The 54,346-nt window shown below is 41.6% G+C and overlaps 4 protein-coding genes across 7 annotated transcripts; 3 read left to right on the top strand and 1 right to left on the bottom strand.

Moving 5' to 3' along the window:
* The first annotated feature begins 8,816 nt into the window (after positions 1-8,816).
* On the top strand, positions 8,817-12,448 carry vps37bb (VPS37B subunit of ESCRT-I b). Of its 2 annotated transcripts, none has more exons than XM_076986569.1 (4): positions 8,817-9,008; positions 10,524-10,695; positions 11,100-11,182; positions 11,294-12,448. In XM_076986569.1, exons 1-4 carry the CDS (start codon positions 8,895-8,897, stop codon positions 11,711-11,713), a joined length of 789 nt encoding a protein of 262 aa, XP_076842684.1. In that variant the 5' UTR covers positions 8,817-8,894; the 3' UTR covers positions 11,714-12,448. The 2 variants fall into 2 exon arrangements, with proteins under 2 accessions (XP_076842684.1, XP_076842685.1); XM_076986570.1 differs by lacking the exon at positions 8,817-9,008 and adding an exon at positions 9,045-10,055.
* Positions 12,449-13,391: 943 nt separating this feature from the next.
* On the bottom strand, positions 13,392-16,856 carry tuba7l (tubulin, alpha 7 like). The gene is given in 7 exon segments (XM_076986439.1): positions 13,392-13,680; positions 13,830-14,036; positions 14,038-14,110; positions 15,717-15,969; positions 16,416-16,486; positions 16,489-16,564; positions 16,680-16,856. Coding segments are annotated over 7 exon segments (1,146 nt in total).
* A 10,294-nt stretch (positions 16,857-27,150) lies between these two features.
* Positions 27,151-32,004, top strand: sec14l7 (SEC14-like lipid binding 7). The gene is made up of 12 exons (XM_076986548.1): positions 27,151-27,385; positions 27,559-27,634; positions 28,745-28,788; positions 29,026-29,088; positions 29,209-29,397; positions 29,526-29,621; positions 29,742-29,802; positions 29,946-30,029; positions 30,193-30,299; positions 30,395-30,534; positions 30,626-30,795; positions 31,039-32,004. Exons 1-12 carry the CDS (start codon positions 27,332-27,334, stop codon positions 31,131-31,133), a joined length of 1,179 nt encoding a protein of 392 aa, XP_076842663.1. The 5' UTR covers positions 27,151-27,331; the 3' UTR covers positions 31,134-32,004.
* An 8,503-nt stretch (positions 32,005-40,507) lies between these two features.
* cnnm4a (cyclin and CBS domain divalent metal cation transport mediator 4a) lies at positions 40,508-53,597 on the top strand. 3 transcript variants are annotated; one of them, XM_076986545.1, is made up of 9 exons: positions 40,516-40,808; positions 41,613-42,024; positions 43,703-43,846; positions 43,938-44,072; positions 44,213-44,382; positions 46,400-46,496; positions 47,540-47,632; positions 52,487-52,662; positions 53,220-53,597. In XM_076986545.1, exons 1-9 carry the CDS (start codon positions 40,638-40,640, stop codon positions 53,595-53,597), a joined length of 1,776 nt encoding a protein of 591 aa, XP_076842660.1. In that variant the 5' UTR covers positions 40,516-40,637. The 3 variants fall into 3 exon arrangements, with proteins under 3 accessions (XP_076842658.1, XP_076842660.1, XP_076842659.1); XM_076986543.1 differs by having other exon boundaries at positions 40,508-42,024; XM_076986544.1 differs by lacking the exon at positions 47,540-47,632 and having other exon boundaries at positions 40,519-42,024.
* The last annotated feature ends 749 nt before the right edge of the window (positions 53,598-54,346 follow it).

Here is a 54,346-nt window from a genome sequence, read left to right as displayed (position 1 = left end):
AGAACGTCAGTCCACCTCCGTCTGTTTGCTCCGAGTCAACTGTATTTTACGGGGAGGGGGAGACCGCCAGTCCACCCCCGTCCGTTTGCTCAACCCCCTCCGGGTCTAACAGCGAGAGCGATACAGAAGACCGTGCCTTGGTTAGCTCGGAGGACACTGTGCATACGGAGAAGGGGTGTCCGCAAGGTGAGGGGGTTCCTTGTGCCCCGTCGGAGAGGAGCAGCATGAGCTGGTCACGCTACCCGGCCTCTGAAGAGCCAATGTCGCTAGGTCGGGGCGACTCCGAGGGAGAAGAGAAGATGGAGACGGCAGAGGGCGAGGTGGCGCTGTCCCCAGGAGCACGAGTGGGCGGTGGCACAGTTCGTGGCCCGATGTGGGGGTCCAGATTGCCCGCCGAGGTGCCGCATAGAGCCGCCAGTAAGCGGCGAAGGGCATGCACTCCAGTCGCTCCCAAGAAAGCGCCCGAGGCATCCCGAAAGGAGAGACCAGACGCTCGTCCCGTGGGAGCGTCGGGTAGCGCCACGGGGGCACAGAAGTCGGTCCCGAAGACCGGAGGGGTTCCGCCGCCTATCCCGCCTGCGACCCCAGGAGGAGTCGCACCACTGCTAGCGCTCTGGCAGGCAGCTCGGATGATAACATGGCTGCCTGTCCCTGTTTGTGTGTCTGTACCACTGTGTTTCCCTAATTTCCTGTTCCCTCTTGTTCCTTTCGTGTTTAATGTTCCAGTGTGTGTGTCAACGTGCCCGTGTTAAATGTATTTTCCCCTGTCTTCCCAGGGAGGGTGTTCTAGAGCTGCCCGCGGCGGTTCCCACCATCGGGGGAGATGGCTCTCGGAGGCTCGTGATCCCGGCGGTTCCGGACCTGCCCGTCGGTGTAGGTTCGGGGCTTTCCAGCTGCGCAGGACGCTCCAGGAGTAGCGAGCCCCCGGTGGCAGGCTCTGTCACGGTCACAGCTCCGGACCCTTCCCTGTGGGCGTGTCGTTATGTCGTCTGCGTGCAGTTATGTCCATGTTTGTAGTTCCGTGGGTGTGGGTTGTCTGTGAGCGTGTTCGTAGTCGCACCTGTGCCTTGTCTCGAGATCACGAGGGTCTGTGTTACTCACCTATTTAATGTGCGTTTGCGCAGTGTCTTGTGCCTGTCACATGCCAGTGTGAGTGTTGTTGTTCTGTGCTTGCACTTTCGCATTGAAGCTGCGTGTTTTGTTAGTAAAAGTCTGTGTTTGCACCAATTCCGTTGTCTTTGTGTCTGCTCCTCCGCACATCACAGTATGCAAGCAGTCATATGCATTGCGTATTAAACAAGTTAGTCACTTTTGGTGTACACTTCGGGCACTTCGGGACATACAAAAGCTAATGGCGCCACAGTTTGGTTGGTGTTTATATGTTGCAAAATGTAAATGATATACAAACAAATACTATAAGCTTTACGATTGTCTCTAGTTATTATTTATACATTTAAAAACCTGCAACCCAACACATCTACCAAACGTGGTGCATACCAAACATGGTAACTGGGGGGTTGAATCAGGTGGGTGTGTATATAATGGGCAGAGAATTGTTTTTTATTATTATTAATTATTAAAAGGTTTATTTTAATATAAGCACACACAGGTTGGCGGGCTCATCCTCCCTTGGTATTCAGCGGAGGTCCCCTCTACCCACTGCTCCCTTTCAGGCGTGCACCTTACCCTCTGAGGGCTTTGGCATGAATACGGGCCAGCGGTGTGTGGCCAGGACCTCCCTGGGTGCCGAATGGCGATGCCCCGCGCCCCTGCAGCAATAATATTACCAGCTTCAGCTGTGCCTGGAACAGGTTGCAGGAGGTCCACAAGGCAGCTTTCACACTCTTATGGGTGAGCGAGTGCCTGAAATTCTGCCGCTGGTAACTTGTCCACACCTTGGCCCACCCCGTTTACTGATATTCGGTAACCTCGTGGGTGGACATTCCCTGTTGGCAGGCTCAGGCATTGCAGGGGGCCGATAGCGGACCACAGGTCCCCGGCCACCCTGCACTCCCAGAGCACATGCCCTACAGTTTCGGATTCGCCACATCCAGGCTGTGGGCACATTGGCGATGCCGCCATGCCACGGGAGTGCATGACCGCCCGCACCGGGAAAACCTCATAGGCCGCTAGCCAACACAGATCCCTCTGGTCGTTTGGCAAATCCGGATGAGCCACGTTCACCAACACTCATTTGGCCTCCTCCCTCGTGAGTCCCAGGATGGGCGTCACCTCCTCCTGGTCCAGTATGGAGTGTACCAACATTTTTGCATTAATCAAAACTCCTAAGTCAGCCTTTTCCATGTTATATCGTTTCAGAAACCTGTTAATAAAATCATACTGAGCTGGAAGATTAAAAGCCACAGGGGTGTACAAATCCAGGGTTAAATGCCCCAGCCTCTTAATATTAGCTGCCATCCAAAAGTATGCCATAGCTGCTGTTTTGTGTGACGTTCTGTTTAGATTCATAGCATATCTAAAATGTAAAGCCACAAATTTTCTTTCTACAAACAAATAGGCATCCGGGAGGCCTTTCCCACCATTTTCTCTTATTTTCTTCACCACTTCTCTTCACAATCTCTCCCACTTAGACCCCCACAAAAAGTAAAACAAAGCTCGCTCTATTCCTAAAAGGAACCACCTTGGAGGGCTAAAAAGAGAACATGTTAGAAGAAGCAGAGGTAAAATGACAGTCTTAATGATTGGTAAATATGATTGGTAAATGATTGGTACACAATCACACAATCAGACTAAGTATAAGGTAACTAGAATGAAAATTCTGGGTGTTGATATTGTCATTGTAAAATGTCTTGTGATGAACTCCAGGTTTTCATTCTGTGTCGGAGCAATGATACTGGTACTGTAGGCTCCGACTGTAGTGTTACTCCCCAGGTGCACCTCGGAGAAGAAAGATATGTGATATGGTAAATATGTAACAGATTAATCAAAGGCCAAAGTAAACAGATAAGTCTTTAGTTGAGGTTTAAACATTGAGACAGTGTCTGAGTCCCGAATAAAGGCAGGAAGATTATTCCACAGTTGTGGAGCTTTAAAAGAACAGGCTCTTCCACCTGCTGTTATCTTTTTGATCCTAGGAACAGTTAATAACCCTGCGTCCTGCGAGCGAAGTGAACGTGCTGGATTGTAATGTTCAACAAGTTCACTAAGATAGTCTGGAGCTAAGCCATGCAGTGTTTTATATGTTAATAAAAGTATTTTACAGTTAGTACGGACTCTAATTGGCAGCCAGTGTAATGACGACAGGCCCGGCGCCACGGGGGGCTTAACTGTTTGGGCACATACCCCAGGTTAAGGGAGGAGTTAATCATATTAAGTAAGGGCCCTGCAATGGCTGGGAGTAGGTCTTTAAACAGACGGGTTGGAACTGGGTCGAATATACATGATGTAGACTTAGATGAATTAATCAGTGTTGTGAGCTCTTTTAGCGATGTAGGATTGAAGCTGTTGAATGCAATGTATGTCACTGTCGTATTTTTTCCTGTGGCTAACTTGACGCTACTTTGTCAAGCGGAAGGTTATACTAAAGGTTATAATAAAGGCGGAGCCCCTCCCCCTCTGCGTTCAGTAGGGGTGGGCGATACTCGGAATTTTGGTATCGATACGATACCGATACGATGGTCAGTATCGCCGATACCGATATCGATACTTCCAAACCGTTGGGGGGGGGGCGATAATTTTTACTTGAAATTATAATCCATTAATATAATAATTTATATTAAATTATATATATTTTTGCTGATGCTGGTCCAGCGTGTCGCGTGCCAGTGATTATGCCTCGTGCCAATGGTGGCATGCGTGCCATAGGTTGCCGACCCCTGCTGTAGACGGTCAACCAGTTTCAGCTGTGGAAAATTCAATTAAAACAGGCGAATACACCACAATTAAGCCAACTACAGGAAAGTCTGATGTATGGAAGTCATATTCCATTGTAATTAATGGAGAGGGAAATCGGCTTGTTGTGATTGATATCAGAAAGTGTTGGTGTACGTCACCTGACGGCATGTGTTTGGACTGTGGTAAGAAATGGGACAGCGCGATCCATCGCTATATTGCTGATTTAATAAATACATAAGAAAATTTCAAGTACTAAATCTAATTAATTCAATTCATATTAGGATTGCGGGCAGGGGAGACAGAAATGTGTATGTGGCGGGCGGGTGCGGGATTAAAACAAGCGATTTTTTGGCCGGTTCCAGCAGGAGCGAGACTAAAACAAGCAGGTGCGGGCGGGAGCGGGATTAAAACAAGCGATTTTTTGGCGGGAGCGGGACTAAAACAAGCAGGTGCGGGCGGGAGCGGGATTAAAACAAGCGGGAGCGGGATTAAAAAAGCAGTCCCGCGCAGACCTCTAAACTGCAGCAAAAGAATCGATATTTTCGCTGTGGTATCGATCCGATACCGATCCTCACCTTTGTATCGATACTATCGATATAAATATCAATCCGCCCACCCCTAGCGTTCAGTACACTTTTGGCTCGGAGTGTGTGAGCGAGCTGCTGCGGGGTAGTGAGGCTACCAGTTCAACAATAAACTTTGTCTCCCGTCTCTTATGTACCTAAACAAGTTAATACTTCTAAAAGGATGTCTACACAGCCTGCAGGTAGTCGGGGAGAGTCAGCGTCCCACAGAGCAAATAATGAGAGGTCCGCTGCTGCTGAATCAACAGAAGCTATTCAACTCAGTAATATTTTCGGAAGCGTAGTTACTAATACCTATACTACCAGTGATGGCTAAGTTACCTTAAAAAAGTAATCCGATTACTGATTACTGATTACTCCTTTTAAAAGTAACTTAGTTACGTTACTGATTACTTGATTTTAAAAGTAACTACTTTAGATTACAAGTTACTTTAGTAGTTACATTCAGCAGCAAAAATAATTTTTCCAATACTCACTTTATTTGTAAACGTAATACAAGCGAACTGTTCAGTCAGACAGCTATTTGTTGTGAAACGAAATACCATTACAATTTCAAGCATTTTAAAGTAGGCGACGTTAGTCAAAATTTCAGCACTTTTCAAACGTGGCACACAAAGCAACATTAAAGTTCTTCAGGTAAATGTTCCTTCCCCTGTTTTTGAGGGGTGTTTCTTTATACTACCACATATCGTTTCGGGAGGACACGCAAAAAATGACTTGTAAAACGTGCTCGCGCTTTCACAGGGTCGCGCGCAGCGTGCGGAGTCGAGCGCTACAGTCAGACGCAAAAGTAGAACTGAGCCAAGAAGAAAGCAAAAATATATATTTTTACTAGGGAAAATAAAAATAGTAACGCACAGTTATTTGGATAAGTAACTTTAATCTGATTACTGGACTGGAAATAGTAGCGCGTTATATTACTCGTTACCGAAAAAAGTGGTAAGATTAGAGTAACGCGTTACTAAGTAACACGTTACTGACATCACTGTATACTACTGGGGTTGGATTGGCGGTTAGGCTGTGATGTATTGTGACTCTGTAGTCGGATATTATCTATTTTATTATTTAAAAAGTTTAAAAATTCATCACTAGTGTGTGTAAGTGCTGTATTAGAACTAGTGTTGTTGATATTTCTTGTTGTTTTGACACGGTCACGAAGAGAAATCTAGGGTTATTTTTGTTGTTTTCTATTAGTATCGAATAGTATGAGGTTCTAGCTTTTATTAGGGCATATTTATATTTTACTACGACATCTTTCCATGCGATTCTAAACACTTCTAGTCAGGTATAGCAATTCCACCCACTCTACAATGGGGGCAAACCCCATCTTTAGCAGGACTTTTATCAGGTACTGGTGCGAGACTCGATCAAAAGCGAAAATCGAAATTTAGGACTAATAACCAATTTTGTCTGTCTCTCACAAAACAGATCAGTATCAGGCTGTCCGTGATCCTCCATCCCGGAACCGTGCAGGCTTGATCCGGGTGGATCACGTCCCCTAAAACCGTCGACATTCTAAGAGCTACAATCTTGCTGAATAACTTACAATCACAATTCAATCAATCAATCAAAGTTTATTTGTATAGCGCTTTTAACAACTCAAGTTATCGCAAAGCAGCTTTACAGGGTTTACAAGGTTAACAATACTATAGGTCCAGAACCCTAATGAGCAAGCCAAAGGTGACAGTGGCGAGGAAAAACTCCCTATGAAATGTAATTCAGAAATGTAATAGGATGCCAATTCCTAATGTCAGTCTTATCTCCTTTTTATATAAAAATAAATATATTTATATAAAAATATAAAAAGATCTGTACCCATCACGGTGCCACAGCAGAGCCACCAAGATGGTCAGAGATCCCACCCACCCAGCTCACGGACTGTTCAGTCTGCTGCCCTCTGGAAAACGTTACCGCAGTATGCGGTGCAGGACTTCGAGGCTGAGCAAGAGTTTCTTTCCGCAGGCCATCAGACTGCTAAACACCTCCCAACGAGCAGACTGTTAAACCCTTGGACGCCATCAATATACATTTAATGCTGCAAATTGTGTGCAATAGACTCATTGTTTTTTACAATTATGCACTTTACCACCTTACACATTTCAAGTTTACACATTTAAAAGTTTACAGGGTTGTTTATTTATTTTATATAACTTAGGTTAGTTATTGTTATAACGTGCAATATTATGACCTTGTGCAATATACATATATATATATATATATATATATATATATATATATATATATATATATATATATATATATATATATATATATATATTCCCTCTAAGTGCAATATGTCTGCAAAGGATTTATTTATTTTATAGCAAATCTACCTCCTATAGTATACCTCACTACTGATACATACATTTTACTGCTTATTTTGTTACTTATGTCATGTTAGTTGTATGTCTTGTGTTGCGCTTTTATATCTGCACATTCATTGTAAAGTCTGAATGACAATAAAGTTCACTTTGACTTTGAAATGAAACTGTCCTTGATCTAGGTTTGTCCAAGTTTATAAAATCATTAAAAACAGCCAGGAGGTCTTCCGCTAAAATGTCCAAAAAGGCCAAATAAAACTCCATGGGGAGCCCATCCTCTGGGCAGAAGAAGATGAAGAAGGCTGTGTTCGAAATACCCTACTACATACTACTGGCGTACTGCTTGGGCCCCAAATCAGAATGCAGTATCTAGTATGCTATTTCGAAAACGGGCAATTCCCGTTTAGGGGTCGCCACAGCGGATCAAACTCCTCCATCTGGCCCTGTCCTGAGTGTCCTCCACTGACACACCAGCCACTCTCATATCCTCTACCACTGCATCCATTAACCTCCTCTTAGTTCTACATCTCCTCCTCTTGCTTGGAAGTTCCATCCTCAAGACCCTCCTACCAATATACCTCTCCTCCCTCCTCTGTACATGTCCAAACCATCTCAATCTCGCTTCTCTAACTTTATCTACAAAACATGCTACATGTGCTGATCCTCTAATAAACTCATTTCTGATCCTGTCCTTCCTCGTCACTCCAAATGAGAATCTCAACATCTTCATCTTAGACACCTCCATCTCCCTCACCTGTCTCTGTCAGTGCCATTGTCTCCAGTCCATACGACATAGCAGGTCTTACTACTGTCCTATAGATCTTTCCTTTCATTCTAGCTGACACCCTTCTATCACAGATCACCCCAGACACTTTATGCCATCCACACCACCCTGCCTGCACTCTCTTCTTTACCTCTCTTTCACTTCCTCCATTACTCTGTACCCTCGAACCTAAGTAGGTAAACTTGTCAACCTTGACCAAATCAACTCCTTGTAACTGGACCTGTCCACCGTCTGCCCTCTCATTCACATACATGTACTCTGTTTTACTCCTGCTCACTTTCATTTCCCTGCTCTCCAAAGCATATCTCCAACTTTCCAAGCTTACCTCCACCTGCTCCTTACTCTCACTACAGATCACAATGTCATCAGCAAACATCATAGTCCAAGGGGATTCCTGCCTAACCTCGTCCGTCAGTCTGTCCATGACAATTGCGAACAGGAAGGGACTCAGGGCTGATCCCTGATGTAGTCCTACCCCCACTTTAAACCCGTCTGTCATTCCTACTGCACATCTCACTGCTGTCACACTGTTCTCATACATATCCTGCACCACCCTCACATACTTTTCTGCTACTCCTGACTTCCTCATACAATACTACAGCTCCTGTCTCGGTACTCTATCATAAGCTTTCTCTAAGTCCCCCATACTCAAATAGCGGCCCGCGGGCTATCTATTTCTGGCCGGCGAGCTGTTTTGAAAAGTGTTTTTTTTTTAGTAATCTTTTTTTTCAATCGCGCTATCCGCTCTTATTTTGAAATCGCGCACCGCGATCTCAAGACGATGCCGGGGATTGGCAGCAACAAACAGGTAGCAGACGGCCAAATGCGTTCACCCCCCCCCCCCCCCCCCCCCCGACAGTTTACGTTCACCGCCACCCCCCACCCCCCAACCGGCCCCTTCAGTGATTGAAAAAATTAAATGTGGCCTGTCATCATTTCTATTTGAGTACCCCTGCTCTAAGTCAACAAACACATAATGTAACTCCTTCTGTCCTTCCCTATACTTCTCCATTAACACTCTCAAATCAAACATAGCATCTGTGGTGCACTAAGCTGGCATGAAACCATACTGCTGCTCTCCTCTAAGCCTAGCTTCCACTACTCTTTTCCAAATTTTCAGGCTGTGACTGATCAACTTTATTCCCCTGTAATTACTACAGCTCTGAACTTCACCCCTATTTCGAAAAAAGCCATTGTTATAAATTGTTACGCAGCTCGTGGGCCGGAGGTGGGCGGTCTTGCGCGTGTATATCTGATCTACGTCAGCGCGGTTCACGTAAAGGTTTGGCAAGAAATGCTAACTTCCGGTTTATAGAACAGAGAAGACAGTGAAAGGAATAATAAACAGCAATGGGGGAAATGTTTGGTATCACGAACACATTTAGTTCTTATTCTGTGACGCAGCTAAACGAGTTGCTTGAAGATGATGAAAAGCTCAGTACGATTATTAAAGGAGCGGATGAGGTAAGCACTGCCTTACACCGCGCACTGGGCAGCCTAACAACACAGTGTTGTCTTCACTGACAACGCTATTGGAAAAGCTATTTTACTGCCTATCTCAGCTGATCATGTAGGTAGGAACGTTATTGCAGAGTCTCATAAGTCTTCGCGTTCAACCAGCTGTTTTGGAGTGTTGATTTTCACGAAAGATAAGAATAGCCAGCCAGCCAGATTGCTTTTTGAGGCTGTACAAGAGCCGTTTTCTTTGTCGTCAGTCTTTAAAGTGAACGTTGTATTTGTGTTGGCTTGATATAGTACATAGACGCCCAGTAAACGTATATGGTTATGTTTGCCTTTTATTAAAATGTTATGGCTATTGAGTAAACATTAGGCTTAAGACCGACTTCTGTTGCCAGTTTTGCCATTATAATCATGTGCGTGATAACAAAGCGTATGCGAAATGCTTGTGGAATAGGTGCTACCGTTTAAGTGGTGTACATTTCTGAGACCCTTGTAAGTAAATTTGCACAAGCGTGGAGGCGAACAGTTGTTTAGTACAGGTAAACGAGCCTTTGTCATAAAGGTTTCATTCCTCATTCCATTTCAGTTCTCTAAATGAACACTTGAATCGGTAGACTTTGGAGCATTCCGAAGTCATAAAGAATTTCGTAACGTATTTTAAGTTCCTCGATATAAAAGTTTAATTCGTTTTTATTTAGTAAGAAAAGCACCTTTCTCAAAATGACTTTGTAGAGTGTTTTATCAAAATGTACAGAAATCACATACACTCCAAACACAGTTGTAGATACACTTGCAGTTTAAAAACAAAACAAAAACGAGATGCAGCAAATATGAGTACGACTATCAGCAACATAAGGGAGAAAGATAATATTGTGGGGGAAATTGTTTTGAATTGTGTTTTGAATAAGTAAATAATATATCCGTGGAAGATAATTCTAAGGTGTGGATCCAGTAAAGCACAAATTGTTCGTGCACTTGGTCCTAATGAACCACTGGCCTGATTCACATATTCCTTGTGATCCAGCTCCCAGTCACTGGATCAGGAATAAGGTAGGTAGCTTTAAACTGTGCAGGAGTGTCACCGCCTATCAGATCTACAGCTTTGCAAGGTTTAGTTCTGGTAAACCTGTTAAATTATATAAATTAATCTTCCTGATATCAGTCAACTGTTGTTGAACTAGAGCAAGTGTGTAAACCAAACCAAGGGTGCCCAATCTTGGTCCTAGAGATGTTTCAGTCTAATCATAATGTAGCACAACTAATCCAGTTAATCCAGTTCTTCAGTAATATTAGAGCCACAAGGGTTGTAAATAAACCTCTCTAGAACAGTACATCTCTAGGACCAATCTTTGGGAATCCCTAGGCTTGGTTATGGATTCTACTGCATTTTTTAATCTAAATCTTAAAAAAAAAACATAATGCACAGTGCATTGACTTTTTAAACTGTGATGTGTTGTAGTACATTAGCTTGATAATGGCTATAGGCTTTCCTGATTGCTATTCTATTTCAATCTTTAGATGCTGGAGGTGCAGCAGACAAAGGAGATGACCCTTGCTAGTAACCGCAGCCTAGCAGAGCAGAACATCACCCTGCAGCCTGTCCTGGACCAACAGAAGATGCATCTAACCAAGTGCTACTGCTGTTTACAGGAGCTCTACGAGGCCTACCAGCTCCGCAAGTCCACTCTAGGTGAGCTCATTTCACTCTGGATCTACTTGAACCCAAACTATATTACAGTTAGGAACTGATTTGTTCCATGCCTCAAAATGTAATATAATCATACCAAAATGCAGGTTTGACTGTCATCTGCAGATTTTGATTTTCGTGTTTTGTTTTAAACATTGCTCATGAAATCAGACCAAGCTTGGACAAAGCATTTGATGTAGCCCACTTAATTAACGTCTTGTGTGTTGTTTGAACAAAATTAACTGTATAGTTTTAACCTCAATTACTCACCTTGTTTGTATTGTTGCACAAGTGTAGTCCAGAGCCAACGTCCGCATGCCAGGACTTCAGGTGTGCATGAGCATGAAATATTTTGAAAATGTTACAGCTTTCTGTTGGCTAAGGACTTCCATTTTTTATTATAAAAGACTACAGTTCAGGGAAAAGTTCACTGGACACACTGTTGGCCTTACTGCAAGCTGAAGGAGCAAAGATTGAAGAGGAAACTGAGGTAATGTCAGCTGGAATCAGTGCTGAAAGATAATTGAAACATTTATGAAATACTTGTAATGTAACTTGCCATTGCAATAACTGGCCTCAAATTGTCCTATGGTTGTTTTAGAACATGGCAGATTCTTTCCTTGATGGAGATTTGTCGGTGGATTCCTTCATTGAAGCGTACCAGAACAAGAGGATGCTGGCTCATTTGCGGCGTGTGAAGATTGACAAGCTGCAGGAGATGGTGCTCAAACACTTCCAGATGCAGCAAGCTTCTACTAATAAGCCTCTGCAACCTCATAATGCCAACTCCCCAGTGCCCTTCCACAACCAGGCCAACGGCTCCCCAGTTCCTGCGAGACCACCACCAACCTATCCAGCAGGTCAACAACCAGGCTTGCCATACCCAGCAGCTCTCTACCCTTCTGTCCCTATTCCCTCTATGGTGCCATTAGTGTCAAGCCCACTTCTACAACAGCATTCACCAGCGCTCTACCAGACACCCAGCGCTCTACCCCCAAGGACGGGCTTTATCGTGCAGTGATGTTCTTTATGTGTTCTCTCTTTTCCTTTGATGGAAAAGTATAAACTGGGCGTTTTCTAAAAGCACTTTGATCATACAGCTTTGGGTATCTTACCCTTAGTGATGAGAGATGGTTTACTATGAACCATTCTTGCTTATTTACTGACATCTGCAGTTGGTATGTTTTTCAGGGGTAAATTGCAGTAAATTAATTTTGTCAACATATTCCTAAAATGAGCCTGTCGGGTAAAATGTAATTTTATATAATTCTCTTATGAAAATTGCTCCAAACTAAAATGTAGACAGACGGATAAAAACAAACAAAAAACCCCCACCAAAATCAAAACACTGCAGATACATATTTTTTTGCGATACTAACCAGCTAAAACTTGATGGCACTTATGGTGATGGAAATCACATGTAAAGTATGACCGTATAATTGTCAGAGAACATGTATGATGCAATGTTGAAAGTGTTGAAAAATGTGTTACTGGATCATATTCAAATTGAAGAGTTGAGAATACCTTTTTTGTGTGCAAGGAAACGGATTAGGTTTCAGTTAAACATTTTGGATTATTGGGTGGAACTGACCAGCAACCAAAGACATTTCCTTTTACTCATTGTTACTCCACAAATTTTTAATGTAATATAGTGATCTAAACACCCTGAAATCTCGACTTATTACAATATTGATCCAATTGGTTATCTGATCTGTCTTAAATATAAACTTGAAATGTTTCATATTTTAATCATTAACCAAGCCGGGTAGTTGTGCTATTTATTTTTGAAAATTGATGCCTATGAAACTGTTCTTGCTAAACCTTAAGAATTACATGACCTGTAATCTTGTACAATGACATTTCTGCTATGCAGACCTTTTGAACTTTTCCATTGATTTTCCATTCAAGCCAGATAGAACACAAGGTGCATGTACAAGCAATGAAGTCATGACAAAAGCTGTTCCATTCAATGTTTAATGTACCATATACCAGAGAAGATACAGGCAGGTCTTTTATCAAAATATTTACAGAAACTACTAGTATAGAAATCAACTACCATCATGTTGGGATGTGAAACTTCCATAGCTTTGCTTAATAAGAATTAATATGGATGAGTGAAGCCCTGTTAGATTCAAAGAACAGCCATAACTCAAGTGTGCCTTGCAGTTAAGTCGTCTTTCCCCCCCACCATTGTTACCTATAGAACTTGAGATCTGTCTCAATACACTAATGGTGAGAATCATCCTAGTATAATGCATGCTATTAGTCCATGTGAAAAGTATGTTGTAAATTTTAAGGTAACTTTTTTTTTTTTTTTTTTTTAGAAAAATAAAAATTTTTCAGCATTGTGTTGGCACTAATCCCCACAAGATGACTGTTGCCCTCTAGTGGATAAATGAAATTCCTATTCAGGACATTTTAGTTCATGGTTCTAATTGTTGTTCTTTTACAAAAAAAAATAAAATTAACAGCTAGATCAGACTAGACTAAATTCACTTACACAGCCATCCACACATGCCAAAAACCTCAATATTATGTTTAATGAAACAGGCTTATTAAAATATGCATTAGGAAAAAAGACCTTCTACTAATGTAATTGTTTATTTTCAAATTCACATTAAGAAGCAGAGAAAGCAATGAACATTTTTTATTAATAAAGATTGAACACCTAAACAAACTTAACATTTCCATGTCAACTTCTACTCCTCTCCTTCCTCTGCCTCTCCTTCAACTGAGTCGACACCCACCTCCTCATAATCTTTCTCCAGAGCAGCCAAATCTTCACGTGCCTCAGAAAACTCTCCTTCCTCCATCCCCTCTCCCACATACCAATGCACAAAAGCTCTCTTTGCATACATCAGATCAAACTTGTGATCGAGGCGGGCCCAGGCCTCAGCGATAGCAGTGGTGTTGCTCAGCATGCAGACCGCCCTCTGGACTTTGGCAAGGTCGCCCCCAGGAACCACAGTTGGTGGCTGGTAATTGATCCTGGTAACGTCAGCAGTGTTTGTTAACAATTCTATGCAACTTTCAGAAATAAACACAATGACAGCCTCCTCATTCAAAAATAGAAACACATCTGTTATCAAATATTTTGTAATTGGCAATGACAGCTTCACTAGTGAACCACCTAAAACTAATTTACATTGAAGCCTGTGGGGCACCAATCAACAAACTGAATAGTCATCTTGGTCTTGATGGTCACGATGGCAGCATTGACGTCTTTAGGAACAACATCACCACGGTACAGCATGCAACAGGCTATATACTTTCCATGACGAGGGTCACGCTTGACCATCTGATTGGCAGGCTCAAAGCAAGCGTTGGTAATTTCCCCAACAGAGCTGCTCATGGTACGCTTTCTCCGCAGAGATGAATGGCGCATATGTGACAAGTGGGAAGTGGATTTGTGGATAAGTGTAGCGGATACATATGTTAGTTTATGGATGTGTAAAGGTTAGCGGAGGGGAGGTGTAAATGGACACAAATTAAATATTATATCGCGATCGATCGCCATGTATAAGCGCCTCCGCCGAGCAGAGCGTTGAGCAGCGATTTCGATTGGAGGATCGTGCTCTATTTTTTATTATGAATTTTTTGCTGATGCTGGTCCAGCGTGTCGCGTGCCACTGATTATGCCTCGGCGTGCCAACGGTGGCCCGTGTGCCATAGGTTGCCGACCCCTGCTGTAGAGCCTTTGAATATTAAAACCATTGTCGAAATTAAGCTCAGATGTGACCAGCAATGGAGCGCAAGTAAAAGAAGGACGCAATCACACAGTTTCATTGAAAATGTAGGAGTTCATGAATAAAGTGCACCAACGCAAAACCCGTAATTAGAATTCTCTGATTCCTAAATAAATTGATTTATATGCTCTGCCTAAATAAGTATTAATTTGACTCTACCAGCCTATACCTTGAGCCATTCTTAATTTCCACTTCTGGACACTGAATGACACATAATGCACAGACAGGTATGAATATGAGGTCACAAAAGCACATATGAACATGGTTACATTTGGTAAGTGACACAACTTAATACATGTATATGTATATGCCTACTATAGCACATTACATGTTGATACTCGGATAGATATATAAATCTTAATTAGATATTACACTGGACTACAAGTGTATTGATAGATCTCCAATAATGTAGCACATGGAGAATATGTAGGTCTCTATGACCTTAACACACAGAACTTAATGAGCATGCATATTTAAACAGCAGAACACACAAGAATATGTATATGCATGCATGCTTTCACAATACAATTCAAAGCTACAAAGATAGGTGTATCTAACTACTGAAATTATAGTAATACATGGATATGCATCAATGTGGTGTGATTATATAACCACAGAGATTCTGATAACATTACTTAATGCTGAATACATGAAAGATCACGATTAGTTTCTTTATATTAACCACAGATCACATCATGTCCAATTCAGAGATACTTTGTCCTGGTGCCTGAAGGCTGGGAAGCTGGATATTGGTTCCATGCATACTTGTCATTTCCTTGGGTGAAAGATAGTCATGTTTGGTGTCTCTAGACTGCATCCGCCGAGCTGGTTCCTGTAGGCTGAATTCCAATTCCGTGTACAGTTCAGATTTGGAGTTACAAGGATTTCTGAGATATTGCACCTTTAGTTCTGGATCTTAACACAAGAATTCAAGGTGTTATAAAATGGGGTCAAACCTTGGGGAATCAGATAGGCCTTTGATTTAGGTTTATAAGTGTAGAGCTCTGTGCCCTCCTGAGAAGGGTTGATGCTGGCCAGAGCACGTTAAGAGTCTTTGTTTTACTCTCAGACGATCAGATAAGTTAAGTCTTCCTAAGCTTTTTGGAGAGGAGAGCCATTAGGAGTAGGGATTCCTTGGTGATTGTTACCGAGCGAAGGACCAGTGTTTATGTTTACATACACTTAAAGAGCTGTGGATGGGTTAGTCTCTTGCTTTCCAAGGTGAATGTAATCCACTTTGTGATTTTGCAATGTCTTTAGCTGTCTCCGCTACATAAGGGACTAGGTTGGTCTGGAACTCCGTCAAGTCGACATTGAGGGCGCCATCAAAGTGGAGTGAGGCCGTGATGGAAGAGACGATCTGACCGATGAGCCTGTTGAGGTTGGTGTATGTGGGCCGATCAATGTCCAGGTTATGGCGGCAGATGTCATATATGGCCTCATTGTCCACCATAAAAGCGCAGTCGGAGTGCTCAAGTGTGGTGTGAGTGGTCAGGATGGAGTTGTAGGGCTCTACTACTGCTGTGGAAACCTAAAAGATGAAGATCTTTAAACTGTCATCATATTTGCAGAAGGACTTGCATTTTAAGGTGAAATACCACAAATGTCAAACAATGTTGCTTCCAATGTAAATGCAAAACTACATTTAAAGAAACGTAAAATATTATTTATATATATATTTTTTCTTCACAAATATATATATGCAGGTTGCCTGATGTCAGGGGGGGCGAAAGGGGGCGTCGCCCCCTCAGGCGAGGTGTCCCGCCCCCTCAATGTAAATAATAAGACCCATTTATTTTACAGCAATTGCTACATGGCGCCCCCTCAACAATCGTTACACGCCACCCCCCGCTCAACAATTTACGTTCGACACCCCCCCGCTCTACAACTTACGTTCGCCACCCCGAAATTTTCTGACGCCCCCCCACTGTATATGTTCTGGCGCTGGCCCTGCCTGATATGAATGCGGCCTGATACCTGAGGTGCAGGGTAAATAGCAAATTTAAGTTTGGATTTCTTGCCGTAGTCTACCGACAGTCTCTCAAGAGGGAGGCGAAGCCTGAGCCCGTACCACCCCCAAAGCTGTGGAATATGAGGAAGCCCTGGAGCCCGGTGCACTGATCACACTAACAGTGTTCAATGGAGGATACAGGGAGAAGGTGCAGAATACAATTTTAAACTCACACTTTGGAGGACACAAAATGTCTTCTAGAATGTCATGAGTGAAGAAATGAACCATACCAGTTTACGAACGTGATCAAGTACCAGGTCAACTATTTCTTTACCAATGGTGTAGTTGCCTCTCGCATAATTGTTGGCAGCATCCTCCTTCCCAGTGATGAGCTGCTGAGGGTGAAACAGCTGCCTGTAAATACCTGTGCGAACTTCATCTTTAAATGGACAAAAAAGCAAAGCCATGCTTTTACATTATCATATACATACTGTACATATAAACACACACACACTCTTCATTCAGAAGCACTTTACTTGCACAGCTGATAAAGGACCTCTGTCACACACACGCGCGCGCATAAAGTGAGTCTATCTGGTCCCATCAGATATCGCTTTGGAAAAGTGCATGACGACCAATAATTCAACATAAATAATATGCATACATATTCATGTTCTTAATACTTATTCTTCAAAAGTAATATTGTTGCGACTTTACTACATATTACAGCATATGGACGGTACATCACCACTGACTCCCATTGTGAATTTTTGAAGCCACCCAGATAGCAGTCATGGGTCTTGGATGAGCCTGCGCACTAGACTGTAGGTGGGACTATCTCTGCCTCAATTTGTTAGGATACGCCCACCACTATGCACGGAGTCACATGAACTTAACCAGAGGGTCTGCTAGAACTAAGCTAGCTAACAACTGCTGAACAAAGATAGACTGAATCCGAAATGCCATACTTAAGCAGTAGGCACTAGATTTCAGTGCAGTACATTCTGCTCAACTGTTAAAGCAGTGCATTCCTTCAGTAGGTGACTGGGCAGTTTTCATAACCTCAGACATACTACGTCCGCTATTTTACCCATGTCATATATGGCATATGATGTACTACTACCATAGTTAAATACCGCTATTCATTAAAAGTGCTATTCCATATTTTTTCTGTTTTATATTTTTACGACATTTAGCCTACCTCATTTGGTCATGGGTTTAGAATCAGCATCAAGACGTCGTCGAGAAGTATCAGTTACAATAATTAACTTCAATTTAGCCTTAATAATACCAAAACTAGTTATATTTATATTTGCATAATTTGGCATTTCACTAGTATTGATGACGAGGTGAGGTGAATCCACTTTTGTAAGTCGCTCTGGATAAGAGCGTCTGCTAAATGCCGTAAATGTAAATGTAAATCCATCCAACTTTGTTATATCACCATGACACTTAGGCAATCAAGATTTAAAATAAACTAAAACAGAATGAACATAAAATAATTAGACCTACAAACCACTTCTAAACCAAATAAACTTTAAATCACAAGGAAAAACTCCCTAAGGGCATGAGGAAGAAACCTTGAAAGAAAACAAGACTCAGGGGGGGAACCCATCCTCCTCTGGCCGACGATTAAGTGTCTATAGTTAAAGTAAGTGTTTCAGATATCATTACCATCATAGTTTTTATCTTTATTTTGTGGTTGTACAGGGTGTCCACGGGGTCTTAAAAACTATTAAAAGTTGATAAATCAATTTTGGATTTTTGGATAATTAAAAAGTATTAAAAAACCTTAATCGCTATTTTGGGGGTACTGAATTTTCATTGATATTTTAACTTTGGCAAAACAACAAAAAATATGCATGAATATTTATTTTCCTCCCCGCAACTATTAAAAATAACATGACGCCGTCACCTGTAAAGCATCTAGAGACAACCAAAATCACAAATGGCACTATAGGATTATTAATGGCCCAACTGATCAAGTCCAATAACTGATGCGCGGAGCTCAGACAAAGAGGCTGGTGTTGATGCTCCAAAGGTGTTTGTTTATTGTGAAATAACGAACATACCACACATGCGGCTACAGATGCTACATTTATACATAAACATCACATAACCACCGTCCCAGCATTAACGAGATAATGTATATCGATCTAGACATAAAGAAAAACTCAAGAGTTGAAGCAAACTAAAGAGTGATTAGAATGCAAAACAAACGCATTGAGGCACATGTCATAAATACGGTGTTTACTGTTATTTATTATTCACCAGTTTAAGTTGTCCTAGGTGATGAATAGCTAAGAGTTAGGCTACTTGTTTCTTGTCATGACCAAAGTTATATTTTAGTATATCTAGCTCTGGTTGAATTTATTCTTTTGACCTTTGTTACTGTATCAGAGTTCTGTTGTATGGTTGTGTTTTAAAGATTAAACTGCAAATTACATTAATTTTGTAAATTAAAGATCTGTTGCTGATTGCAACTTAAGCCTGGTTCACACTACACGACTTTTCAGTCGTCAGGTTTTTGTGCCGTTCGCACTACACGACTGGTTGTGCTGTAATCGCAAGTCTTTCAGTTGTTGTGGCTTTCACACTACATGACTGATCGGCGACGCGGGCTCACGAATTACACAACTGGGGAATCGCCGACTCATCTGGCTGCCGTCCAAAAACGCGAGAACACGAAACGAAACTCTCGCGAGAACCAGCAACACCACGTAGAAGAAAAAAAAACAATGTACATGTACTCCACATTTTCGTTATTATTATTTTTTTTTACCGTTTAAACACTCCATAGTCCCAAGTGAACATAAATATAATCAATCGCACTATTTCTCCAGTGCTGTCACAATAACTTAAACCAGCCCCGGTTCTGGACTGCCTTGCTTGGGGGGGCAGTAAAACATAATGAGGGGGCATGTTGATAGTCATGTTTATGAAGCCAGAAATATATTCAAGGCTTGATTTGTGCATGAATGATGACTATTGATACTGGCTTAAAGTGATGTATTAGGTAAAGAAATAAAAACGCAAATTTTCGAACTTAAAACTTAAAACACAATGATTAAAAAATACATGTTGATTATGTAAATGGAGAACAAAGATTATAGAATTGTATTTCATTTCAATACTGCCATTACTAATAGAACAACTCTATTTCTTGAAAGGCTGACAAATGTACCTATACACAGACTGAGAATATTCAAACATGGAAATAGGAATGAGTGAGAATATTTATATTACTGGGAAATTAAAATATAAAGAAAACAAAAGAATACAAATTCTGTTATAAAAGGGAGTATTCGTCACATTTCTATTTTGAAAAAGAAAATAATATGAAAGTACATAAAATAAGAAATCTATCTACTGCACTTTAATGGTAAAAAATCTGGTAAAGTATTGAAGTTTTTATTGATGTTATGAAACGTACTGGTACAATGCGGTATTTATGCACAGTATAACAATACTGGCTGTGATGGCGAGGAATCGTTTAAACCAGGGATGTCAAAGTCAAAAACACAGAGGGCCAAAAAAACAAATTTGCTACAAGCCGAGGGCCGGACTGGTTCAATGTTTATTAAAACATATTGAAATGATTGCACATAGCCTATTGAACCAAGACCTAACACAGTGTATATTATTTAATGTTTAAATGAATAAAGCACTATTTTCTTATGGATCTGTCAGTAATTTCAAGTGAAAACATTTTTCAACAGGCAAACAGATAAAAGCAAACTTCCTTCAAAGAAAAATCACATGAAGACACACAGAAGACACACAGGTTTACCTTTTACCTCCGTGAACATGTACTCTGCCTCCCACCTGGCTTGAAACCCATTCTCAGTGTCCACCTTACGTTTAGTCATTTTTGAGAAGGGGGATAGCTGAACGTTGATGTCTGCTCTGACTGCTGATTTAGGTTTATACTTTCGCGAGTGACCATAGTGCGCAACTCCGAATTTTAATGTTGCTTTGTGTTGCAGGTTTGAAAAGTGCTGCAATTTAGGCTAAAGTACTTGAAAATGTTTTAAATTGTAACTACTTCGTTTCACAACAAATATCTGTCTGACTGAACAGTTCTCTTGTATTACGTTAACAAATACGAGCCTCTTTCCAGGACAAAACATGAGAGAACATGAAGACGTTAAGATTGGGGAAAATAAACAACCATTAAATAATGTGAATAAAAAGCGAATTATTTCGAATCATTTCGAGTATATGTATAAATATTTAACATATTTAAGTTTAACGTGCTGGAAAATATTGAAATGGACCTTTAAAGTGACGTACAAGTGCTTGAATTCCACCTTATAAAGGTGTATGAACCCTGCAAACATGACTTTGTTCATTGCGCTGGCAGAGCCACTGCGATTACGTCATTTTCGCCGCGCGGACCCTCGCGACGCTTCGCGCTGCAGTGACTTCGCGGGCTACCGTTGCATTGTGGGGAATGTAGTGTTTGTGCGTACAAAACACCATCGGGCGGCTGTGGCCTGCTGGCCGGTTCTAATAGTAATTCAATATCATCCAGGGGGCCATAGATAATCAATTCACGGGCCGGATCTGGCTCGCGGGCCTTGACTTTGACATATGTGGTTTAAACCATGAGCCGCGACGGCTTGCACGGGGGAAAGAGCAGCCTCGCGCGCTGTCGTGCACCTCTCGAATGTCATGTTTGCCGGGTTCATACACCTATACAAGGTGGAATTAAAGCACTTGTACCTCACTTTAAAGGTCCAGTTCAATATTTCTCAGCACGTTAAACTTAATTAAGTTATTTATACATATACTCAAAATAATTCGCTTTTTTAATCACACTTTCAAAACGCCCAATCTTAACGTCTTCACGTTCTCTCATGTTTCGTCCTGGAATTACAAGAGGCTCGTATTTGTTAACCTAAGACAAGAGAACTGTTCATTCAGACAGATATTTGTTGTGAAACGAAGTAGTTACAATTTCAACATTTTCAAGTACTTTAGCCTAAATTCCAGCACTTTTCAAATCTGAAAAAGCAACATTAAAATTCGTCAGGTAAATGTTCATTCCCCTGTTTTTTATTACCACATATCGTTTCGGACAACACTGCGCGGCAAGTATTTAAACGCTTCCGCCGTTCGCGCAGGTTTAGGAGAACCAAGTTAGCCTAACCGCTAACGGCTAATAAAATAATTTAAACAACACCTATGTAAGAGGTGAGTAACATTAACGAAAAACCACAGTTAAGCAAATATTACCATGTGGAAGTCAGTTTAAACTCAGAAGAGTGTTTACCAGTATACCTGTCTTTCACTCACACTAACAGAACATATACTGCCGAACTGAACCATTTGGGGCGGTCTGCCGATTTTTATATGACTCACAGAGCCAATCAGGAATAAGCAAGGAAATATCTTCACGCTGTAAAGCAAAATGCATTTTTGTGATTGGTTCAGAGATAATTTAAAAAAAGCCGTTGCTTGCATTGTGCTTGGGGGGGCAAAGACACAATTTGGGGGGGGCAATTCCCCCCTCTGCCCCCCCCTAGCGCCGGCCCTGACTTAAACACAGTGTTGTAGTAAAGTTGTAAGAAAGGTGAGGATTTTGTGTGTTTGCTGGGTTACTGTTTTGAAAGTATTCTTGAAAGTTTTTTACATTCTTCAGAGATATCTTCAGCGGTGCCGCGGTTCTCTCTCCGCGTTCCCATTGGCTGTAGCTAGACGCTGCTGCCGACTCTCAGTCGCCGACTGGGCTAGATATTAAACATGCTAGATATCTGCCGGTCGTCTGCGACGAGTCGGCGACCAGTTCATAAACAGCCCACTCGCTACCTTCTGCCATTTTTTTCTCTGCTCCGAACGCCTCTGCTGCTCCAGTTGAATGATGGGATAGGACAGTGTGCCGCAATCGCATATTTCAAAATGGCACCCGATTCAGCAAGCCATCCGGGTACTTTTTGCTTACTGTTTAATGCCTACTGTGTATTCAGACATACTATCCTTTATCTTGTAGCCTACTGCTTTGACATACTGAATAGGAGGAAAGTATGGCATTTCAGACGGAGCCATAGTCTCACTTAAAAATATATATATACGTGAAAGAAGCTATTAGCTTGGTTGGTCCTACTGTCAGCCATGTCCTATTATCTGCCGTGTCCCATTATCCATGTACTGCATATTTTCTGTGTGTCTTATTATAGGGCTTGAAAAGCCCTATATTGCTATTCCTCATACTTCTTCTTATTATTGTTCTTATCCAAATTTCTGCAATTATTGCGGCCCGAACCGCCTAACGTACTGACTCCTACTACGAAGGTCTCGGCTCTGACACGTGTGCTATCCATTTTTGGAGTCGATTAGAGGTATAGATTTTAATAGAATTGAGTTTAAAAAATTTTAAAAGCTCTATTAAAATGAATGGTGGAATGTTCAGAATTTCAAATCTTAACTGCCAACAATTAGGGCGTACTCACACTAGGCTCTGTGATCCGGGCCCGGGCACGGTTGCCTGCCGAAGCACGGTTCGTTTGGCTAGTGTGAGCGCTCCAACCGTGCCCGGATCAGTTAACCGTGCTCGGGCCCGCTTTGAAGAGGTGGGCCAGGGCACGATTCATGTGGACTCGGGCACGGTTCGCTTCTAGTGTGAGCGCTATCCGTGCCCGGGCCCGCTTGGTGCCTCGTCTGATTGGTTCATTTCGCTGGAACTCAAACATGACATCAGTGATGCGACGCTCACGTTAAACAGTCATAGCGGCAAAGCGATTAGCAGACAATCGTTGTGTTAAATTATCGATAAATCTGTGCTTGCACCGTGTTTCTGCACTCCCAAAACGACTCCAAAAATACAATAAAAAGAGAATCGTGAACTCTATAGTGTTGTGCGAGCGCGCTTTTTTCCAAATAAAGCGGCGTTGTGATGACGTAAGCGTGCTCGGGCCGGGTTGCTGAAGCGAGTGTGAGTGCAGGCCAGAGGGGGAGTGGGGAGGGGGGATAACCGGGCCCCAGCACGGAACCAGCAAACCGTGCCTAGTGTGAGTACGCTCTTAGAGTGTGTGCTGGCATGAAAAATGATCAAAACTCTCCTGGATAAACTGCTGTAAAATCCTTACACCTTCACCTAGAAGCTCCATATATATAAATTTGAAGGAAACTTATCCTTTCTGGCACGCCAAAAAATCTAATCATTTGATCAATTAGTTTTAGAGTTATGAGCATTTGTTTGGCACTAGACACAGAAAATTGGCCCATTGGCCCCATATCAGAATCAGAATGAGCTTTGTTGAGATCTTTGTGTGTTTTTAACTTGTCATAAATCAGTCATTTTTGGGTCAAACCACATAAAAATACATCAAAATCATCAGCAATGGGTCCTCTCTCACACAATCTCTTCGTTGAAGCGATAGGTTAAATGATTCCTGAACTACAACAGTTTGTTCGGATGGTGCAAATCACATTAAAACAAGGCTTTTCCACTCAGTGAGAGTGTCAGTTATTTTTTTAATGTCTCTCTCCCCCTCCCCCACACACGCACGCGCACACGCATGCATCTCTCTCATAGCCACTCCACACAGACACACACATACATACATCTCTCATACCCAGATGGAGCAGAGGGGGCAGATGGAGGAGAGGGGCAGATGGGGCAGATGGAGCAGAGGGGCAGAAGAGGGAGAGGGGCAAATGGGGCAGATGGAGCAGAGGGGCTGATGGGGCAGATGGAGCAGAGGGGCAGATGGGGCAGAGGGAATAGAGGGGGCAGATGGAGGAGAGGGGCAGATGGAGTAGAGATGGCAGATGGAGCAGAGAGGCTGATGGGGCTGATGGAGCAGAGGGGCTGATGGGGCAGATGGAGCAGAGGGGCAGATGGAGCACATGGGGCAGAGGGGCAGATGGAGCAGAGGGGCAGAAGAGGGAGAGGGGCAAATGGGGCAGATAGAGCAGAGGGGCAAATGGGGCAGATAGTGTAGAGGGGCAAATGGGGCAGATGGAGCAGAGGGGCTGATGGAGCAGAGGGGCTAGGGTACACCTTTTCAAGCCCTATAGTATTTCCTTCAGGAAATGCAAGTCTAGTTGTCAATACCATTGCGAATTTTCAAACATTTTTAAGATAGGGTTTTAGAATGTGGTGGCCGATATTTAGGACATCCATGTTTCCTCACGATAATAGCAGCAAAGTAACCAAAATATTACGGAAAGAATTTTTCATTAAGTCAAATGAGTCTTGGGCATTAATATACACATATCACATATGTGTAGTAAAATAGAAGAATATTTTTTTAGTTAACTTAAAATGTTGGCCAATAATTGAGCTACTACAGAGTCAAATATAAAAAGATATAAGAGTTTAAAACGCCAAGAATATTTTGTTTGATTAAGTCCAAATTTGAAGGTCTTCAACTTCATTCAATCCAATTTGCTAAACTAGCTAGCTAGCATAGTTTGCTAACGTGAGGGGATTTAGTTAGCTAGCTAGTCAGTCAAATATCAAACTGAGCCACTTACCGAAAGACATTGAATCTAAAGGTCTGTTAAAACAACGTTTATTGTAATGAAAAGGTAGAGATAGTAACGGAAGGGGATTTGACAGCCCAAAAAACTTGATGTGTAACATAAATTCAGTTTGTCGTCAGTCATTGGAATGAGCGAGGTTAAAAGTTATACTGCAGCCAGCCACTAGCGGGCAGCTGATAAATGAAGAATACACTTTCCACCCGTTGTTGTCGTCAAGTCCACTAAAGTCAAATATAAAAAGATATAAAAGAGTTTAAAACGCCAAGAATATTTAGTTTGATTAAGTCCAAATTTGAAGTTTTTCAACTTCATTCAATCCAATTTGCTAAACTAGCTATCTAGCATAGTTTGCTAATGTGAGGGGATTTAGTTAGCTAGCTAGTCAGTCAAATATCAAACTGTGCCACTTACCGAAAGACCTTGAATCTAAAGGTTTGTTAAAACAACTTTTATTGTAATGAAAAGCAATGGTAGAGATAGTAACGGAAGGGGATTTGACAGCCCAAAAAACTTTGATGTGTAACATAAATTCAGTTTGTCGTCAGTCATTCACTTACATGGAATGAGCGGGGTTAAAAGTTATCCTGGTGCCTCTAGCGGGCAGCTGATAAATGGAGAATACACAGGGCTCTCAAGTTTTGGATTCATGCCAGAGTGTGAGAGTTGTTGACGGGGGGGGGGGGGGGGGGGGTGGCGAACGTTAATTGTTGAGCGGGGGGGGGGGGGGGGGCTTGTATACGTTGACGCAATAATACACGAGAGGGAGTGCTATAACGGGTAATATCGGCACTGCTGTGCTGCGGTCGTAGGCACGAGGCCGCAGGCCGAGTGCCGTAGATCAGCACAGCAGTGCCGATATTACCCGTTATAGCACGAACCTCGAGTGTATTATTGCGATTATACCACAGTTCCATTATCGCTGTTTATTGAAAGATTTTGAGTAAAAGAGGATGAGAAAATACGACCTGTTTGGTAAAATACTCCGCCAGTTAAAATAGTTCCATTCAATGGCTCGCTGCTAAACTTACACAACACTGGAATAGCCTTACCCAATAAATATTATAGAGGTAAATATACACAAAAACAACTATTGATAAAGTTGAATTTATTAAAAATAAAGTACAACAATTATTGTCCATCCACGGCTGATCGGATGTTCGTTCAGGTATCTGTTCAGTCCAGCTCTTAAACCAACGAAGCTGCTGATGCTATATAACTCTCCCTTCACGTTTCTGACGGATCCATAAAAACGGCGTAAAAGCTGATTCATTTCATTTTTGTTGATAATACTAAAATCGACTGCAATGTCATTGCTTTTTAACCAGGATGTAAATATATTAAGAGCCCAGGACGTTTGTTTTACGGTATTAACTTCGTTTCTCTGAATTTCCAGCTCATCCAAATCATTGTTTGTAAGCGTGACAAACCTTGGCTCATTGGAGGAATCAGGCTGGTCATTTATAGCTTCATCCTCCAGTTTCAGATCGAAACAAATGCTTTCGAAGCCAATAGATTTAACGAACTCCCTGTAATTCATTTTGATAATGTTGCTGCTTGTTTGTAGTTGCGCTGTTTGGCTTGTAAACGCTGCTTCGTTGCTAGGTTACCTGTTTGTGGCGGAGTAATACATGGAGAGCTTCGGTTACAGTGCTATAACATGTAATATCGGCACTCCTAGATCGCCTCTCAGCCAATCACATTGTAGGGTCGGAACTAACTGCGGTATAATGTATATCGCGATCGATCGCCAGTGGAGGGCGACATATATATTGGTCCGGAGGTAAATAAACTAGATTTTTTTTCTCGCCGTGTGAAATCGGAGGTGTGGCGTGTGAGCGTGTGAAGACGGTCAAATGCGTGTGTCACACGCTCAATGCGTGAGACTTGAGAGCCCTGAGAATACACTTTCCACCCATTGTAGTCGTCAAGTCCACTAAAGCCCCCCAAAATGAACACCGCTCTGGGCACATTCTTTTCCACGCCCGTCTCGCTGAAAAACGTGTTATAGGAGTCATAGGAGGAGGGGGGGGGTCTTGGATATCTAGTTAGCTGGATAGCAAGCAACGTCATCCAGGCATATACTGTAGGCTATGGATATATTTTGGCAGTAATAAATTTTTCTATGTCGTCCAATATAATAACTAAGGATAGCTATACTTTTGTCATTGTAAAAAAATGTGTTTAGCCTACTGACATTTTGACTTAAAGTCAGGCCCTAACAGTTCGGTGTCCTCTACTACTGAACCCTTTCAAAAACTACTCTGAGGATCTTTGAGTTTATGTCAGATCAAACACTTGCTATGAACGACCAAAGGTTCTGCACCTACAGCCTATGTCCCACTGATATTTTTCCAGGAAAGCAGAGAGTGCCTCTCACCTATTACCTATAAATGCTACAAGTACAAATGCCCAAAGCAAAGAAGCGCTTCACAGTGCTGTTGTACTCTTTAGAATGAGTGGCCGTGTGGGAGACCTTAGTCCTAAGCAGGCTGAAGCTCTGGATCAGGTGATCATTTTGCAGCACATGAAATTACACATTAAACTCCAAAATGAAAATGTTATTACAGCAATGCTAAGTATGTCATCTGTGCGGCTTTAAAACTGCTAATATAATGAGGCATAATTTCAGCATGAACCCCAGTGTGCTGTCCTGCTTTGAAAATGGTTTTGTTGTTGTAGTTTCGTGAGAAGATTGGAGATGTATATTCCCAGCTTCCAAGTCAAAGCGACCATTATCTGCTTCGCTGGCTTCGGGGTGAGAAATTAACTTATTTTGAATTAATTCATTTATACATTAATCATTTTAAATGGAGTTATATAGACTATGAATAATACCAGTCTTTTGTGTATTTTGTAACTTGCATTCATGAAATTTCTTATCCATGTGTGACATTGAACTTACTTTTTGCAGATTTAGCCTACATAAATTGAAGCATACACTATGCTCTATTCTAGTAGCCTGCCATTCAGTCTTGAATACCCAGAAAAATAAGAATAAATATTCTTGAAGCTTTGCTTCTTTTTTATTTTGCATTCTAATGTGTAATAAAACAAAAATGTCAATGGCTTCATATCCTGTTTCTTATATTGATACCTATAAACCAAAAAGATGTTCTTTCAAAGGAATGACACTGAATGCTGTGAGCCAGCTTGCTTTTCCTGTGCAACACATTTGAAATCATAAATGGTGTGTGCTGCTTTGAAATCAGAGCAACATCTATTTATTGACTACCAGGATAGATAAGTATTTTTTATCTTTGTCAGAGTGGTCAGTCCCAACAATTTCTATGTGGTCTCAGTAATGCATGCCTTTCCCTATATTTTCACTACTGCTAGGAGTTTGTGATGTTTCAATAATATCAGGGTCTCAGTGTAATGCTAATCTAACCATGTTGCATACTGAGCATTATTACATGTGTGTGAAATAAAAGGATTTTGGAGACATAAACTAATATAAAAACCATCAACTGCCATTTTATTTCCTTGTACCTAAACAGTGACTTGTAGACACCTGATCTATAATGTTTTTTAAACATTTAAATTGGAGGTTTCTCAAATGTCTGCTTCTCCTAATGACTTTTAAGTGAAATGCAAAATATAACTTAGTGCACCAAGGGAAAAGTTCAAGGTGAAATTATTGGAGCTACATGTGCAAATATTTGCAGTTCCATTCACCTGTGTTTATGTCCATTGCAAAACCATTTGCTCTTCCCATTTGAACAGCATGGACGAGTAAGATGCACCCTACTTATTAGAACTGTGAATAAATGAACTTTCACTATGAAATAGAAGAACTCAGGTTCTCTCTCTCTTTCTCTTTCTCTCTCTCTCTTCCAATTCCTCTTCCTCTTCCTCCTCCTTGCAGCCAGGAGCTTCAGTGTCCAAAAAGCTGAAGCAATGCTTAGGAAGGTAAAAGTCACCCAATTATTTATTTAATTAGTTAGTTAATTAGTTTTTTCTTGATCATAAACTATCTGCAGGGTTTGTGACTACCTCTTTTTCCTTTCTATGGTTACAGTTTCACAAGAAGTGAAATAGCATTGTGTACTATTTTGCTTATGGCACAAATGGTTTGAAAAGCTGTAATGCTTCAGACAATAATATGCAGGCAAGCACATATATATGATACATGTAATTGTTTTTTAGCACTTGGAGTTTCGCAAGCATATGAAAGTGGACACAATCGTAGAAGACTGGAATCCACCAGAGGTCAAATTTATATAATAAAATCTACATTAATGTTGTTTCCAAGATGTGAGCATTAATTTGATCATGTATGGTGATTTACAGCTGTGATTTAGCCTTTTCATGGTGTACTAATATGACCAGGTGATTAAGCAGTATCTCTCTGGTGGAATGTGTGGGTATGACCGAGAGGGAAGTCCTGTCTGGATTGACGTGTTAGGCCCATTAGATCCAAAGGGTCTGTTGATGTCTGCAACCAAGCAAGATTTACTCAGAACGAAACTTAGGGACTCAGAACGCCTGCGGATAGAGTGCTTAAAGCAATCTGAGAAGGTATGACTTTTCAGGGTATGTTGATGTTGACTCATGTGACCCTATTTCCCTGTACAACAATGGTTTCAGAGCTATTGTTTTTGTCCAGAATTATTCACTAGTGTTGTTTTGCAAATTATATTAATCAGTTTGGGAAAATAGTGGAGTCCATCACTCTGATCTATGATTGCGAAGGCCTCGGCATGAAACATTTGTGGAAGCCATCAGTGGATACATATGGAGATGTGAGGATTTTATCTCTTAATACATTAAGAAATGCAAAACCTCTGTGAGATTTAAATTTGCACTGATCCAATTTGATTTAATTAGTATTATCTGCCTTTCATGTATCTGTGGTTTTGAAGATTCTGACCATGTTTGAGGATAACTATCCTGAAGGTCTCAAGAGGATTCTTATTATTAAAGGTGAGCGAGTGGTTGGTTTTGTTTATTTGCATGTGCTGTATTATATAATAGTTAAGATGCCACTCGGTACAAAGTATGATTACATATTCAGTACAATATACAATATGACTATTATGTCGTTCTTCCTTTTGTACTTTCTGCAGCTCCTAAAATCTTCCCTATTGCCTTCAACTTGATCAAGCACTTTATGTGCGAAGAGACCCGACGAAAGATTATTGTGATTGGATGTAAGGCTACATTTACAAATCTTTTTTTTTCTTCTTCAGAATGTAAGATAAAATGGTCCATCACAACCAATGCAATTTTATTTTTATCCCAGAAAACTACATAGGTATTCTTTATTCATTCCTATAGGGAAACTAAACAGTTTTTTTTCCCACTATCTTACAGCAAACTGGGAAGAAGCACTGCTGAAGTATATAGCACCGGATCAACTGCCTGTAGTCTATGGAGGTTCACTAACAGATCCAGATGGAAACCCTCATTGTAAAACCATGGCAAGTTTTGTCCAAAGGCATAACACACTCAGAAACCAACTGCCGCCTGGTGACACTGCTTGACTGCATGAATCATAATTGGTCTTTTCTCCCAGATTAATTATGGTGGCACAGTGCCAAAATCCTGCTACATTCGGGACTCCATCAAAGTCCAGTATGACAAGAGCATCACCATCAACCGTGGTTCTGACCATCAGATGGAGTATGAAATCCTCGTCCCTAACTGCTTACTACGGTGAGCAACAGTTCCATTAGCTTCAATCTCTCTGCCATCTTTAGGTCTTCTTTTGATAGATATTCTCTCACTCCTTTCCACTCTCCTCTAGATGGCAGTTTGCTAGTGATGGGGCTGATATTGGTTTTGGCATTTACGTAAAGACTAAAGTTGGTGTTAAACAGAAAGCTGGAGAAATGCAAGAGGTGTTGCCGACTACACGATACAATGCTCATTTAGTGCCAGAAGATGGATCCTATGCTTGTGATGAGCCTGGTGTCTGTAAGTGCAAATTTACTAAATATTAATGTTCCTGTTAACAAGACAAATGCATTGTTAGGTTTTTGCTCTGCCCTAAACTGCTTAATCTACTGGATTATAATTTTCCTCTCATTTATGATCAGATATAACAAATCCCAAAAGTTTATATGGTTTGATTTTTGACATATTATATACAACATCTCATTTGCAATAATTGAATCTTTCAGTCTTTAATTCTAACTTTGTATCTGATGGACTCTTTAGATGTTCTGCGATTTGATAACACTTACAGTATGATTCATTCAAAGAAGATTAGCTTTACAGTGGATGTTGTTTTACCTGACATGCACACAAACTAAGAAGACTAGGCCTGAAGCCTGACTGGAGAAAGAACACTTCACATCCAGAGCACTTGAGATATGTCAGATTTTAATCATTATCACTGGTCTCCACTGCTGAATGGATTTTTTGTTCAATCTAAGAATCACTTAATAACATTAAGTTTAGGTAAATTGACAGTCCCTGACAACATCTCCCTGAGTATGTGTCTGTGTCTCTCTGTTCAATAAAAAGCAGTTGTCTGAGTGTTTGTGCATGTATGTGTGTGCTTGTATGCCCAGTGGTGGATGGTGTTCTGTCACTAGGGTCTGTCCTCTCTCCCCTTCCTGCACCCCATTCAGTCCCCCAGGGGACTGTGGATCCTGGTAGAGAGTACGCTGTGCACAATTGGCTGCCGCTTCTCGCCGGTGTGTGTGTGATTGGCTGTCTGTGACTTGTACCTGTGTTAACAATTGTAAAGCGCCTTGGGTATCCTGAAAGGCGCTATATAAAATGTAACATTCATTCATTCATAATGCTGTGTAAATTTGTAGCATTAAAAATGACTCAACAGTAAAATACATAATTAGTAATTGTTAATGTAAATACTTTGTCATTTGGGGAAGCTATGGATGAAGTGTTGGATTCAACAAATGGACTGCTCAGTTGTGGAAGTGTGTTAATGGTGCAGAATGATGGTGCTATCAGGAAGAGAAATGGCTTTTCCTGCTTGTAATGGAAACTGTTTCATCCACATATCCCTTGCATGCAAAACAATTATTTGTGATATTATTAGAAACAGTAGCAATTATTTTATCAAATGTTAAATTGTTTATTTAAAAGTACAAGAACAAAATAATATTTTGTAATCTTGATTTGAGGCAGCAGAATGTTGTGTATAGGAAGTGTAGAAATGTGCTAATTTGTATTAGAATTAGTGCTGTCAATTCCAGGTGCCGCGATTAAAAGTCCTCACCAGGATTTTGCTCAGGCTTCCTGGATTATGTTGATTCCACTAATTTTACCTGGATTGCTAATTAGAAAATCTAGCAAGCTTGAGCAAAATCCTGGTGAGGACTTTTAATCGCGGCACCTGGAATTGACAGCACTAATTAGAATATATGCATTAATGAGATCCGTGGTGTAGACTCCAGCCTTACCATTGTAGCATTACAATCATGCATAACATAAAAATATATATATATATTAAAAGTATATGTGGAGCACCTGTTCTATTGAGTAAAATCTGGTTCATTTGAGGACATCACTTTCATCAATCATTTATGCCATGTAGATTTTCTCATGATACAAGCAAAGATCTGACGGATGCACGCTATTTACTACTAACCTTGGGTGTGCTTAATGTTTAATAGTGAAAGGAATAAATCCTCCTTATCATGGTTGTAAACGATTTGTTTAAAAAATAAGATTTTGCATGCTTATAAAAATCTTCATATGAAATGAATTGTATGTTTGACACCCCTGGTCTAGGCAATATACGGCGCCTTGACAATAATTTAGTCAATATTTCGGTCACTAAGACATAGAATATTGAATCTTCTGTAGTGTTGTGTCATTCACGAACGATTCGTTCAAATGAATGAATCATTTGAGTGAATTTGATCGGCGGAAAAAATACATATTTTATGATTTTTTACATGACAAAATTCCAAAATGTATAAAAATATATTATAAGTATTAATTCTAACAATTAACAAGAAATGTTATAAATAATAAAATAGTACGAATTACAGTAAATACTGCATATTTACTCTTGGAAACAAGAACCAGCATCACATGCCTGAGACGCTACTCGCTTACATGAGATTACATACAACATGACTGCTCGCTGGACAAGCACACATGCACAGAACAGTGTGGGAATGGTTATTAAGTGAATGGGAAAGGTTTATGTAGGTGTGGGGAGGATTTATAAAGCCTTAATATAGTGTATAAATACTTAAATAAATATACTAATATTGTAATTACTTCGTTTCACAACAAATAGCTGTCTGACTGTACAGTTATCTTGTATTACGTTAACAAATACGAGCCTCTTGTAATACCAGGACGAAACATGTGAGAACATGAAGACGTTGGGCGTTTAAATAATGTGATAAAAAAGCGAATTATTTCGAATCATTTCGAGTATATGTATAAATATTTAACTTAATTAAGTTTAACGTGCTGGGAAATATAGAAATGGACCTTGAAAGTGCTTGTACAAGTGCTTCCACCTTGTATAGGTGTATGAACTCGGCAAACATGACTTTGTTCATTGCGCTGAAACGCAAGTACCTGAAACGCGAAGTTTACAAACTTCCAGAGGTGAACGCTTTCGCGAAGCACATCGCGCGAGACCCTCGCGCACGGGCGGAGCCACTGCGATTACGTCATTAGGTGGGTCGGAGTCCTGCCAAGCACTGAACGATTCGTTGAACGAATCTTTGGAACGAATCTTTTTAGTGAACGGATTCTAATGATTCAGTTAATCTAAAAACTGTTTTGCCCATCACTAATCATATATATATATATTATATATATTTATATGGCGTGCACAGACATTTTGGGTGGCAAGTGCTCGGGGGGGGTTGGTGAAGGGCACTTTTTAGCGCAAAAAAAAAAAAAAAACTACAAGCACATGTTGAATGAAATTTGACTTTTATTTGTAACATTTTCTAAATGCGAGTTTACAATGGAAAGAAGTCACACAGCCAACTGATATAATTCATATCCAATATTAACTATATACAGTCATGTCCTTCAGTTAACTTCTGTTTACCCTCCACTGTCTGCAGGCCTTGTTGCATATATTTTGCAATTTAAATCAATATAGGCCTCCAATTAAGACAGTAAAAAGACCAAAAAGTAGGAGAAGGAGTTATAGGCTACTGAGTGTTGTCATTACATGATTGCAGACGGGCATTTTTCACAGGTAATGGGGAACTTCCCGTTTCTTCTTTCAGGAATGAATATGTTAATTTATGTTGCCTAACAAAACCTATACAACAGTACGTTCAGCTTAACACATAGATTTGCAAACTCTACCTTAATTATTTGTATGTGGTCGTCCTCACGTTATCTGTCATTGATTTGGGCTAGAGCGACTAGTTTATCAGGTGACCAGTCGGCTAAAATTGCTTAGTAGTTTGGTGCTGTATGAGACATTTTACTGCACAAGAAAATGATTTCAGGTTGGGCTTAGAGGGCAAACGGTACGATTTGACTTGATGTGTATGTTACCTGGCTGGTGGGGCACGGGAGAAGAAGTCTATCTGTGAGCGTGTGTGCTGTGCTGAAGACGCTTCCTTCCCCTTGCTGAACTGAACAGCTGCTGCAGCGCATCTGGTGTTAAAGGAAGAGAGAGGTCGGGTGTGTGCGAGGTGGTGGCTCATTTCAGGGCATTGTTTTTATTCGCTCAGGTTTTCAAAAGATCATTTCAAACCGACCTCAGTAAAATAATAAAAAAATAAAAAACACCGAAGTTTCAAAAGGGCACTTTCGTTGATAAAGGGCAGAGTTGGTGGTGCTTTAGCCTGATGTCTATGTGTGCACGCCACTGCATATATACCGTTCAAAAGTTTGGGGTCACCTAGACAATTTTGTGTTTTCCCTGAAATCTCATACTTTTATTTATCAAATGAGTTGCAAAATGAATAGAAATATAGTCCAGACATTGACAAGGTAGAAATAATGTTTTTTTTTTTTTTTTGAAATAATTTTCTACTTTAAACTTTGCTTTCATCAAAGAATGCTCCCTTAGCAGCAATTACAGCATTGCAGACCTTTGGCATTCTAGCTGTTAATTTGCTGAGGTAATCTGGAGAAATTTCACCCCATGCTTCCGGAAGCCGCTTCCACAAGTTTGATTGGGTTAATGGGCACTTTTTTCGTACCATACGGTCAAGCTGTTCCCACAACAGCTCAATGGGGTTGAGATCTGGTGACTGCGCTGGCCACTCCATTACCGATACAACACCAGCTGCCTGCTTCTTCTCTAAATAGTTTGTGCATAATTTGGAGGTGTGCTTTGGGTCATTGTCCTGTTGCAGCATGAAATTGGCTCCAATCAAGCGCTGTCCACAGGGTATGGCATGGTGTTGCAAAATGGAGTGATAGCCTTCCTTATTCAAAATCCCTTTTACCTTGTTCAAATCTCCCACTTTACCAGCACCAAAGCAACCCCAGACCATCACATTACCTCCACCATGTTTGACAGATGGTGTCAGGCACTCTTCCAGCATCTTTTCAGTTGTTCTGCGTCTCACAAATGTTCGTCTGTGTGATCCAAACACCTCAAACTTTGATTCATCAAACACTTTTTTCCAATGTGTGTTTTTTTGCCCATATTAATCTTTTTCTTTTATTAGCCAGATATGGATTTTTCTTTGCCACTCTGCCCTGAAGGCCAGCATCCCGGAGTTGCCTCTTCACTGTAGACGTTGACACTGGCGTTTTGCGGGTACTATTTAATGAACCTGCCAGTTGAGGACCTGTGAGGCGTCGATTTCTCAAACTGGAGACTCTAATGTACTTGTTTTCTTGCTCAGTTGTGCAGCGGGGCCTTCCACTTCTCCTTCTACTCTGGTTAGAGCCTGTCTGTGCTCTCCTCTGAAAGGAGTAGTACACACCATTATAGGAAATCTTCAGTTTCTTGGCAATGTCTCGCATGGAATAGACTTCATTTCTCAGAACAAGAATAGACTGTCGAGTTTCAATTGAAAGTTGTTTTTTTCTGACCATTTTGTGAGTTTAATCGAACCAAAAATTGTAATGCTCCAGATTCTCAACTAGCTCAAAGGAAGGTCAGTTTTATAGCTTCTCTAATCAGCAAAATTGTTTTCAGCTGTGCTAACCTACTTGCACAAAGGTTTTCAAGGGTTTTCTAAATATCCAATAGCCTCCTTACAGAGTTAGCAAACACAATGTACCATTAGAACACTGGAGTGATGGTTGTGGAAATGGGTCTCCATACAGCTATGTAGATATTGCATTAAAAACCAGATGTTTACAGCTAGAATAGTCATTTACCACACTGTAAAAAGAAATCGTAAAAAAACGGTAAACGACTGGCAGCAGCGGCTGCCAAACAAAACCTTTAATTTTTATGTAAAAAACCCTGATTTAAATTGGGAAAAACAATAAATTTACAGAAAAATTCATTAAACATTCTGCAGAGAAATACCGTTATTTTACAGATTTTTCCTGGATTATTATGATTTAGTACTTTTAATAAAGTGACAGCACTAATATTTTTGCAGAGAAATACCGTTATTTTACAGATTTTTCCTGGATTATTATGATTTAGCATTTTTAATAAAGTGACAGCACTAATATTTTTGCAGAGAAATATCGTTATTTTACAAATTTTCCCTGAATTATTACAATTAAGCACTTTCAATAAAGTGACAGTACTAAAAGTTTTGCAGAGAAATACCTTTATTTTACAACTTTTCCCTGAATTATTACAATTAAGCACTTTCAATAAAGTGACAGCACTAATAGTTTTGCAGAGAAATACCTTTATTTTACAACTTTTCCCTGAATTAGTACAATTAAGCACTTTCAATAAAGTGACAGCACAAAAAGTTCTGCAGAGAAGTACCATAATTTTACAGATTTTTCCTGTCCATATTCATCGTGACTTCCAGGACAAACTCAAATGTGGAATGTATGTTGCAGAGAAGAAATCTGCAGGATCTGGTCATTGGCCTCTCAGAAGTGAAAAGCTGAAGTCTGCCTGTTAAAAAGTTGCAGACAAAATCCAAAGTTAGCTGCTGTTAATTTTGTGCCAATAACATTACAAATATTATAGTTCTTATGAGCTGAAATATTTACCATGATTTGGTATAAATGATAAGTCTTTGAATCATCATTTACTTGGTTAGATTCTGAATCTTTGCAGGTAGAAAATTTATTGATATTGAAATTACTACTCAAAGTTCATCCTTGGAAAACAATTGATGTCTAGGGGTACAAGTGTGCAGGTTAACAAAGCTCTTTTTCAAAGAGACAAAAATGTAATACGTTCACCTTATCGGAGTCCCTTTGAAAACCTACAGAGCTTTGTTAAGCTTATACATCTGGACATCAGTTTTCATCCAAGAATGAAAACTGCAAAGCCATTTCAAAAAGGGATCAGACTTCTCTGGTGAATCATGACAATGATATCTGTGAATTAGCACTTAATCTTGGAAAACACATAAACAGTGAAGAGAGATTCAGGAGGTGACAGATCCTGAAGATCCTGTGTAGTGGTGCAGCAGGGAGAGTCACTCACCTCAACATAATGGCCAGATTGATTTGTACTGTGAGCTAGGCTGTGGCGCTCCTGCTCTGGGCTGTGTTGCGCTCCTGCTCTGGGCTGTGTTGCGCTCCTGCTCTGGGCTGTGTTGCGCTCCTGCTCCGGGCTGTGTTACGCTCCTGCTCCGGGCTGTGTTGCGCTCCTGCTCTGGGCTGTGTTGCGCTCCTGCTCTGTACAGTAAACAAAATGTAGGCCAAACTTGGTGCATATTATTTTTTTGCTTTACATATTTAACATATGAGAAAGCATATTTATTCCCTAAGGGTTAAAATGCAATGGACAAAATCTTCACAATGATCCCAATAATGGTGTTTTAATTTTTTACACAAACCATACCTGGTCTCCTTCACCCTTTCTTTCTTCAGTGCAGATCTGCATTAGCTTAACTGAGAAGTGGTCCAGCAGCAACATGAATTTTTATTGCATAGGATTTTCTCTATTAATCTGGAAAGGTTTTGACAGAAAAATGCTACAGTTTTAAATCTATTCATATTCATTTACATATTGTAACGGTGTCGAGTCAGAAGGACCAGAATGAGTCATGACACCAATGTTAGCAAACTGTTATTTTATAAGCAACACGCTAAGAGCATAAACAAGTGCCAAATACACTGATTCTAAGGGGGGAAAGGGAGGGGGAACACTAACCCACATACAACACACATCCAGGGAAACGGGGAACTCACCGCAGGGCCTGCTGGGAGGCCTGTAGACTCCACCCCTCGACGCTGCCCATTGGCGGACTGTACAATATTCAGCCACGCAGAACGTGATGGAGGCGGATTTTTTAAACCCCATTAATGTCTGTCACCCAAAATCCAGATCCAGAGTGCTAAAAATGTAGAAATTACGTCAACTACAACATGCGAGATCAGTGGCATATGGAGAAAGCTGAACTGTTAAGCACATTGATTTGTACATCATTTAATGTGAATATTAATCATTAGCGATAGAATAGTCGGCGATGTTCCTAGCAAATTAGACTTAACGTTACCTCAGAAAAATGCTCAACTATTTCAAGGTTCACCTCACAATAAAACCAATTCAAAATGAGACCGAGACCGAATTTGAGTAACTAGCTGTCGCTAGATTTAGTTATGTTCAATGAACCTTATAACAAAGACTTGATTACCACATAGAGCATTATTTAACCCATTATGTATTTAACAGTGACCAAATTAAAGTATTTTAAAGCATCGGAAAATATTAGATATTAATATTTTATTGTTTTCATCTTTATCAAATGAAACATTCAAGTGAAATGTGTTTTTAAACTGGGCTAACTAGTTAGTTAACTAGCTAACGTTGGCTTACATAAAGTAAGGACGTTTTCTTACCTGATGTCACCAATAATGCTTCACTTAAATTTTCTTCCTCCGTGCCCCGTTTCCATCTTATTTTGTTGAATCATCCAACGATAATCCGCTCAAAATAATAATTTGGCAGGCAGATGTAAAATAATCCAGGTAGCTAGCTAGCCACCACAGCTGTAGGCTGACCGACCGTAATGTCCACCGTCAGCACACTCGCTGAAACATGACCTGAGAGGCGCGAACAGTTGTCATTGGCCAGTTTCCTGAATGACAGTCAGATTAACCAATTATGGTTAAAAGCAATACGTTGAGCTCAAATCACGTTTATGCCCCTAGCCTAGAGATAACGTTTATATTTAAGTGGTTGTTCAACTTGTGTTTTTATTCCAGTGTGTAACTATAGGCACACACATTTTTAAGTTTAAAAGCCTGTTCCATTACAATGTACATCTACCAGTATATCAGTTCATCTGTCTCTCAGTGTGTTACAGGTTATTTCCTTGGTTATGTTCAAGTATAGACCCAGTGTTTAGAAATGTTTCTTTTAAAAATCCAGCACCCAAACAAACTGCCATTTTCTATTGCCATTGACTGCACAAGAACTAAAATGAGAACAGACATCAATAGAGATGGAACAATCAACAGAAATCTCCTACAGCCATTACTACAGTTACATACTTTAGATATGCCAATGTAAAAATCTAATGTCTGAACTGACATTAGGAAGTCACAATTCATTCTGTAGGCATCATAAAAATGAGCATTTTCAATTGCAGAAATTATTTTCTTTTTCGTCAAATCAATTACCATCACGTTCTGTGGCATATTAATATGTCCGAACCTATATATTTTGTTCTGTGTACATTTTTCTCCTGAACATCAATGGATCCTCTGAATTACGAAGACGCCTAACAATCAAAATATGAGTATTGATACATGTAAGCTAATACTATGAAAACCACATTCATTTCTGACATTGAAAATCATGTTTAAACCAGCAGTGCCAAAAGACATAAGATTTTGATTAAAATGACAGAGAAAAAAACTTTTTAGTTTTTACAGACATAAACCTTTATATAATCAACTGAATGTTTAATTGCAGATAATTGCTGTAATTATACATGAATCTGTATATAATTTAAGAAAGCAGAAAAATACCGTATAAATAATACTGTATTATTTCCGAAAAAAAACGAGAAAAGCTTGTAACTTGTAATTATTGTCATAATACTTAAAATAAAAGACATTTTGTCAAATTACAAATAATGTCTGTAATTTTACAAAGTTTTGCATACAATTGGAAAAAATGTTAAAATACATTAAATATTTACAGTTATTTTCCATAAAATTAGGATTTTTTTACAGTGCACATTAATAATGTATAGAGTGTATTTTTGATGCATTTAATGTTAGCTAAAAAAAAAAAAACTGCTTTTCTTTAAAAAATAAGAACATTTCTAAGTGACCCCAAACTTAGTGAACGGTAGTGTATATACTATATATGTATATACATGTATGTATATATATATACACTGCTCAAAAAAATAAAGGGAACACTTAAACAACACAATGTAACTCCAAGTCATCCACATCCACTAACCCTAACCCTAGCAACACTGATTGTGAATCAATTTCAACTGCTCTTGTGCAAATGGAACAGACAACAGGTAGAGATTTTCAACTGATTTCAAAGATTTTTATTAATTGAGATCTAGGATGTGTTATTTTAGTGTTCCCTTTATTTTTTGAGCAGTATATATATATATATATAAAATAGCCGGCCGCTGTAGTGGGCGTTGCGGAAGAACGCATTATGCTAATAGAGGGCTGTAGTGGGCGTTGCGGAAGAACGCATTATGCTAATAGAGGGCGGATCAGGGAACTAAGCGTGTGACGTCAACTACCAGCTTGCCGACAGCGAAACAAACATGGCGACAGAGTGGAGTGGACAAGGATGTGTTCTAACTTTAATTGTTTTTCTTTGGAGCTCCTTCGGTGGTCGAACTGAGTCAGCGAGTGTCGGTGGGATTCAGATATTGGGCATGAGGCTGGAGAAAAGCAATAAACCAGCCACTACAACTGATGACGGAGTCATTCAGGTAACAGAGGGGAGCAGCGTCCAGCTCAGGTTTTATGGGGTACAGCTTAACTTGGACTCCTCGTCACAGATCAGGTTTACGGAACATGGGAGCGACGAGGATGAGACCTTGGACAGACACACATTATTAAACAGGACTTGTGTCGATTTTACCAAAGACATTAGTATAAACAGCAATATGAATGTCAGCAGTCGGGGTACATCAGGTGTGTTAAGTGTAAACATTAAGCCGCTCCGCAAGACTGAGCGCGAGAGAGAGTACTGCTTATGCGTTAAGAGTGCGGAAGGGAAGTGGTATATACTGTCGGATAACGATGGCGTGTTAAGAGTTGTTGAGGAGAAAATCTCTTTTTTGCCCTTATGGCTTCAGATCATTCTGGTTTCTTGTCTCCTTGTGCTGTCAGGCATATTCAGTGGACTCAATCTAGGGCTTATGGCACTCGATCCTATGGAGCTTCGTATTGTGCAAAGTTGCGGCACTGATAAAGAGAAGAGGTACGCTCGCAAGATCGAGCCCATTCGCAATAAGGGGAACTACCTGCTATGTTCCTTGCTGCTGGGGAACGTGTTGGTAAACACTACACTTACCATCTTGCTGGACGATTTGATCGGCTCTGGATTGGGTGCTGTAGCAGCATCCACAGTTGGCATTGTCATCTTTGGTGAAATAATACCACAGGCTCTGTGCTCTCGTCACGGACTGGCAGTCGGGGCCAATACCATCGTGTTGACAAAATGCTTTATGCTCCTCACATTCCCGTTGTCTTTCCCGATTAGCAAACTGCTTGACTGTCTGTTGGGACAGGAAATCGGAACTGTTTACAACAGGGAGAAGCTGGTGGAGATGCTCAAGGTGACGGAGCCGTACAACGACTTGGTGAAAGAGGAGCTCAACATGATACAGGGGGCCTTAGAGTTGAGGACCAAAACGGTGGAGGATGTGATGACGGCCCTCAACAACTGTTTCATGATCAAGTCGGATGCAGTGCTGGACTTCAACACCATGACAGAGATTATGGAGAGCGGCTACACCCGCATACCCGTCTACGAAGACGAGCGCTCCAACATCGTGGACATTCTGTACGTGAAGGATTTAGCGTTTGTTGATCCGGACGACTGCACAACGCTTAAAACTGTCACTAAGTTTTACAACCACCCGGTTCATTTTGTCTTCCATGATACTAAGTTGGATGCCATGTTGGAGGAGTTCAAAAAAGGTTAGTTATACTGACGTGTGTCTTTGGAGCACATTGAAAGACTGAAGGCCATGTACCAACATGACTGAATATAACGATTTAACCTGTCTTGAATGTTGTGTTACTGTCTAAATGACTGAAATAATTTTTTACTCATATTGACTTTGAGGTACACAGTTTGTCTCACGTAGATAGAGAGCTTAGTCAATAACCACACGTTTTCTCAATCACTGCATTTTGCTCTGGCACAATCAATCCCATTAATAATTTAAACTGACTGATGTCATATATTTCAACTGGTTCATTGCATTGTCAAATAGTTCCATTAGCTGAACAAAATGAGATGTGCTGGTTGGAAATGAAGACTGATTCTAACGTCAAGATGATGAAACAAATGACTGTTAGCATGTATAAACTATATGTAAGCCTAGATTATGAACAAAAACCCTAACCCTAACCCTGTGCTTCTATGTCTAGCAAATATGACTGACATATTGAACATTATAATAATATACTGTAGGCTCACCTTGTTAATATAACATAATATAACTACATTCATCCAAAACAACTCTGTTGAAAGGCAAAATGTCCGATAAATGCACGCTAAGTATCCCTATCCCTATCCCTGGTGCTGACATGTAGAAGATATATGAGTCTGTTTGATGTTTGTTTAAGATGAAAGGGTGTGAAATTTGATCAGCAGACATGCTCTCCAAGTGGGATATTTTGCTGTTTAATATGAAGACTCTGGAATATATGACTGCAGGCAGTAGTGGAATCATCAGTCAGACATTACATTATATATTACTGTATACTATATGTTGCTGTGCTGCTTATAATCTGAAGTGCAAAGAAATATGTTAGTGTGTAGACTATACATGGAACAGCCCACTATGTGTTAGCATGCAGGCTCCTTATGACCTCTGAGGACATTAGGTCACTTCCCCCATCTGAATGCTCTTTTACACAGTCCATGTATTATTCTTGTAATGATGTATATTTCTAGCTGACACACACACACACACACACACACACACACACACACACACAGATTGTTAATCTGTGTTAACAATCTGTGTGTTAACACACACAGGGGCAGTCATGGCCTGGTGGTAGGGAACTGGTCTTGTGACCGGAGGGGTCGTGGGTTCGATTCCCAGACTTGAGGCCATGACTGAGGTGCCCTTGAGCAAGGCACCTAACCCCAACTGCTCCCCGGGCGCCGGGCTAGGGCTGCCCACCGCTCTGGGCACGTGTGATCCACAGCCCCTTAGTAATCACTAGTGTGTGTGTGTGTGTGTGTTCTAACTGCACAGATGGGTTCAAAGCGGAGGACAAATTTCGATTGCGGTGTAAAAATCACAATTGACAAAATACAGTACATTTAAATTTTAATTTTTTTTAAATGTTTGAACATTTAGTGCCATAGGTGAAGCCATCTGAGTCCCACAGTGTCTTTTGTTTGTAGCAAATGAAACGTTCAGCAGAGAGTACTGTCATTTTAGAACGCTCTTGTATTTGAAGTCATACGCAGACAAGAACACTCTTCACTGATGCGAGGTATAGTACCTACTATAGGAAAGAAGTGCTTGTGGTTCACTCTTAGGACTCCTGTCCATAGGGTTAATGACTGCTGTGCAAACAGATACAAATTATTTCATTCTTGTGGTGACCTTGCATTCCTTTCTCTCCACCCCAGGAAAATCTCACCTGGCCATAGTACAGAGGGTGAACAATGAGGGTGAGGGAGACCCTTTCTATGAGGTGTTGGGTCTGGTCACGCTGGAGGACGTGATCGAGGAGATCATCAAGTCTGAAATCCTGGACGAGTCTGACCTCTACAGTGAGTTTTCATGAAGGCATCTGTGCCAGTTGGTTCAGGTTCTCACAATGTTTCTCCCATGATCCCATGCTTGCTTGCTTTTCTCGATTAGCTGATAACCGCCACAGGAAGAAGGTAGACCCTAATAAGAACAAGAGGGACTTCTCCGCCTTTAAACAGGAAAGCGAGTCCAAGGTTAAGATCTCACCCCAACTCCTCTTAGCTGCACATCGGTTCCTGGCGACTGGTAAGTTCACCATCTTGAGCTCCTGGATATCAACCTACCTATGTGCTCTGAGCAAGTGTTGGGAGTGTTATTGGCGAGTGTTTGGAGTGCTGTTGCGTGTGTTGGTGAGGCTCCCCATCTGGATGTTTGCATCTCTTCAGAGGTGAGCCTCTTCAGTCCACTGCAGATCTCGGACAAGGTCTTGCTACGGATCCTGAAGCACCCAGATGTCATCCAGGAGACCAAGTTCAACGAGAACGAGAAGCGGTCCCAGCATCACTATCTGTACCAGCGCGGCAAGCCTGTCGATTATTTCATCCTCATCTTACAGGTCAGGGAACCTCGGGATTGATTATTTATAAAAAAAATTTTTTTACGTGCATTTCACCAAACCATGTTCCATATAGCAGGACATTGCTATGTCAACAACAGTAAAACACAAGTTAAAACACAAATTAAACATTATTGGAATATTTGTGATTAATGAGGGAATAACCCAGTGTTGTATATTCACAGAACTGTCGAACACACACACACAATCCAACAACCTACATCTAGGAATAAACTCTCCATCACAGTGACAAAAGTGACCTTTCAAGCATGGGTCTTAGCCGTTCGCTTGGATTGGATGGTGCGTGGCGCTGATGGCTTTTGGATGCCCCTCAACCCGTAACGCCCCGTGTCTGGTTTCGTGTTACACAACGAGAGGTGATGCGGCAGCTGTGAGCTGTTTGTATCCAGTGGAGGTTCTCACACCCGCCCCTCACTGAGCTGTGTTATGTAATGGAGGCGGAGGGCCCGCTCCACTGCCCTTGAACCCGTGCATCACGGTACTACCCCCCCCCCCCCCCCCCCCCCCCCCCCCCACTTCACACGCAAACATACAGGCAATAAATCAACAATTCATATTGTCGTGGCTTTATTTTAGCAACGAGAGCCACAGGTATGTAAAGGTGTGAGACGCATCCACTGCCACTGCATTTGCATGCCACTGTGCGTCGGTGTGAGGGGCCGTGCCACTGTGCGTCGGTGTGAGGACCCGTGCCGTGTGCGTCGGTGTGAGGACCCGTGCCGTGTGCGTCGGTGTGAGGACCCGTGCCGTGTGCGTCGGTGTGAGGACCCGTGCCGTGTGCGTCGGTGTGAGGACCCGTGCCGTGTGTGTCGGTGTGAGGACCCGTGCCGTGTGCGTCGGTGTGAGGGACCGTGCCACTGTGCGTCGGTGTGAGGGACCGTGCCACTGTGCGTCGGTGTGAGGGGCCGTGCCACTGTGCGTCGGTGTGAGGGGCCGTGCCACTGTACGTCAGTGTGAGGACCGTGCCGTGTGCATCAGTGTGAGCGACCGTGCTATGTGCCAAATTCGCAGCGGTGAGACCAAAATCGTGACTGCTTCCTTTCAAAGCTACTGGCAGACTGATGAAGGACTGTGATCTTGCCTGCTTAGAAACCCAAAAGCACTCAGAAGATTTCCGTGTTGGAGAACAGGACATGGGGTTGGAGGTTCCAAGAGGATCTGCCATGCGGTTTAGTCAGGAGTCAGGATTACCACTCTGAGTGTAAGATAGCCCCGTCCACCACCTTATGGCACTACAAACGCCCCATCCATGCTCTACATCATGTCCTTAAAAAAGGGCAACAATGAAGAGCTAATTTTTATGCTGTTGCATGATTCAAGGAAATCCTGGGTGTGCACGGTTGTGCATGAGTGTACCTGGGCGTGTACAGTTGTGCATGAGTGTCCACTGGTGTCCATGGGGACGTGCACAGCCAAATCGAGTGGCTACTGATAGTGTCAGTACCTGAGAGCTACACAAATGGAGCTCTGCTCATCCTGCATTATTCAGCAGCACCTCCTGACCAGGGATGCATGCAAGGGGCTTTGGGTTTCAGCACTATAAAGGAAATCATGCATTTACGCAGTAACACGTGGGGGATCAGAAGACAGATCCACAGGCCCTTTGGCCCCATGCTGAGATGCAACACGACACACCCGTGCCGACATGCCAGGCCCATGACTCGTTATTTTTGTACATCTGTTTGGGTGTTGTTTGATTGCCTCTTTAGCTGCATCCGAATGGCTGTTGGTCACAGCTTAAATTACAGTCAGTGGAACGTGTTGGTTGAAAGTCATTTTTAATCTAGGAACAGGTTTTTCTCCTGAACAGCACACGGTGGCCCGCTGTGCCTGGAGCTCTCGAATATTGCCACCAAGAGGCAAGGAGTAAAAGCTGAGATATGAAAGACAGCCCCGTGGATCCAGAAGGAGACGGTGGCAATGACCGTGGTCTCTCTCTCCCTGCCCCCTCTCTCTCTCTCTCTGTCCCCTCTCTCTCTCTCTCTCTCTCTCTCAGGGTCGGGTGGAGGTGGAGGCAGGAAATGAGAATATGAAGTTTGAGACAGGCCCCTTCTCTTTCTATGGCATCATGGCGTTAACCACTCCGTCCTTGGGTGAGTCTCAGCATGGGCATCTTCATGTCTCCCGTCTTTGACACTGGTAGAGAAACAGCAGGTTCTCGTGTACCTCATCTTATCAGATGCCAACTACAAATTTGCTCATGCATACTAGTAACATTCAGTTATCAGGTACATAGTTCTGTGTAGTGAAGTTAAACAAGGTGATTGGGTCAGTAGTGAGCCTGCATAGGTGGACCAATTGCACTGTAAAATGAAAACATCACATGCTGTTATGTGTTTAAGCCCAGAAGAGCCGAAACATGGATTTGCTTGTTCAACTTGTTTGTTCAAAATGCTGGGAGAGGGACATGCCGGTGATGAGGGTGGGTTCAAAAAAGAGCAGGAAACACAGCTAAATCTCTGCAGCAAGGAGACCCATTCCCATGACTGGCATATTACAATTTATTAATAATAACATTAGTAACCCCAGAAGACTATAGGTTTCCTCATATTTGGCTTTGATTAAAAAGTAAAAATGGGTGAAATTAAACTTCAAACGTATTCACTGCTGCATTTTGAACTGTGCTTAAGTAGACTGTACCTCTGCCGTCTCCAGCATCTGTCTTCATTTTAATACTGTTAAAAAGCAACTGATCCTTATAATCTATAAATGACTATATTGGCTGACCAAAATAGGCTTTACTGACTGCCATAGTGACAGTAAATTCCTGATTGGTCACAACAAGGTGTTTGAGTCAGGTGATCGTGTCATTGCACGCCCCACTGATTCTGGTTCGTCTGCTATGCCTCAGTACTGGTTACTTTGTCACATTAGCAGAGAACAGAATGGAAAAGCAGCCCAAGAACAAGCTACAGCAGCGTTCTATGCAGTCACCACGAACACACCCATTGACAAAAGGATGCGCCCATCCATGTGGAGACGCAGCGATGTTAGACCCATTTAACAATAACTGGGGATGGAGTCAGAACCAGGGGGGCACTGACACTGAGACTGCTTGGTGATGGATGTGGACTGTATAATGGTCTCTGTCTCTCCCCCTCCTCTTCTCTGGCTGTCACCCTCCACCCCACCCCAGCTGTCACACCCCCTCTCTCCCCCTTCGTGGGGTCACCCCAGCCACGGCGTCGCCTCTCTCTTAAGAGGTTTTCTCTGTTCTCTCGCTTCCCAGGTAAATTCCTGCATGTTAGCAGCTAACCAACGGGGACGATGGGCTAGCCGGGTGGCACTAACAAGGGATGTACTGGGTGGGCGGGGCTTTACATTAATAACCAATTAAAGAAAAGGAATAAAAGTTAGCCTTTTCCAGTTCATGCACTCGGGACCCATAGAGTACGACCACGGAAAAGACGCTTTGCTGGACTCATGGACTGAGTGGACTGAATTGGAGTCTGGAGTTATGTTCTCCTCCTAATTTCACTTCCTGTGCCAAGACCTCTCTCAGCCTCATATGCCCCGCCCACTAACAGATCTGACCCCAATCTAGTCGAAAAACAACTTTAGCAATTCATGCTTTGACATCGCCCCATTGCTTATTTCTAATCAGCTGGGCCTTTCTTGGATTCCAGCAGTTCTTTTAAACTTTTGGTTGAACTGCTGGCTCATTTGAATTAATCACCAGGCCATGTCTGTTGATCTGATGTAATGACTTGCCAAAGCAAGGCGTCATATAACGAACATAAGCCCCTTAACACCTGTTTTCAGGTAGCCACCACATTGAGTAAATTCTCTGAACTTATTTTTTGCCATTTGTTTGGTCTGTTCCCATTGTTTCTGTCACCGATGTCTGTGTCACTGTCTTAGCAAGGCACTGCATTATTTTCAGGAATGACACTGCAATGGTAATTTGGGTAAAGGCACTTACTAACTATAATCCAGTGTGTAGATGAATGCATAGTATGTAAAGATTTTATGGAAGAGATATAGATGGATAGATAGATCAATCTAGAATACAAAAATACAATAACCTCATAAATACAATAACCCGATATAGAGATACCTACAGTTACACACCAATTACGTACATATATTTACCAAACACAATACAATACACACACATCCATCACTGTTGTTCAGTGTCCTAATACAACATACACACACATTCATCACTGTTGTTCAGTATCCTAATACAACATACACACACATCCATCACTGTTGTTCAGTATCCTAATACAACATACACACACATCCATCACTGTTGTTCAGTATCCTAATACAACATACACACACATTCATCACTGTTGTTCAGTATCCTAATACAACATACACACACATTCATCACTGTTGTTCAGTATCCTAATACAACATACACACACATCCATCACTGTTGTTCAGTATCCTAATTCCCGCCAGTATGAATGAATGTCGGAACCTCTTGGTCCTGCAACACAGAGATAGAAATTTATTGCTACGATATCAAAGACACTATTAATAATAATAATAATAATAATAATACATTTTATTTAATGGCGCCTTTCAAGTCACTCAAGGTCACCTTACAACTCACATTAAAATAACAATAAACAGTAAACCCATACAGAGAATATATAAACAATCCACTTTGTAAAAAATACAATAAAATAAACACAGTAAATTAAATGAATAAGCAATTTAAAAAATTGCTATTACTGGGTGCTATTACTATTGCATTACTAATGTTTTGTGTAGATGTTATAATTAATTAATATAGTATTAATCTCACCACCATCATGCTCTGGGGTGTGAAGGTCAGTTTAGTCCCCCTGATTTGCCTTTGTCATGATAACATCTCTGACCTTCACCCTGATTTCCATTTTGAAGTGTGATTGCCTGAAATGGTTTAACCTTGTAGTTCGTTTTTGGTATTCTCTTGTTTTATTTTTGTGTCCCTATTAAATCCCATGTTGAGTTCTGTGTCCCAAATGCAGTGGAAACAGTTGTAAATGTATCTTGTGAGATTTCCACCTATTTTAAGATGTACATATGGGCGTATGTGCGCATGTGTATGTAGGCAAGCAGGCATGCATGTTTAAACAGGCATATGCGCATAAAAAATGCACATATGCAGTGGCTTATGATTTGCATCCATCATGGTGCTGGATGCTGCTGGATGGTGTAGGTGGTGCAGGATGGTGTAGGTGGTGCAGGATGGTGTAAGAGGTGCTGGATGGTGTAGGTGGTGCTGGATGGTGTAGGAGGTGCTGGATGGTGTAGGACAGGGGTCTCCAACCTTTTTGAAACTGGGAGCTACTTCTTGGATTCCAATTATTGCGGAGGGCTACCCGAAAAGTTGTTGGGGGGGGGGGGGGGGGGGGGGGTTGGCGAACGAAAGTTGCGTGTGCGAGTGTCAATTGCCAGAGTTGTATAGTAACGAAGTAGAACTACTTCACTACTGTACTTAAGTACTAAGATGCTGTATCTGTACTTTACTGGAGTATTATTTTTTTCTCCTACTTCCACTTTTACTTCACTACATATTTTCCATCAGTTTAATACTTTTACTCCGATAAATTTTTTACGTGCTGTATAGTTACTCGTTACAATTATAAACATGTTAGCTGGTGCTGTCACCGGGTCAAGCGATCAGGCTGTCTTATGAGAAAACTGCGCATGCTCCGGTCGCGTCTCGATTACTCTGCTGCTGCCTTCACTGAACACTTGAGCTTCGTATTTTAGGTTCACTTGACACGTCGTGACTGCGCAAGTGTCCGGCAAAAATGACGCAATCGCGGTGGCTCGCCCATGTGCGTTGGCCACGCGGGCGGTCACGTACCTCTCGATTTTTGTGCGTGCGAAGTTAGAAGGTGGAATTCATGCACTGGTAACAGCAGAAGAGCAGCATAAGTGCTGCATAATAAGCTTGTTGGCGTTTTAATGTACATATATTAAAAGGCACCTTCCTCACCTTCAACATCGAGTGATCGTGGTGGTGAGGGTGAGGAAGGAGACCACCCTGGGCCTACCTAGAGACAGTGTTTGCGTTTGCTGGAGTGAAAGTAAATTCCTATAGGATGAAGTGCCATCTCTGTCTCCCTAAAGAGTGTGAAATATTGGCCTTCAAAAATTCACCTTCGAACTGTAAAAAACACATCAATGTAAGTTATAAATATAACGCACAGAAGACACACCAGCTTGAGCTGTCAGTAAGCACTAGTTAGGTTAGATATCTTGGCTAACGAACCTAATTATGTTCATGACGTGCTGCAGTATTCACTTAACATTACCTGGCAATCATAAAGGCGACGTCACGCTGAGTTGTGTTTTTAGCAACAGTAAGCCGTGTCTTCAGGCTGACTAATCATGTGCCCATTTTTATAGTATAGTGTTTTTATAGGGTAAGGGCATTTATTGAGGGTAAACGCAGGGCAGTAGAATCCGACGGATGGATTTTACGTCCAAAATACACCTCATTTTCTCCGCTAAATTAAGGCAAACTTGTACTTCTGCGCCAAACATACGACGTAGTGGGACATAAGTTATCTGTTTTTTGTGTACGAAGTGTTAAGCCCAGTTTTTTAAGTTGCTACTTGTTTGTACATATGGGTCTCTAATCAGTCCCACCAGGATTTCGCGGGCCTTTTTTGTGATTGTTGCGGGCTAAAATGTTTGATGTTGCGGGTGTTTTTCAAAAAAATTGCGATGGAAGTTGCGGTGTGTTTTTGCTTTTTTGTGAGTACATTACAATAGGGAGTAAATGTTGTATGGTTTCCTCTATTTAGTAGTCCATTTTAATTATCTATTTACCTATTTATTCAGGGTTGGCAACTTTTCCAGATCGCTTGAAGTGAGATTTGAACCTGGAGGGGGTGGCGAACATTAATTGTTGACGGGGGGGGGGGGGGGGGGGGGGGGGGGGGGGGGGTTAGCGAACGTAAGTTGTTACCGGGCGGCCTGTAAAATGGACACAAATTAAGTATTATATCGAGATCGATCGCCAGTGGTTGGCGCCAGAGCGAACTCATAGATATGGATCAGAGATAAATAAACTTTATCTCTGACTTTAAACTTTATCTCAGTTTAAAGTTTAAACTTATAAACTTTATCTTAGACCCTCGCCGCTTGCGTGCGCTGCAGTGACTTGCATTGTGGGGAATGTAGTGTTTGTGCGTGCAAAACACCATCGGGCGGCTGTGGCCTGCGGGCCGGATCTAATAGTAATTAAATTAAATATCATCCAGGGGGCCATAGATAATCAATTCGCGGGTCGGATCTGGACAGTTTATCATGCTGCTTTCAGTCCTCTTGAACGTATATACGGAAGTAAGGCGGGCGTTTGTCGACGTCACATCAAGACGACATCAGTAATTGGTCAAATTTGCGGGAAAGTTGCGGTGATTGGCTGAAGTTGCAACACCGCCCTGAATTCGCGGGGTTTGCTTGAAGTTGCGTTGAAGTTGCAAATCGCAACATCGCGACTTTCTGGAGGGTCTGATCTATAATAGTGGCAAAAACATGACGTGGCGACTCATGACGTGGGTGACCCCTAGTTTATTCAATATTGACGGCAGCCTAACTTTTTGATTGACAGCTAATTGAGCAATAGAACACGAGAGGGAGTGTGTTATCGTGAATATATGTACATGCCGTTACTTGACAACACGTCCGCGGAGTGATACAGAGAATGAGAATACCGTGCTGTTATCACACATATCTGCAGGGTTAGAACACTTGTCAACCAGTCGGATTGTGAACTAACTGTTGTATAATTGGCGAATAATCATTTAGTGTTAGAAGGGGAGGGACAACTGTGAATTTTGATTGGACATAAATTTAAGTAGATTTCTCGATGGGACCAATTAGGTTTACAAATTTATATGTAATTCATTGGCCCTTTGGCGAGCTACTCGGAAAGGGGTGGTGAGCTACTGGTAGCTCGCGAGCGACGTGTTGGAGACCCCTGGTGTAGGAGGTGCTGGATGGTGTAGGAGGTGCTGGATGGTGTAGGAGGTGCTGGATGGTGTAGGTGGTGCTGGATGGTGTAGGAGGTGCTGGATGGTGTAAGATGGTGTAGATGTCTGGTTCTGACTGTGCCTTCCCTGCTTTGCAGAGTTCCGCTCCCCGTCTCACCTGAGTGGCCTGAACCGCTCTGCGTCCCTGAGCTGTGCAGAGAGGGTGGACGCCATGTCCATCGGAGGCAGCACCTCGCAGCTCACCAGCACGCCGCCGCCCCAGTATGTCCCGGACTTCAACGTGCGCGCCCTCACGGACCTGCAGTTCGTAAAGGTAGGGGCGGCAGTGGTACAGCGATGCCAGAGCATGTGTAGGCCAAGCACTGGGACAACAGAGTAGGACGAGGGCCGTGCACGACCAGTAAAACAGAAATCTACATTTCATTCTAATGCTTTTAAGTGAAATGCTACACAGACCAAGGCAAACAAAGAGAGACGGAAGTCTTTTCATATTCATGTATAGATAAGTGGGGTGAAGGTTAATTAGCCTCTCTGCTTAGGGTCCCTAACACTTTGGATTATTCCACTGCAGATACCGGTAACTGTTAATTGGGTCTAGCATTATATTGCGTAATCCTCTTTGTCCTTGAAGAGAATAATTTGTCAGAATTTCTTTAATTAGTTACTTTGCTTTAAATAAGTTACCATAACAGAGTATATGATTCAAATACCTCAGTTACCTGGATGTCTCCATAAATGGGTGAATGTGAAAGAGCTCTTCAGTGTTTATTTCAGACACTCTGAATGTAGGATCACATGTAAGACTACAAGCCTTCTTGTTGCACCAGTACTCAGTGTTTTGGTTTGTGTTTTTTTTTCTTATTCTCTCAGATCAATCGTGCCCAGTACCAAAATGGACTTTTGGCCTCCAAGTTGGACAGTAGCCCACAGTCTCCCACGAGTAACCATATGCGACTGGACCCTGCACCTCTGCCATCCGTGGCACCCATCCTCGCCTCCACTATGAGCAGGAGTACAGGTCCGCTGACCCCTAAGGAGGATGCCGGCGAGACCACGTTGCTGCTCAATGACAGGAACAGCCTGGCCAACCAGCGCTCCAGCCAGCAACTGTCCTACACAAACACCAACTCCACCTCGAGCCTCCACCTGAACTCCAACACCCACATCCACCCCCACAGTCACCCTGTCACACACCTGAACATCCACACCATCTCCCACACCTACGCACACACGGAGAGCACAATCTGACGAGGCCTCTTCATATGAGCTCCCAGACAGAGTGACCAAAGATGAGCACGTCAGCACCATTTCACCTTTCCTCCTCCCAGTTACGCTCAGCCAGGTGGTGCTTCACTCGTGACTGGACTGGAGATGGATGATTATAAAAAGAATCCAATTCAAGCTACAGGACCAGTACAAGGTTAGGAGGCTTTGACTAAGTTCGTTAGTGGACCATAAGAACCACTGCTAGAACACTTTTTGTTGTCTACCATCACCTCAAATGGTAGAACGCAAACAGACAAATATTTTCGAAAGTATTTCTGTAGCATGCAAGAACCATGGACTACTGGTTGGAGGAATTTAAAATCTAATAATGTTTCACTAGTATACAAAAGATAATGTGCACTTTTAAAATGTCTTAGAATGCCTATCCAACCTTTGTAGAGTTGGGGGGGGGGGGGGCAGAATGCTGAGATTTTTGGAGGTGTGTGATGGGAACACACAGGATCACTAACCTTAGGCTCCTGATACCAAGAGCGCTCCAAAGCATTTATTAGCAAGAAACTAATGGACCCCATTTAGCACAAATGATTATTTTCAAAGAGAAGATTTCATGTGTTTTTTCTTTATTTCAGTGTATTGTAATCACTTATTTTGCAGTTTAAATGGCTCTAATACATGACACGGTTCTTTGATCTTTAAATTAGATGTAAATATTAAACTAAGTGAAATCCGATTTCACTCCAGTTATGCAATATAATTAAAAGACCAAACAA

This window comes from Brachyhypopomus gauderio, unplaced genomic scaffold (assembly GCF_052324685.1).
Source record: "Brachyhypopomus gauderio isolate BG-103 unplaced genomic scaffold, BGAUD_0.2 sc47, whole genome shotgun sequence".
Lineage (NCBI taxonomy): Eukaryota > Metazoa > Chordata > Actinopteri > Gymnotiformes > Hypopomidae > Brachyhypopomus > Brachyhypopomus gauderio.
Note: the sequence above shows the minus strand (reverse complement) of the source record. Positions and strands in the feature narration are given on the sequence as shown.

Coding starts and splice junctions, on each gene's coding strand:
- vps37bb (XM_076986569.1), top strand. CDS start 8,895: ATGGGGGAAATGTTTGGTATCACGAACACATTTAGTTCTTATTCTGTG. Junction 9,009..10,523: donor TTATTAAAGGAGCGGATGAG/GTAAGCACTGCC, acceptor TTCAATCTTTAG/ATGCTGGAGGTGCAGCAGAC. Junction 11,183..11,293: donor AGATTGAAGAGGAAACTGAG/GTAATGTCAGCT, acceptor TGGTTGTTTTAG/AACATGGCAGATTCTTTCCT.
- sec14l7 (XM_076986548.1), top strand. CDS start 27,332: ATGAGTGGCCGTGTGGGAGACCTTAGTCCTAAGCAGGCTGAAGCTCTG. Junction 27,386..27,558: donor AGGCTGAAGCTCTGGATCAG/GTGATCATTTTG, acceptor TTGTTGTTGTAG/TTTCGTGAGAAGATTGGAGA. Junction 27,635..28,744: donor TCTGCTTCGCTGGCTTCGGG/GTGAGAAATTAA, acceptor TCCTCCTTGCAG/CCAGGAGCTTCAGTGTCCAA.
- cnnm4a (XM_076986543.1), top strand. CDS start 40,638: ATGGCGACAGAGTGGAGTGGACAAGGATGTGTTCTAACTTTAATTGTT. Junction 44,073..44,212: donor ACATCGGTTCCTGGCGACTG/GTAAGTTCACCA, acceptor GCATCTCTTCAG/AGGTGAGCCTCTTCAGTCCA. Junction 47,633..52,486: donor TCTGTTCTCTCGCTTCCCAG/GTAAATTCCTGC, acceptor CCTGCTTTGCAG/AGTTCCGCTCCCCGTCTCAC.